Below are 70,261 nucleotides of genomic sequence, written 5' to 3'. Positions count from 1 at the left end.
GAATAGAAATTACAGAGATGTAAGTAGCCTCGTGCACAGCACATCCTAGCAAAGGGTGACAGGTTCTGTGTGTATTTTACTCTACCAAGCTGCGTCACTAGATTTGGTTTGTCCCTGGTGTAAAAAAGACCACTATGAATGTCCTTTTATTTTGTCTCTCTCTCAGAAATCTTTCATTCCCGTGTGATCACCCACAGGTAGCAGGTGTCCCAGAAGCCACTGGGGTGGTCCTATGCCATCAAGGCTTTTTTCGCCTAACTCTACCTTGTGCCAGTGAGATGGCACAAGCAGCAGCTGCATCACTATGCATCTGGCCCAGGGTTTCCCTCTAAACCGTTTCCCTTTCACTGCAAAGTCCCAGGGTTTATCTCTTAACGGTTTCCCACACAACCGTCTCACAAACAACTGGGAGAAACATGGGGAAAAGAGAATGACTCCAAAGCAGATAGACAACTGGCTCAACAGCCACAAGCAAAGGTCTTCCTGAGCAAAGCTGCAGACAACACAGGACAGGGAAGGACAGCAAACGCACTGGGAGCACTGTCTGTTGGCTGCAGGTAGAGCTGGGGATTTGGACTCGGGTGTGCTGATGTTCTTGCTAGAATGAAAAAAACCTACAAGTTCCTGGGTTTTGCTTCTATGCTCGGGGTCCTACCAAGCACCACATTTCGGATGGGGCCTTTGCCTCCTTGCTTTAACTGTAGCGGGTTACGGGTATCCTTGGTGTTTGGGGCATTGAGAATAGTAGTTGTGTGGGAGGTTGGTTCGTGCAGGATTAAGAATAGGTCAGACATAACTTGAATGGAAAGGTTTAGTCAGGAATCATCCTGCCGTCAGCAGGGGGTTAGATTAGATGGCCTCCTGAGGTCCCTTCAGGCTCTACTTTTCTATGAGAGAAAATGAAGGATAATACACCATGATATTTAGAAGTGTATGCCCTTTGGGATCTTTGTATAACTACGTACTATCTATTGCTATACAGCATCTTTCGGTGACTTGCCTCCAAGCTGTTGTTCAGTGTATCTGTCTGCCTACCTGTGCACACATGCCCATTTGTACAGGTGGAGTGCACGTTTTCTTGGTACCTTAGTCAATGATTGAGGGCAAGTGGTGGATATTATCCAGCCGAAAACCCAGGGAAGAGGTTGGGAGGTGAAATGTACTTTGACTACTACTATGCCAATGTCAATTCACCTAAGAATCAAGGGCATGATGTGGCCTCTAATATTTAAAAGCTTTGTCTTGGTTGTGTATCGGAGCAGCGGAGAATTTACATTGAAATTGTCATCCAGAGTGAAAACGCATCCAGTAATAAATCTACACAGCTCTTCCACATCACTTAGCAGGATACTTTTGTACACGGCGCCTTTGTTGTTGTTCACTCTGCTCCGGATGATACGGGCGTCTCCGTTCTTCTGGGAGTGAGGTGCAGATCCAGCGCGTGTCATGGTGCACTTATCAATCTTGGGATCAGAGGTGGAGGAAGGAGGAGGTGATAGTGTGTCTGTGGAAGGTACAGATGAACAAGACTAGTGAATGAATACTGAATTGTTTCCTCAAGATGTAAAATATAGGACACTTATAACTATATTTAGCTATATCAGCATCCTCCAATTTGATCCACTATTATGGCAAACAAACTAGAGGAGACTCAGGCAAAACACGAACATCCTGCCCCAAACACCACCTTTACACAGCACACAAATCGCCTGGCTTTTCTCACTTTCTACTTTTCTTGCTTTCTTTTTTTCTTGCTTCATTTGGGCCACATTTTGCAGTATTTCTCTCCTAGTGTCACACACACAAGAAATGCCTGTTTGAGCGGGTAAACTTCAGCTAAGCTGTTGCAACACATTTGAGGTCTGCCAGTCTCTCCCCTTGCTCTCCCACAGACAGGCAGGTATAATTCCCATTCTTCTGTACAGACATGGTACATAGGAGTGTAAGAATTACAATCTGGGTCAGAGCAGAGGCCCGGCTGTCCCACAATACTGTCTCCATGAGTGGTAAGGAGCAGTTGTTTTGGAGGACGGGTAGAAGAAAGAGAATAGAGAGATGCATCCTCCGTCACGATGCTTGCTAAGTCACTACGCATGTGGACATCCCTAAACCCTATGACTGACAGCCCCAGATTGACACCGTTAGAAAAGGTAGTTGCAATCGTTCACTGAACCTGGTTATAGTACTGGCCTCCACAACATCCGGGGGTGATGTGTTTCACAAATTAGTGAGGTGTGAAAAAGTGCTTACTTTTGGTTGTTTCAAACCTGCTGCCTCATCATTTAATGAGGTGGCCCTAAATTCTTGTATTAGGAGACCGTAAATACAGGTTTCCTTCGATTTCTCCTGTACGCGCATTCCTGGAGCACAGCACATAAATCGAATTCACATAAAGCAATCCCACTTTACAGTTCATAGATTCATACATGTAGGGTGGGAAGGGACCTTGTAGATCTGCTAGTCTGACCCCCTGCCCTGGGCAGGAGAGAAAACTGGGCTCAAATGACCCCAGCCAGGTAAACGTCGAGCCTCCTCTTAAAGACCCCCAGGGTAGGAGCCAGCACCACTGCCCTTGCAAGTTGGTTCCAAATCCCAGCCGCCCTGAAAGTAAAGTGGTGCCTTCGGATGTCCAGCCTGAACCTACTCTCCAGCAACTTATGGCCATTATTCCTTGTTACTCTGGGAGGTGCTCGGGGGAGCAAGGTCTCTCCCAAACCCTGCTGGTCCCCCGTAGTAAGTTTATAGATGGACACCAGGTCCCCCCTCAGCCTTCTCTTGCAAAGGCTGAACAGGTTCAGGTCCCCTAGCCTCTCCTCATAGGGTCTGCCCTGCTGTCCCCAGACCATGTGGGTGGCCCTCCTCTGGACCCTCTCCATGCTCTCCACATCCCTCCTGAAGCGTGGCACCCAGAACTGGACACAGTACTCCAACTGCAGCCTGACCAGTGTCGCATAGGAGGGGGAGGATCACCTCCTCGGCCCTGCTTGTGATGCATCTGTGGATGCACGACAAGGTACGATTTGCCATACTCATCGTGTTCTCGCATTGTCAGTCCATGTTCACCTTGGGGTCAGTAATGACTCCAACATCTCTTTCTGCCACCGTGCTATCAAGAAGGGAGTTCCCTGGCCTATAGGTATGCTGCTGGTTCCTACTGCCCCAGTGCAGCACCCTGCACTTGTCAGTATTGAATCCCATCCTAGTTTAATTTGCCCACCCCTGTAAACTGTCCAGGTCCCACTGTAATCTGTCTTTCCCTTCTAGCGTGCCCACCTCACCCCAATCTTGGTGTCGTCTGGGAATTTAAACAGGCTGCTCTTCACCCCGTTGTCCAAGTCTGTAATGAAATTGAACAGTGCGGGCCTGAGGACCGAGCCCTGCAGGACCCCACTGCCCACTTCCCTCCTGGTCGAATATGACCTGTCCACCACCACTCTCAGGGTACGACCCCTCAGCCAATTTGCAATCCATCTGACTGTGTAGGCATCAATGCCACAGTCACCTAGCTTTTTAATGAGAATGGGGTGGGAGACAGTGTCAAAGGCCTTCCTGAAGTCCAGAAAGATGATATCCACCTGCGTCCAGTGATTTTGTGACTTGATCGTAGAAGGCTCTCAGGTTGGTCTGACAGGACCTGCCCCTAATGAACCCATGCTGGTTGCCCTTGAGCATCATCCCTGCTGCTGGCCCAGCACAGATGTGCTCCTGGATAATCTTCTCATAGAGCTTCCCCAGGACTGAAGTAAGACTAGCGGGCCTATAGTTGTCCGGGTCCTCCCTCTTCCCTTTTTTAAAGATGGGGACCACATTGGCCCTCTTCCAGTCGTCCGGCACCTGGCCAGAGCACCACAAGTGCTGGTAAAGCCATGCCAGGGGCCCCGCAATAACACCTACCAATGATTAAAGTAGCTGCTAATTGCGGGTCTAGCAGTCCTTGGGTATTAAACCTTAGAAGCCCAGGGCCTGCGAATTTGGAGGCCTGAGTGCTCATAGTTTCATAGTTTCATAGTAGCTAGGGTCAGGAGGGACCTGAACAGATCATCTCGCCTGATCCTCTGCCACAGGCAGGAATGGATGCTGGGTTCACAAGACCCCAGAAGAGGTGATCGTCCAACCTCCTTTTGAATTTGCCCAAGGTAGGGGCGAGGACCACTTCCCTGGGAAGATGGTTCCAGATTTTGGCCACCTTATCTGTAAAACATTGCCTTCTGATCTCCAACCTAAACCTATTCTCCATCAGCTTCTTATCATTGTTCCTCGTCACCCCAGGTGGTGCTGGGGAGAAAAGAGCTCTACCTATTTGCTGTCGATCCCCCCTGATGAGCTTGTAGGCAGCCACCAGGCCCCCCTCAGCCTCCTCTTGCTGAGGCTGAACAGGCTCAGGTCCCTCAGTCTCTCCTCGTAGGGCCTGTCCTGCTGCCCTCTCACCAAGCGGATGGCCCCCCTCTGAACCCTCTCCAGGCTGGCCACATCCCTCTTGAAGTGCGGCGCCCAGTACTGGGTGCAGTACTACGACTGCGGGCTGACCAAAGTTGCATAGCCAGGGAGGATCGCCTCTCTGGACTGGCTTGAGATGCACCTTTGGATGCATGACAAGGTCTGGCTGGCCTTGCTGGCTGCGTTCTGGCATTGACGGCTCATGTTCATCTTGGACGCAATAATGACTCCAAGATCCCTTTCTCCCTCTGTGCTTTCAAGAAGGGAACTCTCTGGCCTGTATGTGTGCTGTGGATGCCTTCTTCCAAGGTGCAGCACTCTGCATTTGTCTACGTTGAACCCCATCCTATTCTCATCTGCCCACTTTTGTAGTCTGTCTAAATCTAGTTGCAGCCTCTCTCTCCCTTCATGTGTATCCACCTCGCCCCACATCTTAGTGTCATCAGCAAACTTGGGCAGCGTGCTTTCCACCCCTCATCCAAGTCGCTGATGAAGATGTTAAACAGTGCAGACCTGAGGACCGAGCCCTGGGGTAGCCCCACTGCTCTCATATCTCCAGGTTGAGTTCAACCCGTCCACCATTACTCTCTGTGTGCGCCCCATCAGCCAATTTTTTTACCCATCCAACTGTGTAGGCATCAATGCCGTAGTCACTTAATTTATTGATGAGGATGGGGTGAGAGGCAGTGTCAAAGGCCTTCTGAAGTCTAGAAAGACTACGTCCACAGCAACACCATCATCCAAGGATTTAGTGACTTGATCAGAAAAGACAATCAGGTTGGTCTGGCAGGACCTGCCTTTGGTGAACCCATGCTGATTGCCCCTGAGCATGATCTCCCCTGCAGCCCCCCACAAATGTGCTCCTTGATGATCCTCTCCAAGATCTTCCCAAGTGCCAAGGTGAGGCTTACAGGCCTATAGTTACTTGGGTCCTCATTCCTCCCCTTCTTGAAAATAGGGACTATATAAGCCAGTTTCCAATCCCCCGGCACCTGGCCAGATGACCACGAATGCTCATACAGGCGGGCCAAGGGCTCCGCGATGACCCCTGCCAGCTCCCTCAACACCTTTGGGTGGAGGGCATCTGGACCTGCAGATTTAAAAATGTCTAGCCCTTCCAGAAGATCCCTAACTACATCTGCACTGACTGAAGGCCTGATAGAGGTATCCCCAAGATTGTCCCTACCTCTGGTAGGTGGGATGTCCCGGTCCCTGTTCAGGAAAACAGAGGCAAAGAAACTGTTAAAAATATCAGCTTTCTTGTCTGGCGTGGCCACAAGATTACCATTTGTGTCTTGCAGGGGCCCTACATTGCCTGGTGCCCTCTTCTTGCTCCCAACGTACTTGAAAAAGGACTTTTTGTTGTTCTTTATCCTGGATGCTAGCCCAAGCGCCATCTCTGCCTTGGCCTTCCTAGTAGCCCTCCTGCACTCCCGGGCTGCAGAGGAGTACTCCTCCTTGGTGGCAGCTCCTCCCTTGCACTGGTTGTGCACCCCCCTTTTAGTCCTCAGGCACTGCTGAATGCCCTCGCTGAGCCAAGGGGGTTTCTGAGTGCTCTTACCCCCTTGCTTCTCTCAGGGACTGTTACCCTTTGGGCTGGAGGATCGCCCCCTTAAGGTACGACCATCCCTCGTGGACTCCCATCTCCTCCACCTTCTGGGCCCACAGTGCCTCCCCCACTAGTCTCCGAAGCTCATTGAAGTTGGCCCTTCTGAAGTCAAGGGCTTTAGCCTTGGTGTGAGCCCTAGACGCCCTGTGTTGGGTAATGAAATCCAGGAGGTGATGATCACTATTGTCCAGGTGGTCAAGGACCTGCAGTCTCCTCACCAGGTCATCCCCCGTGGCCAGGACCAGGTCCAGCAAGACATTTCCCCTAGTGGGGCTGTGCACCTCCTGGATAAGGGGAAGGTCCTGTAATACAGCCAGGGACCTACGCGAGCGGTCAGACCTGTCTGTCTGCTTCTCCCAGCAAATGTCTGGGTAGTTTAGGTCACCCATGACAATAACATCCCTTGACCTAACCGCCTCCATAAGCTGACTGGAGAAGTCCTGGTCCAGCTCGTCCCCCTGGTTGGGTGGTCTGTAGTAGACACCCACCATAAGGTCCCTTTCGCCTCACCCACCTTGAGTTTGACCCATAGTGTCTCTGCCCGACCCTCCTCTAACCCGAAGCTAATCCTTGATGATGTGAGGTGCTCTTTGACATAGAGCGCAACCCCCCACCTTTCCTCTCTGTCCTATCTCTTCTATACAGGATGTACCCCTGAATGCCCGCCGCCCAGTCGCGGGTAGGGTCCCACCAGGTTTCTGTGAGCCCTACTACGTCTGAGTTCTTCCTTGCAATCGGGAGGCTCAGTTCCTCCTGCTTACACCCCATACTACGAGCATTAGTGCAGAGAGCATTTGGCTGGCCCTCTGGACACAGACATACCATTGTCAACAGGACATCCCGGTGCTCAAAACCTGGTAAAAGCCCTGTCAGTAGTTCATAAATGAACAGAGGAAGCAGAAACTGGAACACAAACATGGAAGCCCTTTCCCCTCTCCACCCACGGAAGAGGAGGCTGTAATGCAGATATATAAAATGCTGAGCCCACGGTTCAGTCCCACGACGATGTATTAATATCAGCAGCTTAACTCAATTAAGAACTCTGAACTTTTGGAAGAAATATAGATCTTCTAGGCCTACCAGGCACCTAAAGTTCATTTTAGAAGCCTCTCCTTGTCCAAGAAACCCATCTTGTTTGTAAATGATTAAATAACATCTGCATTCTCCTCCAGACACACAGCCTAGGAAATGTACTGAAAATCAGTAACCTCATGTTTCCCTATATTTAAAACAAGACCGTTTTAAGAATTAAAGACACATAAGCAGGCAGTGAGACTTCCTTGAACTTTCCTTTTCTGAGATAAATAAAACACGCTGGCTTAGAAACCTCTCCATCCACAGCACTGCCACAAACAACGAGGCTGCGTCCGGATGAGAGCAGACACTTGGATCCCCGGGGACAAGTAGCAGCAGTGCATCTAGTGTGGCAGCTACTTGTCCCTGGGGAAGGCCTGTGCCATGCGCGCTTGGCGTGCGACAAGTGACCTGGGTTGGGTAGGGGAGACTGGGGCCTTATCTGGGGTCCTGGGGCTCCGCTTCTCAGCAGCGCGTGCTGCCTACATGTGTGCTGCTATACATTTTTTTTCCACATTTTTTTTTTGACCCCTGGATATGCAGGGGTGAAAAGAAGCGCAGAGCAGCTCACGCACGGGCAGTGCGCCCTTGCAGCAAGGACACCTGAGTGTGCAGCGTGTGGTGCTGCAGATGTGTTTGCAGCACCACAGACTGCACAGCCGTGCTTCTCAGGATGTGCCCTGAGAGGCCGTTACTAGACTGCTTTTCAGTCTTAGGAATATGTTCAATCACTATTTGTGGTCTTGCTCGTTCTTTGAAGAAATAAGAGGAAAATGGATTTCTCCATTAGTGGAAAATACGAAACTACTGCAGAGAACATTATTTGGCTTTGCTCTAAGACCCAGAGCCTGTCCTATGCCCTCTGGGTTACTTGCCCAAAGACTAAAGGCCACAATCAAATGGCATTTCCATGTTGTAAGTCATTGTCCAGTGCTTAATTTTATCTCTGTTTTATCAGGATATGCTACGTTCTGTTTTAATTTTGTGCAACCTGGTAGAATAGATAGTCTCATCATATAGTTTTAGCAAAAATTATAATTATATCAATTATATAAAATAGTATTATTCAGTTGATGGTATCATTTTAATGAAGGCTACATGTAAACTGAAACAGAGAAACATTTCTGTAAGGTGAGCTCTTAGGAAAGGAAGGAAACTAACCTCCCTAATTTCTTAAATGAATGACTGAGGAGGATAATTTCCATTTTAATCTATAATGGATTTCAATGTTCAGTCGACTTGTACAAATGTATAAAATTGAGCGTCACTAAAATATGTTAAATATATCATAATACAGCCAGAACAAAAGTATTGTAACTAAAATGTGGTGAGACTTACCACCTGCCTGTCTGAAGGAAGGAAGAACTCTAAGTATCTGGTGTTTCCATACAAGGGGTGGTAACGAGGATCATACTGGAGATTAAGGAGTATACAGCATCATGTACAGCCAGTCCAGGGAATGACCTGTCATGCAAGAAGAACAGCACCATAGTACAGTCCTGTGCTGCCATCCTATGTGTTCCTGTGTGTCCAGTCCTATGTCTGCCATGGGTACCAGTCTGGAGAGTCATGTAACGTGAAAGGAGAGAATCAGCTGTTCATTTTAACATAGACGACACCATGGGTGACTGAACGGGCGTTATTTACACCCAGAGCTCTCCTTTACACGACTCTAGCACGTTTCCCATCAAACGACTTGTTTTAGTGCCTTTACACAGAAGAGGGCAATTGTGACTGTGATTGCGCAGAGCACGAATAGCAGAGAGCTGAAAAGGCATCATCGTCCTTTCAGGGAATTCGTCCCTCCAGTCCTCCTCAAGAGCTCCCTCGGCATCATGCTCCCATCCCACATTATTTCAAAGCCCCTGCCTCAGTCCCCCCGCCACGCTCTCACCAGCCCCACCCCGGCCCTGCCTCAGTTTCCCACCAGCCTCCAGCCAGGCTGCGGTTTCCCTCGTGCCTGGAGACCCCCCGCAACCCCTGCCCACCTCCGGGCCACGACCCCGTGACCCGACCTGGTGCAGAGGGCAGTGCCGCCCACCCACGACCCCGCCTGGCCCCCTCCGCCGGCCACTGCCTGAGACTGTGGGCTTATTAGTAACGAAAGGTGGAGCAGAGCAGCTGCCCCCAGGCCCCACGGAAAGGCCCGAGGACCCTGAAGAGGGGGAGGCAATGGACAAGAGTTATGGGGGAAGTGAAGAGCCTGTGGCTTGGGCCCAGCCCATAATAGCTGCACGCCTGCGTGTGTGCATCTGTGTGTCCATGCGTGTGTCTGGGTTTATGGCTGATTGAGTGTATTTGTCTTTGTGTCCATGTGCAGAGAATGAATAGAGTGCACGACCATCTGCCTGTGTGTCTTCACGTGTGTGCATGCATGCATCTGTGTTCATGGCATGAACGACGTGTGCCCCATGTGGCTGCTGGGCACGGCAGTAGCAGGAGAGGCAGGAGTGCAGTGGCTGTCAGTGGTGGGAAGGGGTGGAGGGGTGGCAAGCGCCAACCAAGGATCGGTGACCACCCGTAGCCGCTGCCAGCAGTGTCGGCAGTGCCTTTTTGTAGGGGTGCACCAGCACACTTAGGGGGTGTACGTGCACCCGTGTGAATCCTCTACGCGTCGCCCCTGGTTCATGGCAGGGAAAGTGTGTTTGTGTGTCCATGTGCAGAACGCCCGTCGGGTCCTAGGGATCTGATGGTTGTCAACACGAGTCTGCCACCCCCGGACAAATGGTCTGGTAGAGAGGTTACATGGGACACTGAAAGGGATGCTCCATAATCAAACAGAAGGACCCATGAAAGTGGGACTTGTTGATCACCCAGTTCTTGTTTGCCCGGAGGGCCACCCCATGGGCACCCACGGCGTGGTCTCCCTCTAAGCTGGTTTATGGCCGCAGGCACAGGGGGCTATGAGCAGTTCTTAAGGAGGGGTGGGAACAACCCCCGTCGCGCCCAACAGGAGCTGAGGCTCACTGTGAAGCTCTGAGGGCCTGTTTGCTGCCCACGAGGCAGGTGGCCCTGGAAAATTTGAGGGAGATCCAACAGAAACCAAAGAGCCCTCGTGACGGAGTGGCTGAGGAGAGAGCTCCAGGTCGAGCGCAGGATATCAGTCCCATTCCCCAGCGTGGGCGGTAACCTGCTGACGAAGTGGCAGTCCCCTTAGAGATAGGAAGGCGCACCGAGCTGGTGGGTCACGAGCTCTTCCCACCGGGCATCAACAAGAGGCAGAGGGGTGGTTGGCTGAGGCTGAACTAGAAAGTGCAGAACTTGGCCCTGAAATAAGCAGGGGCGTTACGGAAACTCCCGGGCAGGAAGGAGTACAAATTGAAGAGCGCCTGGCAGCTGCTCAGAGAGGAGAGAGACTTGGTTCGGGCTATTTGTGCCTTCTGCAATGTCTTTCGAGAGGAACGTGGGTGGGTGGCGGGGTGAAGCACCGGCTCCACGCCCTGCCTAGAAGAGTGGTGCGAGAGCGTGGCGCCCTGTCCCCGACCATTTATACGCCCCATGCAGCAGGAGCTCCGAAAGATGCTTGTACGAGGGGTAACAGTCCCATCCTGAGCTCTGTGGCAAAGCCTGGCGGGCCCTTATGTCTCGGTGTAGGTTTCAGAGGGATAAATGCTGGAGCCACTTTCGATGCCTTCCCCACGTCCCAGCTTCTAGAAAGGACAGGACAGGCCCACTACATAACGACGCTTGACCTGTCCCAAGAGTACTGGCCATGACCCACGGCCACAAAAGAGCACGCCAAAACTGCTTCTGGGACCCCCTGGGGCTGATATGAATTTCGCAGAATGCCCTTCAGTCTGCACGGGGCGGCCGCCCCTTCCAAAGACCGATGAACAGAGCTTTGGCCTTACGTGTAAGGTACGCGTCGGCATACACAGACGATGTTGTCAGATGCACCAGAACTTGGGATCAGCATCTGAGAGCGCTGACGGCTGGACTTCAACAACTGAGGGAGCTTGGGCTGGCGGCCAAGTCAAGAAAAGGTGCAGGAGGAAGATGGGAATCCAAGTACCTGGGAGTCCTAGGAGGACATGGGACCACCAAGCCTTTGGCAGACAAAATCCAGGCTATGCGAGAAAGAGCGGATGTGATCCTTCCTGCACCCGGCTCATTATTCTCAAGGGTTCATTCCTCGCTGGGCACAATGGTTGAGTGGAAGCAGGGGCACGTGAGGCTGTGACATGGGTCCTGTGAGGAGTGATGGCTTTGTGAACATCAAGAAGGACTCGTATCATCATGATGTCTTGGTGCAGGGAGCAGTGACCCACGCCACGCCACGCCATGGCAGGACCAGCCTCTGGAGCCTGGGCTACTCCCAGCACACGGATGCACACCCGCCACAAGCAGCCGTGCCCCGTGGCCGGCACCAGCTCCCCAGAGCCTGGCCGGCTGCAGGGTCCCGGCGGAAGGCGCCACCGGCAGGAGCGGGCAGGCTCAAGGCCCTGTCATGGGAGGATCGCAGCAGCGCTGCGCGGCGGGCAGGTGGGAGCCAGGGAGGTCCAGCCGAGACCCAGGTACTGGCGGGCACAGGGCTCTGCCCATTCCTCCAATCATCGCACGGGCAAGATTTGCATATGCATATGTGATACAAGCGGGCCGCTCTGCCATTGGAGACTGTGGGGGAGGGCAAGGAAGAAGAATGACCTTGCCCCTTCGCTACTGCAAAGCACCCTGGGAAGGGCCAGGAGGCCCTGCCCACCCGGGAAGCCGTGGCCATGTGGGCAGGTCGGGTGCGCTTGCCTGCAGCAAGGAGCTGCTCTCCGGGCGTCCCAGCATCCTGCATGTGCCCTGGTGGCCCCGAATCCACCCGCGGCACCCCCTTGCCGGCCTGGCCGCTGCCCACCCGCAGATCCCCGACCCCTCCGGAATTGCGAGTCTGGGAGACGTGCTGCCCTGGGCTTGTGCGTCCTGGGACAGGGCTTGAGGTCTCCACACAGCGACAGTCCCGCTCAGTTAGGGATGGGTGGTCACCTGTCCTGCAGGGACGGGCAGGGAGCTGGTCTTGCACCCTTTCTGCAGCTAGTCCAGTCCTGGGAGCCGGTGCTAGGGCTGTGGGGAAGGGAGGACGGCTCTGAGACTGCTGGGAGTGGGGGCAGTTGGCGGTGTTGGGGCCGGGCAGACCTCAGGCTGGGGCAGGGTCCCAGTCCCGGGTCTCCGATCCATGCTCTGATTTGTGCTGTCACCTTTCCCACAGGTGCCCCGCACACCGGACACTGCCAACGGGCACCGTGCAGGAGTGCAGGGACAGCGAGAGCCCAGGCCCGCGTCTAGGTGAGATCCCTCCTGGGGAGACGTGGCTGCTGCGCTGGAGCCCATGGCAGTAGATCTGCAGACAGGAGCTGAGGATGCAGCAGTCCCTCATGTCGTGCAGACCGGGACTGGGGGCAGGAGTCCCCGAGGTGGTCGGCACCACAGCCAGTAAAACAGCAGCTGCAGGAGGAGCGGGTCCAGCACCAAGAGCCTTGGGGGCAGGACGCGATGCAGGCCATGCAGCCCCCTTGTGAGGCCGAGCTGCCCTCTGCGACCCCATAGCTGGCACCGCGGGATGAGCTCCCACCCCAGAGCCCTGGCGCCAGCTCTTCCGTGGCCTGCACTTCCGGGAAGCTGAGGGCCCACGGAGGATTTGCAGCCGCCTGCGGGAGCTCTGCCCATGCTGGCTGGAGCCACAGTGCCGCAGCAAGGAGCAGCTCCCAGAGCTGGTGGTGCTGGAGCAGTTTCTGGCCGTCCTGCCCCAGGAGATGCAGAGCTGGGTGTGCGGGTGCCGCGTGGAGACCTGCGCCCAGGCCGTGGCCCTGGCCGAGGGGTTTCAGCTGGTGCAGGCGGAGGACGAGAAGCTCCAGGTGAGAGCGCTTGTTTGGTGCCATCTGCACCTCCACGTGTCTGGGGGCTGTTCCCTCCCAGATCCAGCTCCCCAGTGACACATTTATCTCATCCCCAGGTCACCGTGCGTGTGAAGGTGGAGGAGGTGTCCTCAGACAAGATGCAGCCCACTGGGCCCTGCCGGAGCCTGGTGGTTCCTGGGCAGCAGCCAAAGGCCCATCGTGGGGACAGGCCTCTGGCGGAGGCAGGAGAGAGAGAAACCCCAGGGCCCGAGGACGAGCTGCCTCGTGTCGCCAAAGAGGAGCCCCCGCCCAGCCCGGAGCCAGGTCCTTACCAGCGTTGTTGATGTATATGGTTAACATGGGCTCGACACCCAAAGAGCATCTGTAACCCCCAGCCCCCTCTTATTACTGTTGGCTACTGGGTATACGTCAGGTCCCCAAAGAAAGATGCTTTATGGCTGTTGGGTCTTGTCATGCTGCCACGGTGACAATCAGTGATCTAATTGCTGCTCTAACGATCAGTGTTTTAATTATAATATCAATGAATAAGCGGCTGGTGCAGGCCTGCTTGTCGCGGGTCAGCTGAGGCTGGTGCAGGTGATGGGGAAGTGAGATCCCTCAGTGAGTTGCAGCGGTAGGTCTCCCCTTTCCAGAGGCCCCCTCCCTCAGTGGACAAATCCCTGTGAGAACAGGTCAGTGGGTCCGTGTGCCAACGGGTCGGTGGTTTATTGTTCTCCCGGTGCCCCTGGAAGTGTTTCACATGACCGTACTGTGCATTTCCCCTCTTTGCCCCTGAAAATGTGGATGATGCACAGCACCAGCATCGCTCCAGCTTCTTTCCCAGGAGCGATGTCCCTGCCGGCTCTGACACGGTGCTGTGATCACCACCAGCGCTGGGACGGGTCTTGGGGCTCATCTCCAGCCTGGTGCCTGTGGCAGTCTGTTAGCAAGAGCTGTGGGATGATGAGTTTCCCTTCTCGCCCCTCTTCCACACACTGGAGCCTCCAGCTGCCTTCATCCCAGGCCAGTCCAGGAGACTAGCAGGGCTTTCCCCGTGCCACCGCCCCAGGGCTAACCTGTGCACTCTCTTCCCACCCGCAGGTGCCGGGACCCTGAGCAGAGCGGATCGGCAGCCTCCCGAGGAAAGGCCTGTAAGTCTGGAGCTGCAGAGACCCTCCAGACGGAGATGGGGACAGAGCGGCTCCCTGACACCGGGGCCGGGCCAGCTGCAGAAGGGGCAGGGCAGGCCTGCAAAGCAGGGGGAGAGCATGGAGGTGAGCAGGGCACCAGCTCCAGGTGGGGGTGGGGGTGGGAGTGCAGCTGGGGCAGAGCCCAGGAGGAGCCAGGGGTGCTGTCTGTCACAACCCAAGGGTGTGATTTTTGTTTTTGTGTGTGCTTTGGCGCCACTGAATTATTTTCCCGCCAAATTGTAGCTTTATTTGCAGGGTGCGTTTCTTCTTTGCAGCACAGAAATGCACGGTGCAAAGAGTTCCCGCCATTTGTATTCTAATTCGAGCCCCATTATTGGCTTGCGTTAAATTATTCACACGTGGCGGCTAGTGATTGGCTTGCTAGCCGTATAAAAAGCTTGAGTGGTTTCTGCCCAAATTGGAGGACTCCACGAATACCAGGAGGAGGAGGCTTCACGCTGTGTGAAGATCTCTAAGCGCTGCGGAGCCTATCGGCCCCAGCGCATTTCAAGCAGGCAACAGAGGTCTGATCAGCCTCTCCCCGTCGCCGAGCGCAATCCTCGACGTATCCCTTTCCCTGCGCGCAAAAGGATCCACGGAGCCTCGACAACTCTGTGGGAGAGACCCGAGCTTGTCGTAGTCCTCAAACGAGGATTTAAGCGGAGCTGTGCCTCGGAAACTGTCCAGCCTACACCGCTACCATCTTCGGTGTAAGTAAACAATCTTGAATCAACCACTAAGCGTCCGTGCCTAATTCTAGCGTGTCTCCTGTTTTCTCCGACCCAGCGTGCCCGGGCTGCTGGCCACAGCCCGCGGCGCGAAAAAAGGGCCCCGGATCACTCCCGGCCCGCACACTGTCAAGAGTTTGGGGAGCGGAGAGACCTGAAGAGTGAGCAGCCTGTGATGACAGAGTTGCAGATGCCCCCAGTTGCATTAGCAGGAGCGTGCTCCAGGGTGCAGAGAGCCAGGGGTGCTGGCACGGGAAGGCCTGGTCAGAGTCCCTGGAGCTGGTTCTCTGCCTCTAACTGTGCTGCTTGGGCTGTCTCCAAGGGCTGAGGAAATGAAGCATGTTGAGCTGGGCTGAGGCTGACACACGAGCTCCTAGGTCCACATCTGCATCCATGGCTAAGCTGCAAATACTTGTAGTGGAGCGAGTGCAGACAGGGCCTTGGGGGCTGGGGGCATCTGGGGCAGGAGACACTGATGCTGTAACGCTTGTGCCTGCAGCTCCGGGAGGTGTTTGAGGACGTGGCAGTGTATTTCACACGGGAGGAGTGGGAGCTGCTGGAAGAGGAAGACAAGGGGCTTTACTGGGACCAGGTGCTGAGGAACTACCAAGCCCTCATTTCCCTGGGTAAAGCTCTGGCTCTTGCCTCTCCCCGCAGCCAGGTGAGCTCTGAATTGCTGTCGTCTTCTCCCTGGTTTTCAACAGTCTTGTACTCATGAGCTTTTGGCAGGTGGTTTGAATCCTCTTCCCCGCCCCGCACTGCTCTGTCAGTGAGCGGACCTCTCTGGCATTTCGTGCTGAAATCTCCTCCTTCCCCAATCCAGCCGCCTTCCCTGGAGTCTTCCCCATTCCTGGAGCTCCTGGTGTCACAGTCAGCACTTTCTTGGCCAAGGATCTCCTTTTGACTTCTCAGCCTGTTCGTACCATCTCCGATTCACTGTGCCTACAAATTCACTAACAGCTGTTCAAGCCCACTCTCCCATTCTCACAAGTTGTCTTGTCCTCCTCCTATAGTGCACCTGCGTGTCACACACCCATCGCTATTATAGAAAGACTTGGGCTTGGTGCAGGGCGTAGTGAAAACCAGGTTTCATTTCCAGAATATCTGTAATAGAGGGGCTTGTTGTGTCTCGTGTGCAGGATTGAGGAACCGACCTTCTCCTGGCTCAGTTTGCTTTCCTGGGGCTTTCTTTTCCCTCCGTGTCCTCCAGAGATTTCCTTAGGGAAGTATGCAAGTGCTTTTTCTAGCTAAGCACAGACCAAAGAGGTCTTTGGTTTTTTCCTGCAATTATCTTGAAAATGTTAGAGGATTTTTGCCCGCTTCTCCAAACCTGCTGGTTATCACTCGTTTTGGTGGTCCTCTTGATTCTGGCTGCACTGACGTTTTCCTTACCTCTTCCAAGGAGTGGCTACGACTGAGGCGCTCTTCTCCAGTCGTGGAAACATTGGCATTTACTACCCCGTCTCTGTCTCTCAACAAGAGATGTGATATTCTACTAGTCACCTTTCAGCCCCAGTCTCTTCGTCCTGTTCATTTTCTCGATGAAATAAAGTAATTCCCATCCTGTTAGCCTCCTAATGTTTCAGGATCTTCCACAGGCTAGGTATACTGATTTGATTGTTTTGTTTTTTCCAGTTAATTACTGCTCCCCTAATTTACTCTGCACTGTCCTGTGGAAATCCACCTTGACTTTACAGTGTCAATGGATGCAAATACTCTTTGGGTCATTCTCCTTTCAGTCACTTTTCAAAATACCCCTTTCCGGCACGAGAGACCTGTTGCAGACCATGCGTTAATCCTCTTCTCTAGTACTAACAGCAATGACTTAAGCATCGGAGTCATATGTCTATACGTGGTAAATGTTTGCCAGATTAGCAATTCTTTGCTCATTCACAATACGATTCAGTTCGTCATGCGAGTAAGGCAGTGCTGCTTCTCTGACTGCTCCCCTTTGTACAGCTCTTGTCTTTTCTGCATAAAATATAGTTCAAATCCAGCTCTGTCACTTCTTGAGGACTTCTTTTCCCTTCAATACCTCATGAAACCTAGCTATTTCTCCATAAGGTTGGCCACCTGGATTTCCAGATGTGACTGGGTTTCACCTAGTAGTACATGAGCAGCTGAAAGTGCAAACTCCTTCCCTGTGCCCCTAAGTGTCTCTGCATCAAGCTCTTCGTTATTACAAGATGACCGTTGGCTGCCTTTGCTACAACAGTTCAGGGATTCTCTTGCAAGCTACTTTTTACCATTAATGTCTCCCCCAGATCTCTTTCTCCCTCAAATCTTTGAGTAGCCCAAAGTCCACAAGCAGGATGCTGTTTTGGACCACGAGGCTCTCACAAGACATGACACTGTCACTGGGGGTATCTCTCTCTTTCCAGTCCCTGCAGTTTATTGGTTTTGAATGCAGTACCTGCCAACCTGTGCACTCATCTCTGCCATGGGATCATCCTCCCACTGGATGGGACGGTTGCTTAAGTTGCAATGAGAGTTACTATCAAAGCATCCTTTCCCAGGGCAGGATGGGATTTGTAGCCCCCCATGGAAATCTGCATGGTGTGCTGAAGAAGCTCTGTGTAGCCGTGGCTCTTGGATGAGAGGCTGGGGTTGTCCCTGATGTCTCCTGGTCGGGTTGAGCTGGAGCCTAGGACATGTCTACTCTTGGTGTCAGGCTGCATGAAGTGGCTCCATGGAGTTAGTGGGATTCAGAAGTGTTTGTGTTGTGCCGAGAAGGGGATACCCCATCATTTGCACCAGAATTGAGCAGTACACCCCTACCCAGCCTAATCTCCCCCTGGACTCACTAGCATGGTGGGAAAGAAAAGCCGTTCAAAAGCATCATTTGTCCTTTTAGCAGATCATTCTGGTCTCAACTTCAGCCTATTACAACGTGAAGCCATTCAGACACTGTCCAAGCATACATGGCCCACCTGTTTCTGCCAGCAGGGTGTTAGGTGATAGGGCTGAGAGCTGGGCCAGAAACCTTGAGAGTCTGGCTCAGAACTGCCCCGAGTAGGAAAGATTAGGCTGGCACAGGGACCTGGCACTGCCTCACCCCCAGCACTTGGGGTCATGGTAGGAAGAACTTGTTCAGGTGAGGATAGGCAAGTGCCAAGTGCAGTCCTCCTCATAGGCCCATCCCAGCAAAAGGAATAGCCGAGTTTGTCTCTTGGCAGCCGGGTGGGGCCTGATCTGGATTTTCTCTTCCCCACGTAGGAGGCACCTGGCTGCTGAGCAGAGCTGAGGAGCTGACTCCCGAGGAAGGGGCTGCAAACCGGAGCCACCGTGGGCTTCCCAAGGGTCTTTGGGTGAGATGAACTCCCTGAGCCCTGTGAAGCACCTGCACACCTGCACCTGAACCCTGTGAACACTAGCAGTGTTATGAAATCAAAAGAACAAGGCTTTCTTTTGCTCCCAGGCTGCCAACAAAAGTGGCAATGTTGTCGGACATTTTTAATGCTGGATTTAGACCAGCTTGCATGGGCTGCTGAGCAGAGATCCCCTGACCTTGGATCCCTGTGAATCTGAACCAGATTTGAACTGACAGCCTGAAGTCCTGCAACTCCAGATTGTTAGAGAGGATTTTCCTCTGGCAGGAACAGCGGAGGCCTCAGCTTAGCTCTCTTGCATTCACTGGGGCTAGTCGTCCAGTGCCCTTTGCACCCTCTCTTCCAAAGACCTGCTGCATTGTACAATTAATATAAAATCCCTTCCAGCTTTCAGAGAGTTTGTTCTTTTTCCAAAATGTTTTAAACTGCCATCATCTGGTCTGCTTTGCTTTAAGAAAGGTCACAGGCATGGTCACCTTGATGTGTGGAGCCACTGTTAACGCCATCAAAGAATGGGGGAAAAGTTGGGTTTGGAGCCTGAATAGCAGCAAAGACAAAGATGCCATTAGACAGTCCCTGAACCTTATGCTTGGTTGGGTCTAGGATACAGTGTATCTTTATAGAGAGAGCCTGCAAAAGAAATGTGCCAGGCATTAAAACCCACTCTGCTGAGTCACAAAACACTTAAGAGCCTATTCTGATCCTAGGGTGCCATTTTTCCCCCTCTTGTTTGTCACAAACCTTAATTCAGTCTGGCTTATTGCATATTTCTATGAATAATAATGCAATGCAAGTTGCATAGCAATAGGCCCTTTAGTGTTTTAGTGCTCTGACCTCTGATTCAGAGGTAAAGATACCGTTATTTTTCACTTCAGCATGAGAGTATCTAAGCATGTATTTCTAGCCATCTCTAATTTGAGGGCTTAATGTGTGTCAGGAGAGATCTCCAGAACAAAATGGAGGTGAGATTGTAGCATGTGGTAGGGTACCCGTGCTAGCCCAAATCATCCAGCCTAGATAACAACCTCACTGAAGACAAGTGTAGGAGAAGGAGGTGAGGAGAAAAAAAAATCTACTTTTGTCTATTCCCTGTGGTATGTGAGGTGGCTTTTGGTGCAGTGATGCTGGGGAAGTGCCCATGAGTGCATGTGTTGCAGCAATATATAAAGGAATTGTGCCTCTACGGTGTAGCAGCTTGGGGGAGGGATGCACAGAGCAGTTGGGGGCCTCGTGGTGCATGCCTGTGCAGCCCAGTTGTCCATCCGTGGCTTGCCTGCTGCTGTAGCCCGCACAGTGTGCAGCCCCCATTGGTGTGGCTTTCAGTGGCTTAGAAGTTGGACAGCCCCATGTTACAGTATTTCATTCCATTCCATGGTTCCTTCTTCAGGTGAGTTATACTACTTGCTAAGTGCATCAGTTACAGTTGCAGCTCTTTTTCCAGTTGAAGGTATAGTGTCAATGTAATGTGTACCAGAAACCCTGGGAAGTCGTTCTTGAACCACTGTTGGTTTATTGTTTGTTTGATCGTTTTGCTATCCTCTTGCAAATCGGTATAGACAGTTGTGCCTTTGCTGTCTCCTCATATCTCTCTTCCATAGATACAAATACTCCTGATGGCTAAAACACTTTCCATGGCTTTGGAGCATTATGAAGTTTAGTAGCTTTTCCTCTGTCTGAAACTTAGTCTGGCTGCATTGACCAAAGGCCTGCAACCTCAAGTTACGCTCAGGACTTCTGGGGCTTCTGCAGCGTAGTGCAATGGAAACAGAAGAACTATGTCCTGCTCAGGGTCCAAGAGCAGAATGGGCTAGCTCAGGCCAAAGGTGAGACCAAATCTCCATCTCAGGCTTGGCCAACTAGCTCTCCTGTTCATTGTTATTTCAGGTCAAAGCTGGTATCTCAGGTTTTTACTAGCTCAGATGAGTTCTTCACCACTTCTAGAGCACAGAGCTTAGGGATTCAACACTGGCAGATGCTGTCCAGATAGCCAACGGACTCCCTTTGATTTTCCAAGTACCGTATAGCTATTGCTTATATCACTGCACTGCTCTAATATCACGTGTTACTTAATCATCTGTTAGCTGGGCCAATATCCTCTATACCTCAATCTGCAACAATAGGAAGAAGCAACCAGGGGAACAGCAAACAGTACTTTGGAGAGAGTATGAACTTTCAGTTCTGTGCTCCTGTGCTCATTGTAAATTAAAGGCAAATGGTGCTATTCATTGGCAAATTAGATGTCTTCTACGTGAGCTCAGCTTAATAAAGAGATGTCATTATTGTGATTATCAGCCTTACTGCCTGATAAAAAGACATGTTGATCAGGCTTCAGGGGAGGGCCTTCTTTGCAGCAGTATTGCAGTAAGCCCAATTATGGCTTTCAATTTCATATTCACAATACTACTCCTCAGGGGCAGTGTTGCGGGGAGACTGAAATCACTCATTGCGTGTCCTCTTGCTCTGCGCAAGGAAATTGACTTGCATCTTCCGGATGCCAGCAATACTTGCACGCCTGTTCACTTGGATCAAGCTAAAACTGCCAGTGGAAGACAGTGATTTTTAAAAAAAACTTGGGTGGGATCTTAATTTCTTTTGTTTTGAGGAGATGAAACTTTTGGGTGGCAGATTCTTGGGATAAGTGCTTGCTTAAATTATTGATTCCACCCCTTCCCCCCCTGCCCCCCCCCCCACAATACGAATGGTATAATTAAAATGGAAGGGTTAAGTGTTGAACTTGTGGGCATAATCCTGCAAGAAATTACTCATAGTTGTATTGGCAGTGTGAACTTTCTCCTATGCATTGTCCTCTAAAGGTAATATATTGGCCTGTAACTGCTCCAGTTCTCAGCTGATAAGCAGTTCTCAGCCACATGGGCTGCTCAGCCACATGAGCTGCTTCCAGGTGCTCTGCTCTTTCTATTCAGGCACACCAGTTGTCATGAATTAGTGGTACCTTTTTGGGGTTCTGTGATGAAATCCCAAGAGTCAGGGGAGTAGGTTGAAAGCCAGCGTTTTGCCTATCAGCAGTGGAAGGTCAGACCCCTTTTTTGCTTGTGGGGATTTTTCTTTAGAGTGATATTATCTTTAAATACCATGCTTGCTCTAATCTTAGGATTTTTATATCTCAGTCCTTGGTTTGCAGCCACCAGCAGCTACTTGTCTTCCAACAAGTTTTTGCTGCTGGTGTTCTGGGAGCAGCCAAAGCTGGGGAATTTAGAGAGGCGACCGATTTAACTTTGGCTAAAGGATCCTGGGAGCTGTGCTGATGTTCTGGGAAAGCCCAAATATATTAATTCAAGAGAAGATCTGCTGGTGAACAGGGATTGAAACATTCTCCCGTTCATTGTTCTCCCAGGGCAATAAAAGAAGGGAAACATGATAGCATGTCTGTATTCTTAATATATGGCCATTCACGATTCTTTTTATTCTTTTGAAAGCTGTCATGCAGATTTCTCATTGGCCTTGGGGGCCGCTACAGTTTAAAAAAAAAAACAAAACAAAAAACGAAAAACACACACAGTCTTTGAAGAAAAGTGATTGTGCATCTCCATTAGAGAAGAGAAAGGGCGTATAAGTAAAGGAGAGGTGGAACATTAAAGTGTCATCGTATACAGGAGGAAGGAGACTGAAGGAAGGGGTTTGACCCTTTGGCATTGCTGTAATACAATTTTACTCATGTCCATTGTTCATAAAAATCATCCAGGTCACACGTTTTGCTCTTAATGGGGATTGAGCTAGATCAGGGAAATTGCTTCCAAGTGAGCATTTCAGCATATTCAGTATGTAAAAGCCCTGCTACTAAAGGTGGAAGCATGAAAAAAAGTCAGCATTAACACTATTAAGGGACTAAATTTCATTCCGTTAATCTTTTTCTTATATCCTTTTCTTCATTCACCAAAGTGACCAACAGCACGTATGCAGTTTCCAAAGGTATCTTCAGACAAATCGTGGCAGTATCAGGAAGGAGGATCAAGGCTACTCACAAATTAGTAGGGTGGGATCCCTACAGGAATGTTCCCATTTTAAAACACCTTATCAGAATATTAATTCCAGGAGAACTTCCTTACAAACCCCTGATGCATGTGCAGTAATACTGCGTGAAAATAACTTGCTCCCTTACTGCAGACAGTTGGGAGTGTGGGGGTAGGAGAAGCATAAAGTGAATCTAAAATTGTATAGCTTCTCTGAATATAAAAATATTGTAATGATGCACAGGAATTTGAGTGGCCACTATGGCATTTGCAGTCCACCCGTCGTGTGTGTGTGCATCTTGTGTGTGTGTGTGTCCTACTACCTTACGTTGAAATAATGCTAGCTGGGTTTAAAAAAAGGTCTAGAATACTTCACAACAAGTGAAAGTTAGATGCTGGCATAGGGCAAGTTATATTTCATGCTTTAGCAAGAAAGCTAGTTTCTAGAGAAAGAAATTTGTCCTTTTCCCATTTGTGCCTTGTGTCTGAAGCTTCAGACTGTTGCGATTGCTAGAAGGAAGAAAAGACAGTTGAATAACTTGGTATGTCCCATGTGTGTTGACTAAGGAGATAATTCGGCTAACCCAGGGACACCTTAAGCAATAAACACTAACCACCAATTCCCATTACTTGTTGCCTCCAATTGGTGATCATAAATCACGTGTTTTGGTCAGTCGCCAAACAAACAAAACACCATTGCTTGGAGCTGTACCACGTCGCTGTGTGTGGGTCATTTGTACTTTTGGCTGTCATTCATGGGTCTTTGTTCTGCAGTTTCTCTTCTCTGGAGCTCCAAAGGCTGCAACAAAAGTGAGTAAATATTCTCCCTTATTTATTTTTCTGTCTGCCCACAGCACTGACGCAGGAGACAGCCCTGTGGGAACCACTGGCACTACCAACTTGGAGCAGCCTCAGGTTATCCCATCTCAAGGTGACCTTGTGGGTGATCTTCTGAACCTTGACCTGGGCCCCCCAGTGAATGTACCCCAAGTGTCCTCCAGGCAGATGGGTGCTGTGGACCTCCTTGGCAGAGGGTTAGACAGTTTGGGAAGGAATGTACTCTTTCTTCCATTTCAAATGCTGTACAGTAACAAAAAACATTTGTGGTCTCAGCAGTTGGTAAAACCTTGGGTATTCATTCCCTTTGTGCTGAGTGCCCGCTACTGGGACCTGAAGAGATTCATAGATTACTGGGACCCTCAGCAGCCATTGTTACTTCTGTGCCAGTTCACAGCCAGGTTCTTCCTTTACTAAAGAATGCTACCACACAACTTAGATTCCCATTGTAGATCGATAGGACTATTTCTCTCACTGGGAAGCAGGGGAGGAGGATTGAAGAGCCCTGTCAGTTCCTTAGGTGTCCGAGAGCATTATAAAATACACCAGTTCCTCTTCTAAAGGGCTTTCATGGTGCCCTCTTGTTCCCAACTCAATTGAATTTCATTACAAGCTCCGTCTTTATAGCCTCCGCCATCCTATTTGTGTATTCTCCAGAGCATGTCTTGCTTTAAGTATCAGTGACATCTTAATTGCAGTTAGGCCAAGAGGAAGCACTCTGCTACTCTGCATAGTCCTGCCCTTCACCACAGGCACTCACAAGGTAGTATTCTAATATTAAAAGGGTCAGGCACCAGAGAATGAATAAATTCATTCTGCCTCTTGCCTGGGGAGGGCAAGCTGGGCATAAGCTGTCATGACCGAATCAGAAGGGGGAAAATGTATTATGCAACTGAATCATGGGTGCAGTGGGTCTTAAATCTGTGGCTGCCATTCAGGAAGGGAACAGATCACTGAATACAGTAGCACATTTAGCCTTCAGCACTGTGAGTCAGGCCTCTACCATCAGGCAGCAGCTTTGGAGGAGTGGGAGGCTGTTCGTACAGCTGGACGAGCCCCGATGCAACAAATCCTTATTTGTCAGCTTCTCCATTCATTGTAGCAGTCTTGCTAAAACAGACATTAAATACAGAGCCCAACTTCTGGTGTTTCACAAGCTGATGAAGTAAACACAAATCTAACCCTCCCTAGCATTCCTATTCAAAGAGATCAGATGTGCTCAACTTATTTGATCTCTGTGCTGTTTGAGCAGCAGTTCATGCACCTGAAGTTCACATCAGTGGAACAGGCATGCTAGTCCTTGGCTGCAGTTCTCAGCAGCATGTACTGTATAAGCCCAGCAGCGGGAGCTCAGTTCAGTGATCTCTGATGAAGAGAGAGACAGCCACTGCTGTGCACTGTAACTAATTTTATTTCTTTAATTACATTCATACAATTCAGAAAACAATGTCGTTTGACAGCTTGAAAGAGGCATTTGAGCCATAAATCCCTGTAGAGACACCTTCATCTCTGGTTGCAGAGACAAACCTTCTGTATTGAATGTCGAGGCACTTGGTTGTTGGCCAGAGACCTTGTGGATGAGAGTAACTTAAGGACAAAAATGGGTTAGATAAGTCATGTCCAACCTTTTAGCCCCATGTGGTTGGACAGTTGGGGTAGGATCAGTGTACAGGGTGGATCCAGTTTGTGTCCCCAAGCTGCAGCAGTCACTTGGCCCCCCACAACCCTCATACTTGGTTCCAAGACAAGGGGCTTTTTTTCATGCTAAATGGAGAATAAAAACTCAGAATTGAGGAGATAAAGTATCTAAAGAAGTTTGGAGGGACATCTGTAATGCTTATATCACCAATTCTCTCAGGGGCTGATTCTCACAAATGTAGAGAATTTCCTCCATTTTTCACAGAAACACATTCCTTAACTTCTCAATGATCTTCAGGGTCACAGTTGTTTTCCCTTTTCCTGGCAGGTGATACATAAACAGCTTCCTGGTTTTGCAGGGGTCCATGGTCACTAACTCATATTGTTTAAGAGTCAGAAGGTTGAAAAACTCACAGGAAAGGTGGTCACTTAACAAGGACCTAAAACTCAGCAAGCCAATCACAAGTGCATCCAGTAATTTTTTGATGACTTCGTGGGGTATGATATAACTATTGCGATACATTATTTGCAACATAACATATCCACTATCACTAGTGTCAAGCGCATCAGGGCAGTTGGCATGATTTTCTCGGAGGCGCTGCTGGGGGGGATCTCTCTTAGCAGGGTTTTTCAAACACTTGAGATTGAACCTCTGCTTTGGTTACTTCTTTTGTTGACATCAGTCTGTGGCCGTACGGATGGATGTAATGGAACAGATCAAACAAGAATCTATCCAGCAGCCTTTGGGGCTAGTCTTCTCCTCGTCTTCTTCACGTGTCCCACCTGAGAGAGTTGACAATAGGGATTCAGCAGAGTCTGAGAATTATTCAAATCTGACCAGGCCATGACAGGAGTTGGAGTCCTGCACTGCCCTGCTCGTGCAGCATCCTCACCCCTCTGTACTTCTGTGCTAGGATACCACTGTGTCGTGGAAACACACGCAGCATACTTTTGTGTCAGGTCAGCAGAAGCTTTTATTCAAAAGAAACTACAGCTGTAGGGGGGATTCCAAAGTGACATGGATTTCCCAAGCACTTGGAAGGGGTTCTCCCCCAAGAGCAAAATCAGGAGACTTATATACTTTTTAACAGTCGCTTACAACTCATGTGATCATATCGTGAAATTAGCATGAAAAGCGGCTATGACATTACTTCATTACTTCTTTGCTGTAATCAGGATGGGAACTTATGGGGAAGGCGAGATTAGTTCACAAACCTCCTTCTTGCACCTGGAAATCAGAGTTGTACATACTTTTTGCTATCTTCAAGGCTGCGGTGAGGGAAGCAGTTGCAGAGGAGTTATAAAGAACAAACACTTTCCCTTATCTGTTCTACTGTACAGAGCCAGCAATTCTCCACAAAGCAGTTATGTCGTCTTATAACTCAAATGATCAAAGTTTAAGGCATTTATTTTTTTCTAATTCCAGTCCCCAGAGCAGAAAGGGTACTAAAATCTGGACAGGTGTTGTGCCATATCCAGCACTTTCGATTGATATGCATCATATAGGATGGACCACGTTCGGCTGCTATCCTGCTGGACCGAGATATATTACAAGAAGTAAAATTGGAGTGAATGTCAAATTCCGATCTGTTTGCAATGAGAGCAACATGAGGTTCCTTAGAAAAGTTGTAGACCATGAATCCTGTACAATTGAGAGAGGGTACTTTACCCAACAGGATTCCACTGGTGCTACTAGGGCTATAATCTAGAGTAGTTAGGCAATGAGGGTAGTGTCCTCCAGGTGTGGCTTTATTATAAGCTCCGGTGTTGTTGGATCTGTAACAGAAAGGCGCCTCTACTCTTGGGGAGATTATCCAGTAAGCAGGGGCAGCCCTCCTTTCCTTAGGAGCGGACCGATGGGCAGCTAATGAGTAGTGTCTAATGAAGCCACTGTTTATTTTTCCCCATTGCTGGAGGGATATTGGCACTCAGATCATTGGGATTCCTTGGTGTAGGTGCGCTGGGCTGCGAGAGCATATCCAGCAATCACTTTTATTTCCAGCTTGAGCCACCGTAAGGTAGATCTGCAAGTACAAATTTTTCTCCCACCCCACTTGGGTGATACTAAGATACCCAAGTGTGATGTATCAGGATATCAGTGCCATTTTTAGAGACAGGAGGGACAAAGAATAGCAACAACAAACATAACCAGCACCAGTAAGAAAAAGAACACTACCAGCCAAACCCAGGATGGCAGCCAAAGTCTTTCTTCGTCCTCTGGGCTCAGGTTACCTAAAGGACTGAGAACGTCGGCTCTTGGTCTTGATCGAGGAGTTGATCTTCCGAGTGGGAGCATTTACTTTCTTCAAGGCCGGAGATGATATTTTTGTTCTTCAACTGATGAATCCAGCTGGGCTGAGGTATTGGGTTCAGGGGAGAGGTTACTAGCACTTGCACCCTGATGCTCCTCACTTGCCTGAATGAGGTCCTGAGGGTCTTTATCCTTGGCCTCAGGGAAAGGTCCCAACCTGGGTTGGAATTCAGCTGCTTCGGGGTCCATTGGAGGTGATACCTTCTTGCAGTGCGAGGCGTGAGTCCACGTTTGGTGACCTTGGCAATGAACAGCAGAATTAGTGGTCAGAAGTACCTGGAAAGGTCCCTTCCACCTGGGTTGAAGTGCATTTTTCCGTTGATAGACCTTTACGTAGACCCAATCTCCAAGTTTGAGGTTGTGACAGGGAACATCCGGTGGTTGAGGTAAGGCTTCTTGGACCTGGGCTGCAGCCTGATGTTGAACCGGTTGTTGCTGATGTGGGAGTCCCAGGAGAGCAGGGTTCGAACAAAGGTCAAGGATATCCTCTGCTGGCTCCCACGGTGGGGGCGCCCTGGGCAATGCTTGATACAGCGGAGCGGTGGCCGGCGTGTAATTTGCGGGAGCAGCCAATTTCTCCCGAACAGCTTTTAACTGCTGTTTTAATTTTTCTTGAGAGTCTTTTAGACTTCTAGTTTGAGATTCTGTCTGCCTTTTGGACATTTCATCATACCAATAGAAGTACATGTCACACTGGTTTTGTGGTGTTTTGGATCCACGGGACTCTAAAGCCCCTCTTAAGTGCATTATTTTATGCTGATCAAATGTTCCTTCCTGTGGAAAATGCTTCACGGGATCATCCCTAGTACACCAGTTCCACTTATCCACGTACTTGCAAGCCTCGGGAGAATAGTGTGAGTACATGAAGTACGCCAGAGTCCCCTTAGGGGGGACGGGAACTTGTTTAGACTGACTTGTTCCCATTTTCAGTCACACAGGGAGACGTAGGAGAGGCTTATTTAGGATGTCCGGGCCGCTCAGTGCCTTGCCCCACAGTTTTTCACCGCCCAGACAAAAGGCTTCTGACCCGACACCGGCTCATAAAATGGAAATAGGGAGGGAAACACAAGAGGGATCCTTTCACTGCTGCTCTCGGCAGAAGCTACTGGGACAAGGGGTTTGGAAAAGACAAAATCACTCAGACGCCCTGTCCACTGGGTCACGAGGTTCCAGCTGGGCCCGTGCTTTCGACGCTACCTTTGTAGGCAGAATCGGGGCGGCTAGACCCAGCCTTAGTCCCAGACCTGGTCAGTGGCTCATTTTTCTAAATACACACACACACATTCATTCAATAGCCAGATAGAAAAAGACCATATCACTGGGAAGCCCTGTCCACTGGGTCACGAGGTTCCAGTTGGGCCGCCTGGCTTTCAAAACTGCCCTGTCAGGCAGAATTGGGGCGGCTGAACCCAACCGTAGTCTCAGACCTGGTCAGTGGCTCAGATTTCTAAATACACACACGCGCGCATTCATTCAGTCAGCCAGACCTCCTCCCCCACACCGCCTTAGCTAATTAACTACAAGCCCGATGTGCTGTTGGATGAAGGTGCTTCAAACTGTTTCTCCCTGAATAAAACGTACGTTACCAGACACAAAATTGGATCCTTTACCAGACAGAAAAGTTTAGCCGGCAGTAAGGTTCAGACTGACCTGGGTCTTGTCATTACCCCTGGTGACATGTCGGCATGACGATCTTGTCTTTTCTTCTCTCTTAGGTGTCTGGTGAGACTTGAGACCCCAAGCATTCTGCTTCTGCCTTTTATGTTAAAATTCACAGCTCAACAGGTAATGGAAGTTAAATGGCTCATCCTGGCCAGCCAAGTAAGGCAACGATGCTGCAGAAGCCAGATGGCTTTGAACTGCTTCCCTGGGCATGCTGGCCTTGGGGAAAACCACCAGATCCCTCCTGGCTGGGAGGAGAGCATCTAGCAATTTGGCAGTGTCCCAGCAGAAGCTCCCGGGGGTGCATCCATCTGCAAGCCCATTTTTCACCTCTTGCAGCCAAGCCCTTGGACACTGGGCGAGGCTCCACTGTTCGCCGTGCCACTGGATGCTTGAATGTCGCCGGGCCACCTGAGTGGCAGTGCTGAGGTGAGTCAGGCAGGGGCCTGTGACAAGGTTACATGAGAGTGAGGGGGCAATCTCAACATACGGACTACCAAGCCCGTCTGTTGGAGTGCGCGGGCCCAAGGCAAGGACACAAGAGAAGAGGCTGCAGAAAACTACAAGGAGTGAGAAGCCACTTACATGCTCAGACAGGCAGAGGCACCGACGCTATCATCCCATGGACCCATCCCAGCAGATTGGGCAGGGGAGGACTAAGAGAGGGGACAACAGGGATGGAAGGGGAGGGGAGGAGTGCAGGGCTTCACCTCCTCAGGGTGAAGCAGCACGGGAGCAGCCAGGCGAGCTGGAACCTGCAGAAGGGCAGAGTCAGGGCACGCTCAGTGTGGGGTCCCTCTGCTCACCCCCGGGAACAACCACGGGGTAAAGAAGTGTCTCCCCAGCAGGGAGCAGGACGTGGCTTTCACACATTGTGGCTTTCTGTCCCAGCAGGCCTGGCCTGGGCCAGAAGCTCTGATTCCTGGGATGAACCCCTGGCAACAGGGTCCTCAAGCCCAGAGGTGGGCAATGAGGGGCTAATCCAGGAGATAGCTGGTCCATGCAGGGCACTAGGGCCCTGGCAGAGAGGTGGCACGGGTCATCCTGAGCGGCCTGGAGGCGGGGGGCACCCGATCATCATGTGGGCTGGTGGAGGGGCAGCCCCTCAGGCCTGGGTCTGGGTGGGGTGCAGGGGGGAAACTCACCTCCTTGCTGCCCCCGACCTTCTCCTCCTCCCCTCTGCCACAGTGTCAGCCCTGCAAATGGGAGGCAGAGATACTGGTCACCTCCCATTCACCCCAAGCCCCCAGGCTCCGGCCACTGCCACCACCCCATGCCCAGGCCTCCCCTCTCTCCATCACTGCCTTTGTACCAGGGACCAGCCCTGGGTGTCCTGCTAGACCCACCTCCCTTCCTCCCACTGTGCTGCCTGCGCCTAGGTCTGGTTCCTGGCTGCCATCTGGACATAAACAACAGGGACGGCTCCCAGCACAGAGAGCCCAGGCCTGCAGTGCCCCTGTCCCAGCCCTGCCCCACCTAGACACTCAGGGCACTGGAGGGACTTGCGGGCAAGACACTTACTGAAGACACACTAGTCATACTCCTTCACTCACCTCTTCCCTTCCTGGGCTCCTGGCCTCCACCCCGTCCTTCTCCCAACCTGCGAGACCCTTCCCAGGACCAGGAACGGGCTCCTGGCTCTAGCCCTCCTTCAGCTCCCCTCACTGATCCCACCTTCACAACCTAACGCTAGCGAAAGCATCATGTTTGCCGGATGTAGGGCCACTTATGGCTCTGGACTGGTTCACAGAGCTGGCTGATTTGGCTTGGAGCATGAAACATTTCTTTAGAAAATACCCCCAAAAACTAGGAACATCATCATACCTTTCCCCCTGTCTTGTCGTCTTTGGACCCTGCAAGGCTTTGGTCCACAGGGGCAGGGGGTCACAGCCCACGTCTACCAGGCAGAGGGCCCTTGTCTGTGTGGAGGCGTCCTGATTTTGCGGGCCCTCTGCCTGGGTGCTGGCTTCCACAGTGGGGGGAGCACTTGTCTGCGTCCCGGCCTCAACCCCCTGGGAGGGGCGTTTCCGCCTGATTGCACAAGAAGCAACTGGTCAGAGATGGATCATGGACTGAATTCAAACCCAACAGGCCCTTTGACGATGAACTCCCTGACCTGCACAAACGCGTGGAGGCACCTGCCAGGAGTCCTGCGTGCCACATGGCCAGGGCCTTCCTCCACAGGGGTCGGGTGGGAGTCCGTCCGGGGAGCAGGACCTTGTCCCCTCCCCATGCAACCACGTGAGTCCCTCCACCGCTCACACAAGTCCCAAACTCACAGGGTGCAGGGTCCCTCCTCTCCTGCACTTGTCCAATGGAGGGGACAGATGGGGACCCTTAAATGGGGGGCAGTTTACTTTTGGCCCATCCTTCTGTGCCCAGGCTGGCATCTGGTGCTGAGAGGACATGAGGGCTGAGCGTCAGGCTGAGTGGCACTGAGCACCACTTTTAGGATGGGGATCCCAGAGCCCGTATGAGCGCCACCTTGCAAGGGAGCAGAGGGCAGCAGGGCCATTGCCAGGAGGAAGGCTCCCAGGGCTGGGGCATGGGCAGGGGCTGCAGGGCCAGGACCTGGCCCAGCGTGAGGAGCCCATGGGGGCCAGTCCTGTTCCCCTTCCCCAGGGAACTTGCTGGTGAAGAGCAGGGGGTGACAGTTTGGTGGGGGTGGCACAGGGCGGGGGCTGTCCAGATTGCACCTTGGACAGCGTGGGCTTAGCCTGCCAGCCAAACCCTGCCAGGAGGGGAAGCCACACAGCCCTGTGGACTCTCGTGCTGCCCAGCCCTTCTTGCTCCCATGGCGGGGCACGTGCCCAGGTCTCACCCAGGTTGCTGGAGCGCAGGCGCACGGGGGGCAGCTTCTCCCGCCGGAGCATCTGCAAAGAAACACAGCCCTGAGCTGAAGGAGGGAAAGTGAAGCCGGACTGCCGAGAGCAGGGATGAGGCATGGGGCCGAGGGCTGGGCCCTTGCCCAACCTCAGCCCCCGCTCACAGCTTGTCACATCTCCCAAAAGTCCCCGGGACGGACCCGTGCCGTGTCCCCAGGGCCGCCCCCATGGCTGAGTGAGGAAGGGCACTCATGTCTGCAAGTGGTGCTCGCCTCCGATGCCCGGATAGGAGGATGGACTAAACCTAACTACCTAACTAATGCCTAAGGAACTACTAATCTAACTAAGAAACAAACAAACAACTATCTAACGAACTAATGAAATAACTAACTATTGAACTATCTAACTAACTAACAAACAACCTATCAACTACAAACTACCTACCTAACGAACTAAGAAACTACCTAGCTAACAAACTAACAATCTAACTGGCTAACGAACTAAGAAACTACCTAAAGAACTAACAAACTACCCAACAAACTGCTAAAGTAAGGAACTAACTAACCAACAGAGATGAGGCACGAGGACGAGGAAGGGCAAGTGGCGCGGGCGAAGGGCGGGAGAGCAGTGGGAGGAGCCAGTACCTGAGAGTGAGGCTGGGCATTGTGATGTCACTGGGCACAACAGGTCTTTTTCCATGGCAACCAGGGGTCTCCCTCCCACCCGGGCAAGGTGCTGAGTGCGGGGGCTGTGGGCTCCTTTGGCCTGGCCTGGCCTGGGGGTGCTCCCGCCCCAGATGACCTGAGCCCCTGAACTCTTTGGGCGCATTGTCTGTCCTTGTCCGTGTGGCCCAAGCAGTGACCGCCCTGGCTGGAGGGTCACAGCAGTGAGCGCCCTGGTGCAGGGGGTCCCGGTTAAACAGTAGCCCCCTCTGATCACTGCCCGGTGGGGTGGGGCTGGGAACACAGAGCCCAGCTCGGCCTCAGCCCCATCTGCAAATCCAGAGTGACAATGGCCTCCGAACCCTCCAGCCCTGCTTCTGTTGGAGAGAAATAGCTCCCATTCCTCTTGCCCCTGCTCAGATACAGCTCAGCTCCCCAGCATGGTGCGGTCACTAGGAGTGGACTTTCCTGATGGTCCTCTTGCCCCACACTCACCCCCGCCACCAGCAAGGGGACGGGGCGAACTCGTGCAGCTCAGGGGGCCACTCCCTGGGCTCTGTTACTCCACGTGGGGAAGGGGGAGCAGGGACGGGCATGCTCATAGTTGTGGCACAACCGAATCGCCAACAGGACACTTGTGGGCTCCTCACATGAGCCCAAGTGCCAGGGATGGGCCCAAGGATAGTGCTTGCTCTATGGCATGGGTCCCAGGGATGAGGCACTCACTCAGACCCCCATGCGTTTGGGGTCTCTCCACAAGTCACCATTCGGCTGAGACTGGGGTGGGCAAACAGCTTGATCTTTATTAGGAACAGGATTCAGCAACTCACAAGCTCACAGCTTGCAGGGAGAACTACAACTACCCACCAGCACAAACCGCACCTGCAGGGCATCACGGGGAGAGACTGGGTCATCCCACTGCTGGCCCCTTCAAGGGACCTCCCATGTACCACATCCCCGTCCTTTACTCGGGCAGCTCCCTCTTAGCGACTTGGATGTTCATCAGGCGCTACTTCAACTGGTGTGGAAGAAATCAAACTTCGCGTTGTGGTTGTATTAGAATTGGCAGAGCCATCTAGGTTTATTTAAAACTATACAAGTGATCACAGGGAGAGTTCTCAAAGGAACTCTGACCTCTACAAATTTGCAAGCGTATTTATACTTTAGACAGCGAGAAAAGATGCAGGGTTCAGGCAAAGCAACCTGGGGAGAAACAGAAAGATGTTGATCATTCGTTTGTCACACGTAAGCAGTTTACTTATTTAGAAAAAAACACTATGTTTTGGGAACAGTTCTCAGCTTCTGGTTCAGCGGAAAGGAGGAGGTTAACATCTGCACACAGACAAAACAAGGCATGAAGGTTTCTCCTTATCTTAGAACATGTTAAAACACAGAGCATCAGCATCAGCACCTTTTTTCTTCTCTTTCTCTCTCCTCTTAGTCAAGGAAGAGGCCTGGTTAAACTTATTTCCACTTTCCCCTCTTTTGGGCCTTTTTGGCCCAACATATTAGATATTTATAGCCATGAGCCTTTTAACTTCTAATTTTTCTTTCTTTTAACTATTTTAACATACATATCACAAACGTCGTCCAATTAAGGGAGAAAGCGATCATGGGCACCCCTGTCATTGTACTAGGAGGCAAGTGGGGACATACCATTGTTACATTTGCCTGATCATCTGCACAAATACACCAGAACCACTACAGCGTTAACCCTGCATTATTCAGTGTCAGTCAGGGCAGTTCAGCCAGTGTGCACCACTGCAGGCTGTGCCCACTCCTGAACAGCTGCTGCCTTTGTCCTTTTCAAAACAGCTAAGAAGTACCTTTGTGCCTACCCATAATCTCAGTCTTTTTTGTAACCCCCTTCCCCCACCCCCATGAAAACAAACAGCTTCAATGGCTGGCTAGGACATGGGGGTGGGGGTTTGGAGTGGGGGCATAAGGGAAAGGTGGTTTGTCCTACACCCTATACGACTTGCGGCTGAGCATTTTCCCTCTGGGATCTAGGCAGCACCGTTCTGAGACATCCAGGTCTCCCCACGTACTGCTTATGGAGACTAGGGACCCAGGTCTCCTTCCACCTGCTGGGCACTGCCATGGATTAGGCCACCTAGCATCCACCTAGTCCATGCTGCAGAAAGCCCAGGAAAAAACACTAAAGTAAGAGGTAAGTGAACACTCTTTCTGTTTTTCCTGATTAGCCTTAAGGCAAAGACAACCGTGTGTTACATACGTAGATACCTAGCAGGGGAAAGAAAAATCTGGCCCTAGGTGCCTAGATCGCTGTTCTGGATTCCACTCCATGGGCCGGGCGCCCGCAGGGAGGCACTCTGCAACTCAACAGAGCAGCATCTAAGGACTACTTCTGAAAAAGGATTAAATGTTTTTGCCAATATAATGGGGGAAACCTGTGGTGGAAATGAAACATGAACCACAGTCTCTCAACCCCCTGGTTAGCACCCTTAAAACTGGGCCACCTTTGTTCTTCCTCCATTCATAATCTGACTAGTCCTTTCATTAAGATTCAGTATTTTACACCTCAGGGTTGCTGTCCCCGGGATTACTTACCACACCTAGGGCTAGACTGTGCAGCCTTCAGCCCAGGACTTGGTTTGCTCAAAACTGTACCACAAAAAATACAAACATTTGCAACAAAAATCCAACATTTTTACATTGCCTTTTTGAAAACTGATGGCTTAATTCAATTCAGTATCATGCCCTACAAGGTACGCATCCAAAAACTTACTTGAATATATGGATTATCAGTTATCAGGTCTCCCTTCTCATCATAAGTAAAAACTGGTAAGTCCTTGGCTATGAACTCTCTAAAAACAAAGATAAGCATTTGATGGATTAGAAATGCAAATGCACATTATTAAAGACAGGACACTTACTCTAATTCTCCATACGTGTACAGAAGGGAAAACAGAAAGGAAAATTAAGCAAACTGGCAGCATCCATGATGAAACAGTGGCATTTCCTGACCAAGTCTGGAGAACCCGCTGCACTCTGGAAACAAGGTGCAGCTCACCAGGATGGCTGTGGGGATTATCACCAGATCCTTGTGCCAGGAAGGAAGGCTCTGTGGAGGGAGGGCAAGGGGCCCAGGAGGCAGAATGGCAGAGATTTCCAGCAGGCCCACCGCTTTCACAACACCGTCTCATCTGCAGAAGGAGAATGCAGTTGCTGCTGGCCCTGCGACTGGCACTGTCCCTCATGAGCCCCCACTGAGTCTCCCAGCAACCCTCAGCCCTGAGGACCCTCACCATCACCGCCTCAGCATCCATGGCTGCAGGACAGGTCTCCTCAGGTCCATTTGGACAGGGGTGCACTCTGTACTATTCCTGCAGAAAACTTACATGACCCCACAACTGAAGCCAGGTGGCAGCTGGAGTTGGGGGACAGGGTCTACTTCAGCCACCCCACAGAGACAGGATGGGGCAACCCTGTTCTCCCCAGGGCTGCAGATGGAAATCCTGCAAATGGCTGAGGCGGTGCTGGCTGCCTGGCCCATCTCTGGGCCCAAACGCAGGGGCTATCTTGAACCTGGCTAAGGTCGGCACCCCCACTCACAGCGCTGATCAGCAAGAACCCACTACCTCAGCACCCTGAGTCCTCACGAGTGCCTGGTCCTCAGCGCGCATGTTTATATGTCCATGTGCACATCTTAGATACTGTGCATTTATTGTAGTACTTGCTTAATAAAGTACTGACTAAATGCTCAGTACCTGGAGTTACTGTGCAGTAGTGCCAGCGCACGGTTATTTAGTGATGCTTACTGCGCATTAGCCTCATAGCACAGTAGGTGCAGTAGGTGATTAGCACGGTTTGTGCTGTGATGCGCTACTGCGCAGTGTTATTAGGCTAATGTGCAATAAGCGTCTTGGGTAGATGCGCCCCATGAGGACTTCAACGTGAGCCTTGGGGCACAGGACTGGACCAGCAAGAACTTGAGCATAGACACCACAGACATCAGCTCGCCATCTGCTTGGGAACTGATTACCCAGAATAATTTTGTACCATATGCAAACTTTCATATTTCACTGCACACTCCAGTCTCAATTTTTTTGTTTCACTGAGATTCAAAAACTAGACTGAAAATGTTCTTTTCTATGGTCTGGGAAAGCGTCAAAAGTAGCAGTGGCAAGGGGGTAGCTGGAAGTTGCCCGGCCCCAGTGCAGGCACAGGCTCGGCACAAACAAAGCCCTGGGATTCTGTGGGCCAGATCCAGATCCAGTTGCTCCACAGGCCAGATCCAGCCTACTGACCCCTGGTAGGATCCTATTACAAGAATACTGTGTTCTTGTTAAATGAGCACAGCATGCTCAGTGGAAATGTATAATCACTTGTTGCCAGTCTGGGCCATTTTCAAGAGGCCTGTACCAAGCTACAGAACTGAAGCTTAAGCAGGAGTGAACTTTTGCAGACATGACAACTAGCCTGGTCAATGAAAGAAAGCAATTAATACGTCCAGAGAAAACTAGAGCAAAGAGTCACAAAGATGACATAATAGTAAGGAAGGCTTACAACAGATCATTGAAAAGCGATATATCACACCTTTAGTTTGATAATGTTAGTAGGAATGACTGTTAGAACCAAGAGCACTCAATATACCAGTGGCTTTGCTATAATAGAGGCATTTATTTTAAATGTCTTAGATAAACTTTAGAAACAAAGCAGCCTGGTCAGTGAAGCCCATGAACAAAGGCAAAAAGAAAACAGGGGGGTTGCAAACAGTGATAGCAAAGGAGGAGATAAGAAATCCTCTGCTGCGGAGTTGTAACTTCACAAGGACATCAATCCCAGCTAACTGACATCTTCTCCATCCACCAGAGGACTGGTGTCATTCCAGGTGCTAAAGTTTCAGTGAAACAAAGAAATCTGAATGAATGTTTTAATGTTTATTAAAACATTAAAATAAGCTCCCTGTAAATATAGGATGTGAGCTGGAAGGAAAATTGGAGAATTCCACAAATGAAGATGACACGCTGCAAATCGGCAAGCTGCTACCCCACTTCCGCTCCCCAAATATCCCCAGCTGATAAAGGTGAGAATCTATATTGCACTATTTTACATAGCTAGATAGGCACTGAAAAAAGTGTATATTCTTTGAACTTTGGGGTGTGAACAATAAAAGGGCAGGCTGTAGATCTGTCTTTCGCCTCTTTTCTGACCTGAGCAGCGACCACTGAGGGAACTGAAGCTGTACCTTAATTCTGTTAGATTGCAGAAAAGGTCTTGGTCACAGACAGGCTGAAGTCTGTGTCTTTCTAAACACTGAATGGTCACCACTTTGGGGTAACAAACTGTAAGTCACTTGGGACAGATTTCTTGTTTTCGTTTCTCTAACTTGCCATGCGCACTTATGCTTTCTACAAAAAGAAAGGAAAGGTTCAAAGAAAGCACTTGCATTTTTTGTTGTAGATGAACTATATGATGACTTCCTGCTATTTTGATTAAATAGGACTCCTCCGCCTGTAGCAGACAAGACAGAAAAACATACAATTTAATATTTTTTTAAAACTTTTGGGCAAAGCAATTCCTACCTTTCATCAAACAAAAATAAAATTGGCAATATTCAATCAGTCTGTGTTCAGAGCATATCTTTCTTCTCTTATCTGGAACCCTGGCTACAAAAGACACCACAGTTGACAAGGAGCCCCAAAACAGACAAATCTAGAAGCTTGATTAAGAATGTGTTAACATTAAAATTTTACAGTGCTGCGATTCGAGTTATAAAAGAAACAGGACCCCACACATGGTAACCACATAGGTATAAAGTTGTGGGATGTTAAAGTGATTTTTATTGTTCAGTTAATCATGAAGCCTATGGGCTTTGTCATACACTATACTTGGGGCATGTTAACTGCACTTTAAACACTAGTGTCTGAGATGTCAAGCAGTAAAACACGTGCTAAGGGCCATCACAGAATAACGAAGGAGGTTCTCCAGATGGTGCAATCTAACATGCGTTGAGCTAATGTCTGACTGCCCCGGGGATAATACAGTCAGGAGACTCTGATGTGGTGAGGAGGCCAGCACCAACAACTAGCTGTTTGTGCTGCAGGGCCTGGGACTGACAACACTACAGCGTACAGCAGTCTTCAATGGCTCCGGCACTTAGGACATGTTTCATTTAGATCGTAGCAAGCATTACTGCCTGACTGCTCAGAAAACTTTCTACCTCATTTTATTTTGATCGTAATAAGCAAAACTATGAGTTACAAAGTTTTCTGAGCAGTCACAAGGAAAATACTTACTACGTGCTACATCAAACGTGTCCCAAGTATAAGCATGGAACGATACTCATCCAGAATAGAAATGTGCTTGGAAGGGATATGACCCCACATAACCATCTTACTCCATAGTTGTAGGATTGTAAGGCAATCTTAGGCACTGACTTCAGCATCGAAAATGAGGTCAGTTCTCCTTAAGTACAGCTATGCATCCCACAGAAGTTTCGTTTTATGAAAGATTTAAAGAACTCAAAATTTGGCTTTTTTTCAGAATCAAAATAAAAACCACAGATTTTGATTTTCTGGCAGAGGGAAAGTTGAAAACTAAAGATGCGTCTTTTTTAATGCTTAAAATAATTAGTTTTAACCTTGAAATTCTACGTAGCAGGAATATAAAACAAGCTTTAAGAAAGTCTGAACATAAAAGGATCTGGCCTTTGTTGTAGCGGGGAAATGCCCTTCCAGATTATACAGATCTAAAAATGATTTGTGCAGAAGTCACCGTCCTGATCAAGAGCCCTTGGACTTCACTACAGACCTGAATCACTGTTTGCTCAAGATTGGGACGAATCCTCCCCGTCCAGCAATCCCAGGCACCCGAGACAAGTTTTATACACCGCTGGTCTCTCAGGTCAAATCGGCTCCGAATCCTGTCGAGGGAGCAGGACTCGACCGTACAAGTCTGTGCGGCGCGACCGCCTGCAAGTACTCTCCTGCCCAGACTCCTCAGCCCGGGCCTGCAGACACTCCCAAATCCATGGCAGGCATCCTACGTGCGTGCCCCAAGCCCGGACCCCTGGGCTACCTCAGGGCGACAACGTGCATTTTCTTGGCGAGCGGTAGCGCATGAGTGCCTGGCCACCCCTTGCTTCTACCGTCCCTGCACCGTCGCCTCGGGAAGAGAGACCCGAAGTCTCAGAAACCGTGAGAGAGTCACAAGCTGGGAAAGCAGAATATTTTAACAGTGGACACTGACTGGGCAGTGTCCTTCCCTCTTGTGCAGTCACTCTGCAGTTTGCTGCAGACGACTAATCCAGGAGGTACAAGAGGCCTGATATCCGGATCTCAATTCAGTAGTCTTTGTAAGCCGATTTCCATGCCTGGCTCCTCCCTTCGTTTTCATTCGCTGTCCCGTCCCCAAAATTATTCCCCAGTTCTCGCCCCACCCCAGCAACAGCAGCAGCAGCAGCAGCGCGCGCAGCGGCCCTCTGCCTCCAGCCCCGCCCCCGCCCAACGGTCAACGCCCCTGCCCAACGGTCAACGGTCAACGCCCCGCGCCCAACGGTCAACGGTCAACGCCCCGTGCCCAACAGTCGCCAAGCCCCGCCCCCGCCCCACCCAATGGTCAACACCCGGCGCCCAACGGTCACCAAGCCCCACCCCCACCCAATCCCCATGGCCCAGCAACCCCGCCCCTTCCCCCTGCCCATGCTCCAGGCCCCGCCCCCTCACGGAGCAGACGGGCCCATTTCACAGCAGGAGGATCGAGGCGGGGGAGCACAACATTAGCAGGCGGGCAGCGGGCGGGAAGCACTGACCTGGGGTACCTGCTGCAGCTGCCCCGGCTGCCCACCGGGCAGGAGCGCCAGCAGCACAGGCAGGGGAGAGAGGGACGGGCTCGTGCTGCCTGGTCCTGGCTCCTTGGGTGCATGGGCTCAGCGCTGCTCCTTCCAGTGCATGGGGTGGGCACGGTTGCTTAGTGTGCATGGGGTTGGCACCACTCCTTGGGGTGCATGGGGTGGGCGTGCTGATTAGGGTGCATGGGGTCAGTGCTGCTCTTTAGGGTGCATGGGGTCAGCATGCCTCCTTAGGGCACATGGCGTCGGCATGCCTCCTTAGGGTGCATGGGGCCAGTGCCCCTCTTTAGGGCGCGTGGGGTCAGCGCTGCTGCTTAGCAGGCCACGCACAAGTCTGCCGGGCGGTTGTGTGTCTTGGAGCCCAACGCAGCCAGGCCCCACGGGTGTCAGGACCTGGATTGGGGCGTGGTTGGCTCTGCAGTGGTGCTGAGAGGTGCTGAGGGCTGCAGGGCTCTGCCCATCCTTGGCTGTCAGTGGGAGCCATCCGGCTGTCAGCTGTGCAACGATGTGATAGACCAGCAGTAAATTATACCGGTATAAGATGCACCGATATAACTGTTCCATCTGTCCATTCCCATATTGGTCTAACAGTTCCAGTACCTTCACCCACTTAAACTGGGGTAGGAGTGGACAAACATTACAGTAAATCACAGCAGTGCAAGCCCTCGCCTCCCCTTTTTCATATGGTTTTGACGACCTGCCTTTCCTCAGCCTTGGGTGGCTGACGTCCCTTTTTAAGCAGGGAGCCAGTAATTAATTATCTCCGAGGGGAGCTGCTCACTCCTCTAGAGTCCGGTGAGATGAGTTAATAGGGTCGGAGACCTCCAGTGAGGACCAGCACTGGACCTGGTGGATGCTCCCTGCCCGGGTGGCAATGATTTTGTTTCTGAGCCTGCTGGAAAGGGCGTTGTTGTGGCCATAGGGAGGCCTCCATGGTAGATCATGGGCTGGGGTCTCTGCCCCAGCAGGGGCTAGGCTCGCTCACACAGCTGGTCCCTGCCAGTCCTGTGCCTCTACGTATCCCCCAGGCCCCCACTGGATGCTATACAAGCCCCTAGTCAGAAGCAGTCTCTGTCCCAAGGAGTTTCCAGCCCAGGCAGACTCCCACCAGAGGAAGGCTGGATCATGGCCCCCATGTTATAGGTGGGGGACCTGAGCCCAGCCCTAGCCAGAGCCTGAATTCCCTCCCTGGAGAGATGCCAGAAACAAGAGACCCCTTGCTCCTGCCCATCCCCTCACCCCGCCAGGCTTCTTCTGGTACGAGTGCAAGGAGGTGTGGATCGAAGGGCTGCGCAGCTACCTGCTCGACTGGTGGAACTTCCTGGACATCGTCACGCTCAGCATGTACCTGGCCTCCTTCGTGCTGCGGGTGCTGGTCTCCGTGACGGGCCAGTACCACTGCTGGGACGCCCCCTCCTCGCCCGAGTGCTACTACTTCACCAAAGCTGGTGAGCTCCCATACTGCTGCTGCTGGGGTTCCAGCCTCTCCCCCTGGGGGACATGCCACCCCCACCCTGTCCAGCAGGCCCCCTGGTCTGGGACGGCAGCTGCCTCCAGTCACTTCACTCTTGCCAACACAGAGGCCAGCGAGTACAAGCCAGGACAGTGCTTCCTGTGCAAGAACGGGGCTGAGACCCAGCAAACTCATTCCCAGGGGCAGTGACTCTGATGACTCCCAGCCAGGCCTGGGCTCACATCTACAGACTCTCTCATTACCCAGCCCCATGGGGCACCCTGTTCCCTCGGTACTTCTGCCTCTTTTGGGGAGACCGAAGGACCCCAAAGTCCCCATCTGTCCCACATTCCTACAACCCGTGTTCAGAGAGATTTTCTAGCACAGATGACCTCTCATCTCCCTCCCTCCCCTCTCATGCCCCAGTGGGCTTCATGGTCCCCCCAAAACACTCCCGACCATCCCTTCCTGCAGGTTATATGGGAAGATGGGAGCCAAGATATCCCGGGCTCAGTCTGTTCCCTGCCCTGAGCCCCCATTGCCAGGTTGTGTAGGCTGGTGATGCGATTGCAGGGACATTTTTCAGTGATGTGCGATGATCCTACTATAGCAAAATGCTGAGAGCTTGCGTATCCTACTGAGCCAAAGCATTGCCCCTGCCTGCCACGAGGCATCAGGGCAAGCCCGTATATCCAGCCGTGAATCTCCCCAGGAATGCCCAGGAGCAGGAGAGGATGCTGGCAGAGTGTTAAGACAAATCTCAGCAATCCTCATCCTGGGGATGAGCCTGAGAGAGCAGCTACTTCAGCGCTAAGCAGAGGGCAGCTGCGGCGCTGCAGTAACAGCAGTCGTGATAAAAGCTCTTAGCTCTGCGGGAAAAGTGCAAGACGGGAATGCAGGAGCAGCCCCCTCGGCCAGCGAGCCCAGCCCCTGCGTGCTGCCCCACGAGTTCCCCCCACACCCTCTCCCAAATAACAGGGCATGAAACCCAGAGCACCTGTAACAGCCCAGAGCTGAGCATTGGGATGGCCAGTGCTCTGGTGTTGCAGCCACAGGGTCAGATCCTGTCCCAACTACCAACAAAGGCAACCCCCCACCTTGCGAAAGACCCTTATAAAGGTCAAAGGTTATAGACCCAGGGCACAAGGAGGGGAAGGGACAGGCCAGGGAGTTGGGGACAAGACCCAGGCCGTGGCTCTGGCTACGCTGCTGCATTGCTACCCCTGTCAAAGCCCCCTGTGAGGGCTTCTCTGCTCAGCGTGGGACAGGCAGTCTGCTGACCCCTCTCACCTGCCCCCACTGTGCCCAGGGCACCATGAGTGGCATGCCGAGGACCCCCAGTTTGTTGCAGAGGTGCTTTTTGCAGTGACCAGCATGCTGAGCTTCACCCGTCTGGCTTATATCCTGCCAGCCCAGGAGTCACTGGGGACCCTGCAGATCTGCATTGGGAAGATGATCGATGACATGATCTGGTAGGGACTGACCGCCCTGCCCTGAGGCCCAGGGTCTGAGGCCCCTCACTATCCTGGCTAGCCTGAGTTGGCAGGAGTTGGCAGGCATGGAGGTGCTGGGGCACAGCTGATCAGGGCCCGAGCCAGTCAGGTGTCCAGCACCCCCAATTTTTGTTGAAGTCAGTGAGCCAGCCCCCTCACCCCCGCCACGGGTGCTTCAGCCCCTGAACATGTGTGCTCAGACTGCAGGGATGGGCATGGGATGCAGGCCTGAATAAAGTCACAGAGGGCCTGGAGAGGGCACCCTCCTGGTGCTAGATGCTAGACAAACACATGGTACAGGCTGCTCCCTGCCTGCAGGCAGCATTGTCCAGCTGGAGCCTGACTGCCCAGTGGCATGGCCCCCTGCACAGGGAAGCAATGCAGCCTCCAGTGCTCAGTCTCAGCTGGATTCCCACTGGGGGACCGAGAAATGAATGCCCTTTGCATTGCAGCCTGCCCAGCCCAGGGCTCCCTGCCCTCTGACGCCTTTCCCTGGCTTCCCCTTGCAGGTTCATGTTCATCCTGATGATCATCCTCACTGCTTTCCTGTGTGGGCTCAACAACATCTACGTGCACTACCAGGAGTCCGAGCGGCTGGGCAAGTACGACCACCCCCAGCCCTGCCTCTGCACCCAGGGTCTGGTGGGGAGGGGCGGACAGTTCTCCACTGATTGGAGCCACAGGGCAGGGCACAGGGCCTGGGAAATGCAGAAAGGAAAGGGAAAGGCCAGCACAGTCGCAGGCATGTCCAGCAGAGAGAGGGCAGCGTTAGTGCCGTTGCACCAGGTCCTTCTGTGGCCACGGCTGGTGTAACGTGTATGGAGCTAGTCACCCGTGGTTAAGGAAGCTGGAGTCGGACCACAGCAGGGGCAGGGAGGTGCTGCTGGGTGGTGAGAGGGAGGGAGAGCCTGTCGTGAGAGCTGGGCTCGGTTTCCTTGGTGGCTGGGTGGGGAGAGGACTCCTGCCTATAAATCTTCCTGGGAGCAAGCACCAGGGAAGGGAGGAGAGCTCTCCAAGGCAATGCACACCGCTGGCCCAGGAGCACACGGGCACAACCCGGTCACGGATCAGTTTAGATAGGAAATGAGAGGATGTATGGCTAAACTCCAGAGCGCCAGGGCTTTCCCCCAGCAGGGTGTCCTTCCAGTAGAGAGGGGGGGATCCTCTCAGAGTCAGGTGGGAGGGTTGGGGTTGGAAGGGTCTTCCCAGTAGACTAGGTGTGCGGGTGTGGGCAGGGCTCTGCGGGGCCCCAGACTCGCGGTGGTCGATGGTCCTGTGCCTACTGTAGCTGGATCAGGCCTGTTCACATCCCACTGGTAACCCACTACCCGCTCTGCGGCAGCTTCAATGAGACGTTCCCGTTCCTGTTCTGGACCATGTTCGGCATGGGAGAACACCGTGTGGTGGACATGCCCCGGTTCCTTGTGGCCCAGTTTGTGGGCTGGGCACTTTACGGCATCTTCACCATCGTTGTGGTCATTGTCCTCCTCAACATGCTCATCGCTATGATCACCAACTCCTTCCAGAAGATCGAGCTCAGCCCTGTTGGGAGCCCGGCCCATGCTGGGGGAGGGGACCAGCCAGGAGCGAGCCCCCCTGATTGGATGGGGCAAAGCTGGTAGAAGCCCCAGCCTAGTCCTTTGACAAGGAAGCTGTTTCACCCCACTCACCCCTCCAAACAGAATCCATGCTGTGCATAGTACAGACAACCAGTATATGCCACCCCAGAGCCAGCTGCATTTCTCTGTCACAGGGGCACTTGGGATCAGTCAGGGTGAAACCCAGGGGGCCCAGATACCACACCTCTGCCCGGGGCAGACCCCCGTCCTTTGGCCCTGCGGGTCCTATCTCTAAGTTAAACCCCTCCGGCACGGTGGGGAACAGTCACTGGCTCCCCTCAGACAAGGATCCCTTGGAGGTTTATGCCAGGTGGGCACCTGGCAGACCTAGCCTTGCCAATCCAGTATTTGCACTGAAGAGAAATCAGCACCCTGCGAATGGGGTCAGGACCCCTGTGTCTGCCTCCTCCTTTTCCAGGGTGGATTCCCCCTGCCCCGCTTATGTCCCAGTGCCCGCCACCTGCCACCACGCCCCATGCTACACTCCTCATATACTACCAGCATGCAAGGCAGGACAGGCTGCCCAATGCCAGGGCCATGCTCAGTGACCCAGGGAAGGGGTGAGCGTAGGCCAGCTGGTGAACTCCTGCACGTGCCCTGTAAGGCTTGCATGACCCCACAGCTCTGAGCTGCTCCCCCCGGCTTGTGTTGCAGGACGATGCCGACGTGGAGTGGAAGTTTGCCCGCTCCAAGCTCTACCTGTCCTACTTCCGGGAGGGCCTGACACTGCCTGTGCCCTTCAACGTCATTCCAACCCCCAAGTCCCTCTTCTACATGGTCAGGTAATGCCAGGGTCCTCACCTGTCTCAGGGCATGAGGCACCTCTATCAGCTCACCCACCCCCTGGGAGACAGAGACCAGCAAGGCCCCGTTTTGCAGACAGGAGCTGAGATGCACAAGGAGGGAAGGACTTGCCCAAGGTCCACACAGCCATCACTGACAACTGAACCCAGAGCTACTGGCTCTTCATCCCATGGCTGAATCACCACACTGTCTATCCACCAGCCTTTTTTCTCTGTGCTGCAGGGAGAGCGGCTTTGCAAAGAGAGCCCTCAGGGGCTTTCCAAAGAAAAAATGCCATGTTTATTCGCATACCACACACCCTCCCAAAAAAGTTATGCACCTTGTTCTGGGAAGGCAGAAGGAAGAGCAAAAAACCATTGGCTTTTATCCAAACTATTCAGAAACAGTTTGTTTTTTTTATTTAAAACACCCCCCAATTTTCAGTGGGTAATTTTTCAGCAAAAAGGTCAGTGTGAGATGTGAATAATATGGCACTAATCTGTTTTCTTCCAAATGACAGGAAAGGTTTGGGAGGGAAGGGTTAGAAGTTTTCAGATTTTGGTTCAACAAATGAAAGCCAGAAAACAAAACAAAAATCAGTTTGAAAATACTGAATTTTCCCTTTTTCTCCCCCCACCTGCACCCCATTTGGGGACAAAAGGAAAAATAAGCAGAAAACGTCAATGGAAATTTTAAAAGACCCCACCCTGAAGATAATTAGCATTTCTGTCTTTCTCTTTAGTTTGACAGTCTGAACATCTCTACAAATCTTTGCCACGACTTGCAAGAAAAGAGACTTTCTGAAACTAGTAAACACGAGTTGTTCAGACAGAAATTTCCATTGCTTGATGAGGTCTCTGGAGCAGAGAGAGGTTCTGGAGAGAGGGAAGGGGAAGCAGTGTGTTCCCACTGGTCAGGCCTTCACGGGGAGCCAGCTCACAGACTTCAAGGCCCAGAGGGCTCATTAGATCACCAGGCCTGACGTTCTCCACCACGCCAGCCATTGCATTTCGCAAGAGTCCCTCCATACTGAGCCTGGTATCTTGTGTCTGGCTAAAGCAAGACTGCCAGACAGGAGAGAGGCAGCCAGCATGGACCGGGGGATGTGAAGGGATGCCCTGGGGCTTGGTTCCTTACAAATGGGCGCCTTTATTTCTCATTTGAATTTGCCCGGTTTGACATCCAGCCACTGGCTCTCTTTCTGCCTGTTTCTTAGTGGATTAAAGAATTTCCTGGCCTCTGGCATCTTTTTCTGTCCCTGGAGACACCTCTCCATTGCACTCAAATCACTCCTTGCTCTTTGCCTTGATAAGGTAATATATTGAGTGAATTCAGGGATAAAGCCACTGGTGCACTGCAGAGAGCTGGCATACAACATGGGAGACAATCCCCCTGAATTCTGGAGCTGTTTGGCTCCCAGTGCCATGAAATGGGCTCATCTTTCCAGTGGGCCAATACCAGGAAGCAGGCCCAGATGTTGGAAGGGTTTGGACCTGGCTGTGGGCTCCAGCGTGGATTTTGCAGGGCTAGCTCTGCTTCCGCCTGGCCCCTTGTAACCCACGTTCTCCTGTCTTCCCTAGGGGCATCTTCCAGTTCATTTGCTGCTGCAAAGCCAAGAAGCAGCAGGACTGTCCCTCGATCCCCACCATTGTAAGTGTCCCGCACAACACAGCGGCTGGTAGAAGCTGCATTGGCTGTGTGGCCGTTGGTAGAAGCCACGTTGGCTGCGAGGCTGTTCTGCGAGGCTGGATGAATGGTAAGCAGCACCATTCCCTGGTACCTGTGTAATTCCTCTTCCCCTTCCTCACCCCAGGCTACCTCAGCCCTGGACGACACCATCCTGCAGGGAGAGAGCCGTGGCTCCTACAGGCTGCAGGTGCTCAAGGCCTTGGTGCAGCGCTACATCGACACAGCCAGGCGGGAGTTTGAAGAGAGCAGGAGGAAAGGTAACCCATCCCCTGCCGCCATCTGCCCCACAGAGCAGGGAGTGCCTGGTTGGGACCTCCCAATACAGGTCTCAAGGCAGGGAGCATGTACTAGGTCCTCTTGTAGCAACTGGTTCACCAGAGGGTAACAACCTTCTACTGCTGCTACTTGGAATTGCTCCTTTAGCTCAGGTGGCAGAGGCTGCACTAGGCTGTGTGTTGATAACTCAGTTCAGGGATAGCAGAGGGGTGTGATATGGCAGAGATGGAGCTCCCTGCTTCTCATCCAGGCTCGTGTTGCCCTGGGGTCGATGGCATGGGAAGGTGGGCCCAGTGTGCTCCTCTCTCACAGCTGCCAGCTGCAGCTGGGCAAAGCAAGAGCCATGCTGTTGGAGCCAACAGGGTAACTCCAGGCTGATGTGGCTAGAGCTGATGCCAGACCTGCCCTGGGTGTGATGGCGGGGGAGATGCCCCAGGCTGCACTTGGCCCATGCACTGAGATGAAGCTGTGGGTAACCAGGGTCCCCGCACCTGTCCCTTACTGACAGACCTGGGGAACCGCATCACGGAGCTGAACAAGTCCGTGCTACACCTGCATACAGAGGTGGAGCACCTGAAGAATGGGCTGGCTGCCAGCCGCACCCCCGCCAGCTCCCCAGCCGCGGCCAGCATGCTGCACGGCTACATCCGCAGAGTCCGTGACACCCTCCACAAGCTCAACCAGGATGCGCCTGGCTCTGGGGAGGCCTCGCCTGTCAAGGTGATGGTGCACCAGGACGGGGCTCCCAGCACCGGGGGCACCTGCCCCGAGGACACAACACTGCCTGGGGAGGACAGACAAGCAGCAGAGCCAGCGTTTCCGGCTCCCTTCCAGCAGGAGGATGGGGGAAGCTGACTCCGCTCCCAGCCATACCCAGTAGCTGTCAGTGGGTCCCTCCAAGCTTTTGTAGTAGCATAGAGCAAAGTGATGACAGCAGCATCCCCACCCCTGGTGCAGCCAGGGGGACTAGAGGCACCTTCCCCTGGGTCAGGCATAAGGACCAGCAAGCTAGAGGCTAGTAGCCACTTCCTCATGGGCAGCTAGGGGTAGGGACAGGGCTGATGGCCCGGGGCTGTTCCCAATAGAAGTAGCAGCCAGGGACGGGTTACCCAGCGTGGCTGCTTTGCCTGTTCCCATGTCTGTGCCAAGACCTGGCAGGTTCTGAACAGTGCCCCTGAGACTCACCAATAAACCCTTGAGCAAATACCTCCCTTGGAGACAGCCTGCAGTGTCTGACCCACTCCCCCAGCACATCATTCCTCCAACCCCTTAGAGAAGAGCGGCCACCTCGGTGGAATGAGGCCAGTGATTTAATTGATGGCAAGGGTTTGCAACGGCATGGGCCTGTGTAGTTTGGCTGGCAGTGGGCAGAGACTGAGGCCCAGTAGATCGAATGTAAATATGTCTTACCAGGATGCCCAGATAGCTGCTGGACTGGGGGTCCTGCCTCTGGGTCAGGCCAGACCTGTCTGCCCCAGGAGGAGGGTGGGAGGGGGCATTCCCCTGAAAACCTGGAGTTTTCCTCTCCTCTGACACAGGTTGGAGGCAGACAGGCTCCCCGGTGAGAGGTGTGCAGCCTCTACCGCCTGTTTCCCCTGGGAGTGGGACAGAAAGGAGCCCTAGAGCCCTCCAGGCATACACCTACTGCCCCGCTGCCCCCAACCCTGGGCATATCTCTGAGCAGGTTGTGATTGCTCTTGCTGCCACCTGCCCCCAACATGCCATCCTGCTCTGAGCAACTCCTGCTGCCAGGACGCAGCCCCATGTTTCTTGGGTCTCAGGCCCACCTACCCCAGTCCCAGTGGGACTGTTTCCTTTGCTTCCCCTCTGATTGCTCCAAAAATTCCCCCTGGAGCAGAAGTCCAGCTTGGGGCCTTTCTTGACCGTGTGGGTTTGGATCAGAACCCGGAGTGAGCTTCTTGCTCCCATTTAACACCCACCTGCATCCAACCAGGCCCCTGCAGTGTGGGGCTGTGGAGGGACTGGGAGCACAGCTGGGGTTGAATATGCAGCCGGGTCCCGCCCTGGTTGCCAGCCTCCAGTTTCATAGAGCAATCATAGGAGTCATAAAGAAGTGGGGCTGGAAGGGACCTTTTGAGGTCATCTAGTCCAACCCTCTGATGGAGGCAGGATCAGGCCTACCCACACCAACCCAGACAAACCAATTGTCCAACCTCTTAGCAAAACCACACAGTCACCCCCAACACAGCACCAGACATCGCACCTGAACCTGCCAGAGCAAGCAGGGGAACCGCAGCAGCCGACATCCTGCTGCTGCAAAGGTTGTTAATATACACTGGAGAGATGCCAGGCAGAGGCCGTGCCCCTGCTACAGAGGAAGGCAAGAACCCCGCCAGTCCAAACCAGACTGACCGGGGAATTCCTTCTTGCCCCCAATGCGGCAGAACATTCCTGCCCCAAAACTTCTTGCTCCCTAGCTAGAGGGTCTTGCTCCTCCTGAGCAGAAGGGCAAGACCCTCTCGCCAGGAACCTCGGCATTTGAGCCCCAGCAGGAGCACTGGCCCAGCCAGGCACAAGTCCAGCCCTTGGCTGCAGCCAACAACCAGTCTCTCTGAGGGAAACCCCTGTAGCAGAAAGTGGGGCCAGGGGCCACCAGCAAGGCCCAGAAACCTGGGAAATCCTCATAAGATAACACAGGCGTCGCTACACCTAGATCATCCCTGACCAGTGGCTGTCCAGCCTCTCCTTGAACCCTTCCCATGATGGAGAGTCCACCCTTCCCTAAGTGCCTATTTCACTGCCTCCCTGCTCTAACGGTGAAGAAGTTTTTCCTAAGATCCAAACTAAACCTGCTTTCCTGCAACTGCAAGCCATTGGTTCCACATCCACTTTGCAGCAAAAGAGAAAAGGTGATTTCTCTCTTCTTCATGGCAGCCCTTCAAGTATTTGAAGAGTGCTTCTCGGGCTTCTGGCTCAGATCAAGTGTCTTGGGCTCTTGTGGGATAAGATCAAGTGGGGGCATCCAAATCCCAAGACCTCTGGGCTTGGGCCTACATGTAACATGCCTGCCAATGGATTTGGGAGTATCTGAAGTCCCAGGGTGAGAGCCTGGGACGGAGGATGCCTGCCAGTTGTAGCGCCCTTCTGCCTGCTCAGTCGATATGCTTTGGAACTGATTTGGCTGGTTTGACCTGGAACATGAAATATATTAAAAAAATTGAAGACTGATGTCATGTCCCCACTTAAGTGCTTTTTCTACAAACTGAATAGGCCCTTCACTTAGAGCATGTTAACTCTCCTTGTATGTCTTGCTTTCTGATCCCTTTATCATCCTTGTTGCCCACCTCTGGACCTTGTCTGACTTCTCCATGTCCTTTTCAAAGCGTGGAGCCCAGAACTGCACGCAGTACTCGAGATGCAGCCTGACCGGTGCTGAGTAGAGAGGCACTATGTTGCTGCTTGCACACTCGGTGGCCTCTAGGCTTCACCTGGGTGTTGGAGACACCATGGGGGGAGGATGGATGCCCATCCTCACACCATGGTTTAGCGAGAAGGGTGTTGAGCAGGCCCCTATGCTGTATTGCCAGAATGGGATCACTTCAATAAATACAGCAGAGCTGGGCGGAGCTCTGTGTTGTCCTGAGCTGGGGCTCCTCACCCCTCAGGTTTGAGCTTGGGAGCACGGAGCAGGAGTCTTGTGAGGAGCAAGGAGGTGCCAAGGCTATGGCTACAGGGACAGCTGCCCCAGGTCCGCAGCCTGGGGGAGCTCTCCTGCCTGGCCTGCCCCTGGGTCAGGGCTCCAGGAAGCATGGAGTGGGAGCAGAGGGCCAGGGCGTGCTTCCTAGCAGCCTCTAGAGCAGCATGGAGCTGGCGTAGATGGACGGGCTGCTGTATCCCTGGCAGGTCAGGCTCTCCCCCCCCATGCCAGCCACCAGGTCACAGTGCTTGAATGTCTGCAAGGGTGAAGGCCAGCAGCTGAGAGGCGAGATGGGACCATACTGAGGATCCCTGGGGCCTCCCAAGACAGGGGAGAGCTTTTGGAGACAGCAGCCTGGGAAGGGGAGGAAGGAGTTGTGTCTTTGGTACCACAGGAGCCAAACAATAAATGCTCATCGCTTTTCCTGCCCTCTAAGGTTGGTGCCTGCAGCTGCCAGTCCCTCCAGCAGGCTGGTCCTGGCAAGGGCCCAGCACCCCCCAAACTTGGGGACCCAGGGGAAGCAGGGGGACTGGGTGGAGGCCTTAAGGAGATGTGGCTACATGAATATGAGCAGGAGGTGTGCAGCAGAAGAAGTGCTGGCTGCAGGAGTTGGAGATCAGGGTTTCAAGCAGAGCAAGGAGCTGGCAGAGAAGAGCTTGGCTGTGAATGGGGAAGGGGTTTCCACAGCCAAGGAAAGCCTCGGGCTGCCTGGGGACAATATCCATCTGGAAACTCAGGCAGTCTTTCATGGTGGAAACACTAACCCCAGCCAGTGAGCTGAGGTGCCCAGGATAGGTTCAGCCACGGTGCCCAGCTGGCAGCCTTCAAGCCGCCTCCCCCTGCAGTCTGCATAGCTGATCATGTTTCCCCCCTTAGCTGTGTAAGTGTCTTGGTATACGTTACACTTAGAGCATGTTAACTGCACATACAAGGCAAGCTTCCAAGTATTCAAGCAGTAAAATGTGCTATGGACTTTTCCGGCAAGGGGTGTCAGCGGATGGTATTACCTAACGCATGTTGAACAGACGTCTGACAGCTCCACAGAGGTAATAGAGTCACAGAATCATAGAAAACGAGGGTTGGATGGGACCTCGGGATTACATCTAGTCCAACCCCCTGTTCAAAGCAGGACCAGCCCCAACTACATCATCCCACCCAGGGCTTTGTCTAGTCAGGTCTTCAAAACCTCCAAGGATGGAGACTCCACCACCTCTCTGGGTAACTCGTTCCAGTGCTTCACCACCCGCCTCGTGAGAAAGTTTTTCCTAATACCCAACCTCAACTTCCCTTGCTGCAGGTTGAGCCCAATGCTCCCTGTCCTGTCACCTTTCCCCACTGAGAACAGTGCAGCTCCATCCTCTTTGCAACCCCACTGCAGGGACTCGAAGGCTGCTATTAAATCCCCTCAGTCTTCTCTTAGGCAGACTCAGTCAGCCCATTTCCCTCAACCTCTCCTCACCAGTCATGTCCCCACAACCATTTTCATTGTCCTCTGCTGGACTCTCTCCAAATTGTCCACATCCTTTCTGTAGTTACTGTGCAGTTAGTTTTACTTCATTGAACACATACTGAAGTAAATGCACAGTAATTAGGGCACATAAATGCACAAGGTGACACACCCTGCATCATTAAACTATGGAAACGGTGTACGAGATACAGCTATTCAGAATATCACAAGTACCAATAGAAAGGGGTGCCGGAGTAGGTTGGATCCAGTGTGGAGACACATTATCTGCCCTGTGGGGCTGCTCACAGGGCCAGAAGTGTGGTGGTGGGTCAAGCAGCATTAATTGCTGTGGTTCCTGGAGCCACGTTGGCCGCTGCTTGTCCTGAAGTCACATTGTTGGCCCACAAGCAGCCCTGCAGCCCAGACGACACAGTGCTGTGCTCTGGATCCAGCCCATGAGGCTGGAAATCTGGCAGTGGGACAAGTGGCAGCAGCGTGAATTGTCACAATTCCCAAAGCTGTGGATATTAATGCTGTCACTGCTCACCCCACCACCCAGGACCTAGACCCACAGGCCAGATGACATGGCTCCGCAGGCTGGACCCATGCTGCTGTATTTTTGACATGCTGGATTAGAGAGACTACTTGTATAGTGTGGTGGGGCAGTTCTTATATTCCTTCAAAGAAACAAAGCCAGCTCTGCAGGCACAGACAGTCTGAACTCTCCTCGTTTCAGATGCAAAAACCCCACAACATCCCAATATTGGAAATAGCAAGTTTGGTTACATAAATGAAAATGAGTGCTAAAACTTTCATAAAAGCTGAGGAATGTGCATTTAATACTGATGCTAATACACATCAGAAACACTATCTACATAGTCTTACAAAAATGAAAGACTATCTTACAGGAGTAATTGTGCACGGTCAAAGTGTACGTGGGATTTAAGGAACCGTCTAGCCCATGGAGTAAAAACAGTGAAAAACATGGTCCAGTCAATGAGTAACTGTTATGTGGTCCACTTCTGTCCATGTCTCAGTTCCAGTCAGAGCAATATGAAGATTCAGTGTCTTGTACGTCTGCAAATAGAACAAACATTAAAAACAAGGTGCCATCTACTTGTGGGGTTTTATAGTAAATGATTGCCATATACTCGTGTTGATGATGTTTCAGAGGCCTTCTGCTTGACCCAAGATCTTTCTGCAGTTTGTTCATGTATATTATTAGTTAGAAGAACAATATGGACTACAGAATATGTATTTTCATTTGTTCACTTTATTTGTTATACCATTTCTCTTCACATAAGATCTTCCTCTGCCCTGGTAGTTCATGATTACATTCCCTCATGCATTAACACATTGACATCACATGCATGCAGTACTCGGGAGGGGAGGAAGTTTGGGGGGCAAGAGTAGGGAGCTGAGGTGTGCATACAAAATGGGGAAGGGGCTTGCCATTAGCAACCAAAAAATAAACATACTGGAAGTAATTAAGTAGCTCCCAAATCAGGCACTTGAAAGGGGCATAAGAACAAAAAATGTGCCGTACTGGGTCAGACCAATGGTCCATCTAGCCCAGACCCTGCTCCAGCAGTGGTAGAAATGTTCACTATAGAGGTAACTAATTGAACTGGATATAGCTAGTGCAGTGGTTCTCAACCTGGATCGATTGGAGGAACCCCTAAGAAAACATCAGCTCTTCATTTTTACTCTTTTTTAACTACTGAAAAACAACACAGCAGTTTTCTGTTGCAAAGAACTCAAAAAGACCACAACTCTGGATTTCTGTTGGAAATCTCTGGGTGCATCTTGCGAATCAGATTTGCCCACCTAACGGTGCTGATAGGTGTGGTACCCCCGGCTCCCTCAAAAGGATCTAGCATCCTGGTGGGGGAGATTTTGAGGGGCTCAATGTGAGTACCCTTTGCTATAGATAGGTTCATAAGTGGGATACCTAGGAGAGCAGGGTGAGTTGATATTACAGTCTTTTAACAGTTTTGTTGCCGATGTGGCACACTGCACCTGAAGGTCACTGAAGAGGCATGGAGGGAGCAGGAGGAGGAAAGCAAGAGTCCCAGGGAGAACAAGGGAATGGCAACGGCACAAGAAAAACTGAAGGGAAGCAGTCTGCTGTGCTGGCTGGGACATGGCACTCCTCCCTCTCCCCTGTTGGCTTAGAAAATGGCATTTAAAGGTTTGCTTTTTGGGAATTGGCTCATAGGTATCTGTGTATGCATGAAAACGGTTCAGAAAGGGCAGCAGGGGTTACCTGGTCTCTAGGAGTGTGGGTCACACAGTCACAGCTGTGGGAGCAGACAGGCTGTCTAACGCACAAAGGCCAACAAGGAGGCAGGGTCTCAACACCGCTTGGAAACCCATGCCAGGGTTGGCTGTAGGGGTCCATCAGGTTAGAGACCAAACAAAACTTTCTGGGGAGTGCCAAGGAAGAGCTTTCCTTGGAAGAGGCTGATTCCTTACATAAGCTCATAAGTAGTAACTTCAAGTCGGGATGGGATCCTGAAGTTTGCTTGCAGGTCTCAAGTAATGAGACAATGGAGTCAGACAACCATCTGCCCCAACCTACTGTAGCAGTTGAAATTCAAGCCGTTGGGAAAAGGTTAAACAACTGAGAGTGGTTAGGCTGTAGAAAAGGAGATGCAGGGGAGGTATTATTGAAATTTATGGGACGAGTCATTGGACTAAACTTTTAAAATGACCAGTTGGTTGAAGCACAAAGTGGGTACCAGAGCAGAAGGGAGGCACTGAGAGCAGTGCCTCGGTTTACAAGAAGTGGTGGCTCCCAACAGCAGGACCTTGAATGTGTGTCACACAGGACGGGACACTGGCAGGAACCTGTTACGATCCCCCAGATCAAAGGAGAGAACAGAACGAGTTGTTCCTGAAGTGCCGATCTGCAAAGTGAAGAAAGGGAATAAATATGCATTACCCACAGGATATACAGAGACAAGTAGGAAAACTAGTTCTGAAAATTTGAGATCATTTTCTAAAACAAAAGATATCTCATCCATTACAGAGTAACATGGTTTTAGACCACATTGTGATGATGGCTGGAAAGAGGTTGTTGGAAACATGCTGGCTACACACCATGACCTCACTACCATGATTTTGGAAGAATGGAAAACGTGTCCAAACAACTCCCAATGCTAAAAAAAGGAAATTTATGTTTGGAAAATGTGGGAAAATGTTGGGAGTTTTTCAAAAAGGGTTACTATAAAGTCTTGAAATCTCATTTCCTCATTACTTTCCTTAGAAGTCCAGCTTGGTTAAGAGGAGAAATGGATAATACCAGTGGCAGGGCAAAGGAACAATAAGATTTTAATGCTCAAAGGAAAAGGAAAGAGAGGAATGATGACGTCCCATTATATGACTGTTAACAATCATGCAGGGAGCCGGAGGCAGAGGAAGCCCTTGGGCTTTAAAAATGTATTGACTTGCCCCAGCTCCTGTCCATGCTGACAGAAGTCAGGGGCAGTAGGACCAGGAGGAGCCTCAGCTGGACTAAGTAGCGCAGCCCGTCCCACCCCCAGCAATTGCACTCCTTGCCTGCAGCCCACCCCCACCCCCGCTAGGGGGTGTGTTTGTCTGGTGTGGGTGTGTCATGGGGGTGTGTGTGGGGTGTGTAGCCAGGGGCAGAATGGGTGGATGGGTGTGGCTGTGGAGCCAGGAGCACAGTGTGTGGGTGGGTGGGGGTGTGCAGCCCAGGGCACAGTGGGTGGGCGTGCGTGTGTGTGTGTGTGTGTGTGTGCGTGTGCAGCCAGGAGCAGAGTGGGAGGGTGGGTGTGCAGCTAGGGACATAGTGGGTAAATGGGTGTGGGTTTGCAACCAAAGGAAGGGTGGGTGGGTGTGGTTGTGGAGCCATGGGCAGAGTGGGTAGGTATCATAGTATCATAGTAGCTAGGGTCAGGAGGGACCTGAACAGATCATCTCGCCTGACCCCCTGCCACAGGCAGGAATGAATGCTGGGTTCACAAGGCCCCAGACAGGTGATCGTCCAACCTCCTCTTGAATTTGCCCAAGGTAGGGGCGAGGACCACTTTCCTGGGAAGCTGGTTCCAGATTTTGGCCACCCTAACTGTTAAATATTGCCTTCTGATCTCCAACCTAAACCTATTCTCCATCAGCTTCTTATCATTGTTCCTCGTCACCCCAGGTGGTGCTGGGGAGAAAAGGGCTCTACCTGTTTGCTGTTGATTCCCCTTGATGAGCTTGTAGGCAGTCACCAGGTCCCCCCTCAGCCTCCTCTTGCTGAGGCTGAACAGGTTCAGGTCCCTCAATCTCCTCGTAGGGCCTGCCCTGCTGCCCTCTCACCAAGCGGGTGGCCTCCTCTGAACCCTCTCCAGGCTGGCCACATCCCTTTTGAAGTGCGGTGCCCAGTACTGGATGCAGTACTCCAACTGCGGCCTGACCACAGTCACATAGAGGGGGAGGATCACCTCTCCGGACCAGCTTGAGATGCACCTTTGGATGCATGACAAGGTCTGGCTGGCCTTGCTGGCTGCGGTCTGGCATTGGCAGCTCATGTTCATCTTGGAGTCAATAATGACTCCAAGATCCCTTTCCACCTCTGTGCTTTCAAGAGGGGAACTCCCCGGCCTGTATGTGTGCTGTGGATGCCTTCTCCCAAGGTGCAGCACCCTGCATTTGTCTACATTGAACCCCATCCTATTCTCATCTGCCCACTTTTGTAGCCTGTCTAAATCTAGTTGCAGCCTCTCTCTCCCTTCAAGTGTGTCCACCTCGCCCCACATCTTAGTGTTATCAGGTACGTATGGATGTGCAGCCAGGGGCAGCATGCATGGGTGTGGGTGTGCAGGCAGGGGAAGAGTTGGTGAGTGGGTTTGGTAGTGGACCCAGGGGTAGAGTGCGTGGTTGGGTGTGCATGTGCACCCAGGGGCTGAGTGGGTGGGTGTGGGTATGCAGCCGGGGGCTGTGGGCGTGCAGCCAGGGGCAGAGTGGGTGGGTGGGTGGGTGTGTGTGCGTGCATCCAGGGGCAGAGTGTGTGTGTGTGTGTGTGTGCGTGCGTAGCCGGGGCAGAGTGGGTGGGTGTGGGTGTGAGTGTGCATCCAGGGGCAGACTGGGTGGGTGGGTGTGGGTGTGCAGCTGGGGGCAGAGTGGGTGGGTGTGGGAGTGCAGAGAGGGGAAGAGTGGGTGGGTGAGTGTGTGTGCTCATTGGAGGAGTCCCACACACACTCCCCACCATACACAAGCACCCACACTCCCCTCATACTGCCACACATGCTGATCCCCACATCCACACCCCCTCACACAGCCCCCCACAGACCACATACCCACCCACACTCCACATATCCACACACATACACCCACGTGCTCCCTCACCCCACGTGCCCACACACCCACAGCCCCCCACAAACCTATACGCACCCCCCAATATACAAAACTAAAACTGCATTTCAAGCCATTGTGCAATCCCCTCTGTGTGCACGACACAAACACGTGTAAACCAGGACAAAAACAGTTGGAAATCGAATTCACGAATGCTGTAGAGGTTTCCTTTTTCGAATGGAATTTGGTATTTTGCTGGCTCCAAGACGGCACAACCCCTTGCTGGAAGGGTACTTCCGGGGGCAAGGGGACTGACATCTGGTAACGAAGGTCAGGGGTTCGGGGGCGGGACTTCCGGTCACAAGACAGTGACCAGGGGGTGGGGCACCTGCCAGGGGGTGGAGCTACCCATGCAGCTTTCAACAGCTTGCCAAAACTTGATAAGTCATCCTCCACCCAAAATAATTACCCCTGGTTTACATGACCGGCCCCAAAGAGTGTGGGCTGGGGGCATGTCAGCTCCCCCTGAAATGCTCTATCATTCACGACGGGAGATTGGCTAGTAAAGCATAAAACAGCTCTTACTGGAGAAAACCCTTTTGAAATGAGTAGGGCTGGATACCCTGAACCCTGTGGTATTAGAGCTGACTACAAAGATCTGCATCCTGTTGCTGCTGTTAATGGGGAATATTTTAAATGCGACTAAAATAAGATGGAAAGAAAGCTTGTATTAGTCCATTTTTTAAGAAGGGCAATCAGAACAAGGAGGAAAATTATAGGTCATTTAATATACCAGCAATCTCAGCCAAAATAATGGAAAAAGGGGACTAAAGGATTTTTAGTTTTTGCTTGGTTTTTGTTTTTTAATTATAGGGGAGACTGGTAAAACAAGAATTAAGGTTTTGCAGGTTAAAACTGGGCTTTAAAACAACCCCCAAAACCAAGGTGGATTAACCAGTAAACCAAAGAGAAGTGGTAGGGTCTCTATCCCTTTCTCTTTTCATATCTAGACTGGATGCCCGTCTCAACGTTACCCTTCAGTCAATTATTCCCCAATAATTGTGACCAGTCGTAGACAGCATACCAGATTAGACAGACCACTGGATTAGCACAGAACGGCAAGTCTTCTGGTGTTAATATTTCTCAAACTAGTAGTTCAGTTGAAAAGAACAGAAGAACGGTTTTTCACTTACAACATATATTTAGGAATTAACTTAGTGTTCAGTATGCTGGTCAAAAGGAGCACTGAGTTTGGCACCTTGGTTTCATTTTCCTCAAGCCTTTTGTACTGCAAGAAGGAGAAGAAACCCACAAAACACCTCTGGAAACACAGCACTGACCAAAGATCCAATTTTCTTCTTAGTACTTCTTCGTGTAATAGTGTGATTATGCATCTATTCTGTATCTCTATGATGCAGGAAAACTCTTCAGAACCTGCCTCTGTGGTTTCCCACTCAAAATCCAGTTTTTCATATCACAAAACATGTGCAGAGCCCAGGCTGATGCTGGGCCTTATCACACATGGGTCACAGCCACATAGGGAAGGAGGACTTGTGTCTATGTAATGGCTCCTAGGGGACACCACGCCTGTCCAGGGAGAGAAAACATACACTACACTTCCAGAAATACTGAAAAAAGATGTGCTTAAAAGGAGACGGCAATTACTTTTCTTCCAAAGATATCACCTGCCTTCCCCTGCCTGCTACTCAAAAAGCCTAATGCCCGCAACTCTCCCTGGTTGATCTGGGCACGCAGAGACTATGCTGACCGATTGAGTGCCCCTGCCTTCATGCTCTCATAGGCTGTCTGCATTTGGAGGTGACGTCTGCACAGTTATGCTGAGAAATGGCAGAAGGGGGAGCGTCATCTGCTACTTCCTCCTCTAACACACCTCTTTTCAGGGGCCATTAGTCACCCCCACGTGGCGCCTTATGGTTGGTGAGGGGCGCCTTATGGGTTGGTGTGGCTTCCTTGCTCCTGCCTTGGCCAATGCGAGCAGTGTCTAGTTGTGGACAATTCATTGCAGTCTCAGTCACAAGCTCAAACGTGTCTGTGCTCAGAGGGCAATCCCAGCATGTCTCAGCCCTGGAGCTCAGGGGACAGGACTCCTTAGGGCTGGGAACAGCAGAGGGTGTGTGACCACTGAGCCGCCCTGCCCGAGACTTCAGATTGCTTATGGGCAGGAAATGCCAATGCCCCGTATCCAGCGTGCAGCATTTTGCAAATGCCTTTTACGTTTGCAACTTTCCTCTAAATATCTTCTGATTGAAATGTGAAAAGGGAAAACTCCTGGTAGTAAAAATGATTTCAAATAAAAAAACCCTAAAACAAATGAGTTTTTGTTTTAAAACCAAAGATTCCAACGTGAGCAACACACAATTTTTCAGTGAAGAGTTAAACTTCAAAAAACATACCGCCCAAGTGAATATACTAGACTAGATCTTTTACTTTGGTTCAAAGTGAAAATATTTACTTGGAAATATCACAGCTTTAGTATTTAAACACAAAGCACTTTTTTTTTTTTTTAAATGACACCGCCTTTCCCAGGACAGAAGGGGCAGCTAAGAGCTATAAATATTAAGTGTTTAGGGACGCTTGTACATGTGACACAGTTTAATCCTCATGAAATTAGACCGGTTTATTAAATTTAAAATGACTTGTTTTAAATCAATTCATCAGTGTTTACAGGTGATAGCCTTTCAATTGAACTAAGCTCAGTGTACTATTCACATTAAATTACAGCAGAGGGAAGCACATAACTATGCACCCTGCTGATGTTTTTGGTACTCGATTAGAGCCGGGGGCACCGTCGAACCAGCAATCTCTGAGCCAGCGGGGGCAAGCACTGTCCGCCTGCTGCAAGGGACCCTCCAGCCATGCTCTACGCCCACCCATGCCGGCAGCCCTTGCCCCAGCTCTAGCCCCAGTTTCTCCTCACACCCCTACTGCACCCTCAGCCCATGCAGCCCCCCTCCATCCCACCACGTGCCTTGCCCTGTGCCTGCACCGCACAGCTTCCCCCACCTGCCTGTATAGGTGCCCTGCACCTTGCAACCCCCCAGCCCCACCCAGCCTGTCTGCATGTGTGCATGCATGTGCCTGTGTGCATGCGTGTCTGTTCATGAAGGGAGGGAGAGTGTGTTTGTGTCCATGTGCATGTGTGTGTCTGTGTTTATGGCAGGTGGGAGAGTGTGTTTGTGTCTGTGACCATGTGCAGAGTGACACAGACCCACACACACAGACCCAGACCCACACAGCCAGACCCACACACGCACAGACACACACTTGCCCCTCACAGGACCTTCCCCCTCCCCCACTCTTGATCACACGGAGGCAGCCCCCCGCCCTCCCTCCCCCTGCGCCCCCATCCCTTGCCACGAGCTGCCCGAAGCTCAGTCTCGCTCCCCGCCTGGCCCGTTACACTGACCTGCAGGGAGCTGCAGCCCGGCTGTCCCGTGCAGCCAGGCAGATGTGCCGTGTCTCTGCGGGCGGGCGGCAGCACCGGGACGGGGGGCTAGGATGAACTTTTTAGGGCTACAGCTCTCAAGGCCCTCCTAGTACCACTGCCCACAAAGGTGGGGGTACAGGTGTCCATACAGGCGAACAAAGATTGACTCACGTTGGGCTGGGTGGACCGCATCATCTGGTGTGCAACGCAACGCATCCGCAGAAACACATTACACCCAGTTACTGAAAAAGTGCAGGTATCCTCTTCCCCATCAACCTCCAATTTTGGAGAGACATCTGGGGGACAAAGGGGTGAATGACACAAAAGTTGCAACACTGTCTGGGGGACAAAGGGGCTCATTACAAGTCTTTGAGTGCATTTCTGTTTTCATGTGATGAATCCATGGACGCATCGGTTTAATTCCTGGAGATCCAAACTAAAATACATCGGAATGCGTTTTGCTTTAAATCGCCAAAAAGACTTTTAAATCGCCAGAAAAATCCACATGTGCAAACTGTAATGCCATTAAATTGGCAAAAAAAAGGCAAATTTCATCATGGGAATGAGCATCCTAGGAAAGAGAGCTAGGCTGGGGCGTTCTTCAAGGAGGAGGGTCTGTTTTTATGCTGGTTCTCAACTTCCTTTTTGACCTTGTTTTGCTCTCCTGGTCTCTTTTCTACATTATTTTATTACCTGATGATTAGCTGCTCTAAGCCTTTGTAGGAAAAGTGGCCTCGTTAATGCCAAGTGGCCGGGGCGCCCTACTGTGTAGAGCCCAGTGCCAGAATGGCGCGGGTACAAGGGCCGAAGGGCCCAGTGCCAGAGGGGCACAACAGAGAGGGACGTGAAAGGGACCCAGCTTCAGGCTTGGAAAGGGCTCAGTGAGTCAACTGTTCGTATTATATCTGCGAAGCATGGGGCATGGTAAAGGGGAGGATTTGGAGCCACGCAATTATCCCATAAGGCTTGAGGAACCGTCTGGGAGCGGGGCCCAGTGAGCCAGTATGGTCTAGCAGGGTTTAGTGGGACGGGGAACTGTGCAAAGTCTTGTGGGCATCCTCCCTATTTATCACTTTACCAACAAGGCGTGGCGGGAAAAATAAGGCACCCTTGGGTTGGAGCTGGCCCTGTCATGGGAATGTCATGGCCAACCCTAGGACACTCACTTGCCAAACTGGTCTGAAATTTTCCTTCTAAAACTTCTTTAATCCCAGCTGCTTCTGTGCTGTGGCCCTCACGGGCTTGGGGCTTGCATGTGGGATGCCTGCCATGGATCTGGGAGTATCTGAGGCCCCAGGCTGAAGAGTCTGGGAGGGAGGAGACTTGGCAGGGCGGGGGTAGCAGCTCGCACACTTGAATGACTGAGCCGTGCTCTGCTGATAGAATTTGGAAATGGTTTGGCTGATTTGGCCTGAGACAAGAACGTTTAAAAAATAAATTAATAATAATAAAAATGCCCCCACCTCAGCTAAGCTTTGGGTCAGGATCAGTGTTGCTGAGTTTTTTCCCCCCTGCCCAAGGGGAGCCTTTCCCTCCCCCATAAGCATGCAGAGCTGCTGGTGAGATCAGCTAACATCAGTGTGGGTGTGTCTACATGTGCAATTAATGTGCACAAAAAAATCCAGGGCTTATTGATCCAGCGTGTTTTTGCTCCTGGCCATGCTGTGTAAAATGTGCACCCTGGAGCAATAAACTCCAGGGGATGTTGTCCCAGGGCTTATTCCTGCACAGCACATTGAGCCTGGTCACAACAGCCCTGGCTGGCAGCAGCCCATGGCTGCTCCCACCCTGTTGCAACGCGCTGCAGAAGGGCTGGGCCGGGCATGAGCGTGCTTCGTTGCAGGGCTGGACTGGACTGGACTGGACCAACTGCTCTCTCTCTTTGTATTAAAAATGAAATGATTATACTGCACAACACCTAACCCACTTAACCAGAAAGCATCCTTGCCATTTTCCTTCCTTTCCTCCTACAGTTTGTCACAGTGGATTAAATAAAAAGTTGAAGAACCAAAACTGTAAGTTCCCAAGAACAGGAATAATGTGAAAGCATCTCAACTGGCCATCCATTTGATACAACTCAAAAATCAGGAAAACCCAAGTGCCACACCACACGGAAATGCCAGTTCAGCCTGACTGCAGAAAAGATTTGAAACAATCTGGTATCACACGACATGTTGCAAGATACTCTTTACTTACCCTAATAATACATGGTGAGGCGTCTGTGTTGCATACAGTTCCTTGTGTCACCAGTCCTAGTATGCCTCGATAGTGTCTGCCTCTGTCGAGAAAATGCATTACAATATATTGAATGCTACTACAATCTGCAGTTGGCATAGATTTCACAGCATCAATCAGTAAAGAACAATACTTGTTTTACCTACAGAAAGAACTTTTTCTTGTTCTTCTTCCCTGAAAATTTGTCCTCTTATACCCAAGGTCTTCAAACCTAGAGTCACTATTGATTACAATTCCCCCCTCAGGAGCAATTATACTTTTTCAGGGGTGCAGTAACAGTATTGAAAGGTGAAAGGCTGCAGGAGTCAACAAAGGACGTTTTAAATGGTACAAATGAGGTTCAGTCAGAAAGTACTGCTTCCTAATTTTTCCCTTCAAAGCAAACCAGTAGCAGCCAGTGCGAAAAAATTCTGTCCAAGAACAGGAGCCTGCACTTCAAGCTGAAAACTGCATGCGAGCCCGTTTTAATGTGTCCCAAGGGAGACATGCCCGAGACACTGCTTCTGCGTGGCAGTGCTCACCCACACAGCAGTTTGCGCACCTCAGAGACAACGGCATCATTTGAATGGACTGCGCTGCCCCGTCCTCAGTCCAGCCCAGACTTGGTACCCTTGATTGCCATCTTTTTATTGCCTTGAAGAACGAATTATGAGGGGGACACTTTCGGGGTGATGGCAAAATGATGGAAGCTGTGCAAACAGCGACTGTACAACAAGGACAAGGACTTTTGCAAGGTCAGGATACAAAGCCACCGATGGAGAAGGAGAGACTATGTTGGAAAACGACTGCATGTTTAGCAGTACCATGCAAGTTTATATTTCAAAAATATTTGCTGAAAAAGAAAAATAGGAGACATTACTTTCTGACTGGTCATCATATTTTAAAATGACTTGAAACCATTTTAAAAATGAGGAGTTCTTCAGATTAGGCATTTACAATATGTAAAGGTAAGCTGTGCAGGCCAGAGTGAAACTGTTCCATTTTCTCATGCAAGCTGCCCACTATTAAGGAGAACTGGCTTGTAGCTGTACAAATAATGGAGGAAGCCATATTAATTAAAAATGATAGCGTAGAAAAATTTATGAGTCTATGTATCAAGATGCAACATTGACATTCACTGGGATGAAATTCAGCCTGATGAACACAGGCAATGAGAGTCCATGCACAAGCAAGGCAATGCCTTTTAATGCTTGCTACACGAGTGGCTCAAGTCACAAAATACAGATTCATAGGTAAAAAAAAGTGTGTCAATGTTCAAGAAATGTATTCAAATCTCTAGGTTTTATCTAGTAATCAGTTATAACTACAAGGGAAGACCTAAGAAAATCTGAAATGTTTAGTGACATATCTGAAATGTTTTACCTCCCAGAGCTTGCACAGAGTTGAGGCCTTCCCCAGGCTCTGAGCACTGGGGATATGGCTTGCTCATGAAACACGTGCAGAGTCCTTGGTATGGGAGACTGCAGTTGGTTTTAGGAAACTGAGAGGAAGTCTCAGCGGACATCGTGACCGATGGCACGGAAGAAGTCATAAAGGGCAAATAGGAGGACTGAGAGTTTGAGGTAGCCTGTGGCATACTTAGAAGGGCTGAAACTTTAAGGTATGATAATTGCACACTGGCGAGACTGAGACCGAGATCCCCAAGTGTTAACCTGCAAAGCTTTCTGTGGCTGTAAGGACCGCCAGGAAGCCTCTTCTCACAATCTGGGATAAGCAGTATCTATATAATTTAGTGTCCTCTATCTGCACTCCCAGAGGAAGCAGAATGTGTGCAGTCAGGAGCAGAGCTGGGGGAGTCGCTGGGTCTTGCAGCCAACTTCTACAACACTTGCCTTCCTCCTTGCCTACACTGGAAGTGTGGGGGAAGGAAAGGAAAAACCACATGCAAACTGGATGTGATGGGGGAACTGCATGCTACCCAAAGAGAGGCTCTATATTCCAACGCCCGTGAAACAAGGACGTTAAGCAGGAGACATTTTGTCTCAGAAATTTCTTGGCCTGGCACTAGCCCTGAGCCTGCATGGGATGCAAAGCCAAAGGACAGTCTCATTTCAAAGCTCAACACAGCCCTAGGATATGGTAGGGGCTCCAACTTCCAAAATGTTATTCTAAATTTCTTATTTGAAAAAAAGTGGCTTGGCAATGTCCTCAAGCAAAGCTCTTCAGCAGAGAAGGCGATGCAGCCTGCCTTTCCTTTTCATAAGCCATATCCCTTCTGCCATTTAACTGCAGGTCTAGTTCAGGCTGCAGCTGCAAGCAGGTTCAAGTAGCCATTGAAATGAATCTGTAAATACAGCGCACAAGGCTACCAAATCACGTTTGCAGCCGCATTGGTAATTCTTCCGTTTCTGAATTGCTTTAACATTTATCTCCTGAACACGAATGTGCTTTTAACAGTGTGTGGACAGAAAGAATAAGAGGATACTCAGAATGGAAAGACAATATATGTTCTGGTATCAATTGTAAGTACTACTTTAGCACAATGCAGGCATGTCTACGTAAGTTGCTTACTGCGCATTAGCCTAAAAACACTGTGCAGTAGCACAGCTGTTCAAAACCATGCTATCAGCCTGCTTTGCGGTGTTATTAGGCTAATGTGCAGTAAGTATTGCAAAATAACCGTGTGCCAGCACTACTGCACAGTAACTGTAGTGACTGCACAGTTAGTTAGTACTTCATTGAACACAGGCTGAAATGCGCAGTAATTAGGGCGCATTAATGAACATGGAGACACACCCTGCATCATTAAACTATGGGAATTGTGTACAAGATACAGCTATTCAGAATATCCCGGGTGCCAACAAAAACATTAAAAAAAACCTGGAAAGTCTCTTAAACCATCAAACTTTAGGGCAGGGGTGTCCAACCTTTTTGAATGTGGGGCCGGATCACAAACGTTTTATCACCCAGGGGGCCGGCGAGCCGTATTCAAAGACGTCACAGGAAGTGGTATCATATCAGGAAGTGATGTCACCTGGCCTTTGACACCAACGAAGTTGCAGGGGGTGACATGGTGCTGGTTGACAGGCATGCATGCCTGGGTTGACACGGTGCTGCAGGACCCGCCTGGGCAGAACCGGGTTGGCACCGGCCAGGAAAAGCAGCATGCAGCTGAAGCCGGCGTCCCATGTGCTGCCGGGGACAGGAGGAGGCCGGCCAGGTCTGCGCCAGCCAGCAGAAGCAACGGCAGAGCCGCGTGCCGCTCGGGACTGACCGGTGCAGGCTCGTCCCGTCCCGAGCAGCACATGGCTCCGCTGCCGCTTCTGCTGGCCGGTGCAGACCCGGCCGGGCTCCTCCTCTCGTCCCCAGCAGCAAATGGGAAGCGGCCCCCTTCGGGCCGTATGTTGTACAAGCCTGCTTTAGGGTATAACCCAAGGTTATCTAAGGGGATTAAAAAGTAACCATTTCCTTAGGAAGAAGCCACTCATAACTGCACAGGTCCTGCCCTTTCCCCTGAAACGTCCAGTGATCTTCAGTGTTGGATTAAAGCAGGGGTATCGCATTCACCTTGCCCCAGGGGTGCCGGAGTAGGTTGGATCCAGTGTGGAGACGCGTCATCTGGCCTGTAGGGCTGCTCGCAGGGCAGAAGTGTGGTGGTGGATCAAGCAGCACTAATTGCTGTGGGTCCTAGAGCCACGTTGGCCACTGCTTGTCCTGAAGTCACGTTTGGTCGACAAGCAGCCCTGCAGGCCAGGCGACACAGCGCTGCGCTCTGGATCCAGCCCACGAGGCTGGGAATCTGGCAGTGGGACGAGCGGCAGCAGTGTGAATGGCCACAACTCCTGAAGCTGTGGATATTAATGCTGCCACTGCTCACCCCAGGACCCAGACCCACAGGCCAGACGACATGGCCCCAAAGGCTGGACCCATGCTGCTGTATTTTTGACACCCCTGGATTAGAGAGACGACTTGTATAGTGTGCTGGGGCACTTCTTATATTCCTTCAAAGGGACAAAGCCAGCTCTGCAGGCACAGAAAGTCTGAACTCTCCTCGTTTCAGATGCAAAACCATAACATCCCAATATTGGAAATAGCAAATTTGGTTACATAAATGAAAATGCCTTTTAAAGCTTTCATAAAAGTGGAGGAATGTGCGCTGCCACTGCGGCTGTGCTCTGCGGCAGCAGTGCTGCCGCCACGGGCCAGATAAAATGGCTTGGCAGGCCGCATGTTGGACAAGCCTGATCTACAGTCATATGAAAATGAAAGAGTACCTTACAGGAGTAATTGTGCACGGTCAAAGTGTATGCAGGGTTTAAGGAACTATCTAGTCCATGGAGTAAAAAAGTGAAAAGCATGGTCCAGCCAATGAGTAAATGTCCATTTCTGTCCACGTCTCAGTTCCAAGCAGAACAATACGAAGATTAAGTGTCTTGTACATCTGCAAATAGAACAAGCATTAAAAACAAGGTGCCATCTACTTGTGGGGTTTTACAGTAAATGATTGCCATATACTCATGTTGATGATGTTTCAGAGACCACCTGCTTAGCCCAAGATCTTTCTGCAGTTTGTTCATGTATATTATTAGTTAGAAGAACAATATGGACTGCAGAGTATGTATTTTCATTCGTTCACTTTATTTGTTATACCATTTCTGTTCACCTAAGATCTTCCTCTGCCCTGGTAGTTCATGATTACATTCCCTCATGCATTAACACATTGACATCACATGCATGCAGTACTTGGGAGGGGAGGAAGTTTGCAGGGCAAGAGTAGGGAGCTGAGGTGTGCATACAAAATGGGGAAGGGGCTTGCCATCAGCAACCAAAAAATAAACATGATGGAAGCAATTAAGAAGCTCCAAAATCAGGGATCTGAAAGGGGCATAAGAAGAAAAGACCCACGGTCCATCTAGCCCAGACCCTGCTCCAGCACTGGCAGAAATGGTCACTACAGAGGTAGCGAATGCAGTGGTTGTCAACCTGGATCAATCAGAGGAACCCCTCAGAAAACATCAGCTCTTCATTTTCACTCTTTTTTAACTACTGAAAAAAAAACCCAGCAGTTTTCTGTTGCAAAGAACTCAAAGACCACAACTCTGGATTTCTGTTTGAAATCTCTGGGTGCATCTTGTGAATCAGATTTGCCCACCTAACGGTGCTGATAGGTGTGGTACCCCTGGCTCCCTCGAAAGGATCTAGCGTCCTGAGGGAGAGATTTTGAGGGGCGGGCTCAGTGTGAGCACCCTTTGCTACAGAGAGGCTCAGAAGTGGGAAACCTATGTGACCTTTTCACTTAGGAGAGCAGGGCGAGTCCCCAGGGTTGATATTACAGGCTTTTCAGTTTTGTGGCCGATGTGGCACACTGCACCTGAAGGTCACTGAAGACGCAAGGAGGGAGCTGGAGGAGGAAAGCAAGAGTCCCAGGGAGAACAAGGGAATGGCAACGGCACAAGAAAAACTGAAGGGAAGCAGTCTGCTGTGCTGGCTGGGACATGGCACTCCTCCCCTCCCAAGTGTCCCCACACACAGCAGCCTCGGGGTTGTCCTCACTCCCCTCCTGCCCCGCACAGGCTGCACAGGCCAGAAACACCCAACCACAGCCCCCCTCCTCACTCCTGCCTGGCCTCTGCCAGGCCCTGCAGCCCCCGCCTGCACCCAGCGCAGCCCAGGGCCCTGCCCTTAGGTGCCTCCACTGCCCCCACTCCCCTCCCCCACGGCACCCACAGGGGACAGCCCCCCCACCGCCCCCCAGAGTGCCCTGCTCTGGGCCCCGCGCCCCACAGCCCCCACCCACGGCCAGGCAGGGCTGGCCTGTGCAGCCTGGCCCAACAGCCCCAGACACCAGTGGGGCCTCCCGCCCGGCACCTCTCCACTCCCGCCCGCAGCCCCTGCCCCACCAGACCTTGCCACTGCCCCTCACCCTCAACCCCTGCTCCCCCAGCTGTGCCCCTGCCCGTCTCCATCAGGAGCCCCTGCTCCCCCCTGCCCTGCCAGAGCCCCCCCACCCCGAGCGCCTCACTCCCCACCCGCAGTCCATGTCCCGCCAGGCCACCTGCTGCCCCGCATGCCACACCCGCAGCCCCTGCCCCCCAGCCCTACTGGTGCCCCGCACTGCCCACCCGCAGCTGCCCTGGCTCCTTTCACCAGGTGACATCAGAGACCCTCAGGTGGGAGTCACTCCTGCTGCCGCCCCGCCCCGCCCCGCGTTAACCCTTTGGTGGCAGTAAGCACTGCAGGACCCGCAGAGGGGGCGGGGCTGCTCCAAGGCCAGGAGACACCCCTCCAGTCCCTGCCTCAGTTTCCCCTGAACCCCTCAGCCCTGCACCCGCTCCCGGGGAGACCCCCCACAGCTCCCAGCAGTGCTCCCGCCCCAGCTCCAGCCTCAGTCTCCCCAACCAACCCCGGGCCTGCAGGCCCCGTCCCGCACAGCCCCGCGGTGCCCCGCGCTCCCGAGTCACAGCTCTCCCACCCCAACTCGCAGCCCCGCCCATGCCGGAGCCCCGCCCCTTCACCGGAGCCCCTGCCCGCCCAGGCAGGCCGATGCGCCTCACTCTTGCCCCGCAGCCCCTGATCCGCGCACTGCCCCGCCACACCCGGAGCCCCGCCTCCGCCCATGGCGTCACACACGTGATGTCATTGGACGGCACTCATCGTCACTCCTGCTGCCGCCCCGCCCCCGCGTTAACCCTTTGGTGGCAGCAGCTGCCGCAGGACCCGGGGGGCGGGGCTGTTCCGCGGGGAAACTGAGGCAGGGCCCCGGCTGCCCCGGACCCTGCAGCGTCCTGCTCGGCCTCCCCTGCCTCCGTTTACTCCGCCCCCGCCCCACACACGGCTCCCGTCCTGCCGGACCCTGCCTCAGTTTCCCCCCGGCCACCCCCGCCCGGCCTCGCTCCTCGGGGCTCCAGGAGGAGGGGCAGGGCGTGCGGGGCCAGGGGCAAAAGCTGCTTTGATCCACAGCAGTGCCGACACCGCGCCCCGCCCGCCCGCCCGGCACTGCCGCAGGGA

At 51.8% G+C, this 70,261-nt stretch overlaps 1 protein-coding gene and 2 long non-coding RNA genes across 12 annotated transcripts; 1 reads left to right on the top strand and 2 right to left on the bottom strand.

The window, feature by feature from the left end:
* Window positions 1-32,886: 32,886 nt before the first annotated feature.
* Window positions 32,887-39,477, bottom strand: LOC132246516 (uncharacterized). The gene is made up of 3 exons (XR_009457842.1): window positions 38,873-39,477; window positions 34,845-37,573; window positions 32,887-33,298 (listed from the first exon to the last, which is right to left on the bottom strand). It is a non-coding gene; the product is annotated as an uncharacterized LOC132246516 (long non-coding RNA).
* Window positions 39,478-40,452: 975 nt separating this feature from the next.
* LOC132246614 (short transient receptor potential channel 2-like) lies at window positions 40,453-48,079 on the top strand. The gene is made up of 9 exons (XM_059719944.1): window positions 40,453-40,531; window positions 41,159-41,359; window positions 42,623-42,836; window positions 43,367-43,459; window positions 44,200-44,401; window positions 45,131-45,258; window positions 46,840-46,909; window positions 47,073-47,205; window positions 47,733-48,079. Exons 1-9 carry the CDS (start codon window positions 40,453-40,455, stop codon window positions 48,077-48,079), a joined length of 1,467 nt encoding a protein of 488 aa, XP_059575927.1.
* A 5,060-nt stretch (window positions 48,080-53,139) lies between these two features.
* Window positions 53,140-69,860, bottom strand: LOC132246419 (uncharacterized). Of its 10 annotated transcripts, none has more exons than XR_009457666.1 (6): window positions 69,769-69,860; window positions 67,528-67,694; window positions 63,275-63,356; window positions 61,058-61,374; window positions 58,824-58,918; window positions 53,583-55,238 (listed from the first exon to the last, which is right to left on the bottom strand). It is a non-coding gene; the product is annotated as an uncharacterized LOC132246419 (long non-coding RNA). The 10 variants fall into 10 exon arrangements; XR_009457668.1 differs by having other exon boundaries at window positions 61,250-61,374; window positions 69,769-69,859; XR_009457667.1 differs by lacking the exons at window positions 53,583-55,238; window positions 58,824-58,918 and adding an exon at window positions 53,140-53,406.
* Window positions 69,861-70,261: the final 401 nt, after the last annotated feature.

Source organism: Alligator mississippiensis, chromosome 16 (assembly GCF_030867095.1).
Source record: "Alligator mississippiensis isolate rAllMis1 chromosome 16, rAllMis1, whole genome shotgun sequence".
Taxonomy (NCBI): domain Eukaryota; kingdom Metazoa; phylum Chordata; order Crocodylia; family Alligatoridae; genus Alligator; species Alligator mississippiensis.
This window is presented reverse-complemented; position numbering and strand designations above follow the sequence as displayed.

Excerpts from the sequence above, each read along its gene's own strand:
- LOC132246614 (XM_059719944.1), top strand. The coding sequence starts at position 40,453 with ATGCACCGATATAACTGTTCCATCTGTCCATTCCCATATTGGTCTAAC. Across the intron at positions 41,360-42,622 it reads CTACTACTTCACCAAAGCTG|CGTGGGACAGGCAGTCTGCT; the intron begins GTGAGCTCCCAT and ends TTCTCTGCTCAG. Across the intron at positions 47,206-47,732 it reads TGAAGAGAGCAGGAGGAAAG|ACCTGGGGAACCGCATCACG; the intron begins GTAACCCATCCC and ends CCTTACTGACAG.